At 44.7% G+C, this 72,089-nt stretch overlaps 1 protein-coding gene and 3 long non-coding RNA genes across 4 annotated transcripts; 1 reads left to right on the plus strand and 3 right to left on the minus strand.

Moving 5' to 3' along the window:
* Positions 1-10,400: 10,400 nt before the first annotated feature.
* On the minus strand, positions 10,401-11,676 carry LOC140579338 (uncharacterized). Its single transcript, XR_011983431.1, has 3 exons — positions 10,824-11,676; positions 10,668-10,727; positions 10,401-10,466 (listed from the first exon to the last, which is right to left on the minus strand). It is a non-coding gene; the product is annotated as an uncharacterized lncRNA (long non-coding RNA).
* A 1,281-nt stretch (positions 11,677-12,957) lies between these two features.
* Positions 12,958-16,304, minus strand: LOC140579474 (uncharacterized). Its single transcript, XR_011983480.1, has 5 exons — positions 16,241-16,304; positions 15,878-15,992; positions 15,570-15,631; positions 14,417-14,519; positions 12,958-13,011 (listed from the first exon to the last, which is right to left on the minus strand). It is a non-coding gene; the product is annotated as an uncharacterized lncRNA (long non-coding RNA).
* A 1,002-nt stretch (positions 16,305-17,306) lies between these two features.
* On the minus strand, positions 17,307-18,306 carry LOC140579553 (uncharacterized). The gene is made up of 3 exons (XR_011983527.1): positions 18,191-18,306; positions 17,682-17,844; positions 17,307-17,463 (listed from the first exon to the last, which is right to left on the minus strand). It is a non-coding gene; the product is annotated as an uncharacterized lncRNA (long non-coding RNA).
* Positions 18,307-24,264: 5,958 nt separating this feature from the next.
* Positions 24,265-30,032, plus strand: LOC140579623 (uncharacterized). Its single transcript, XM_072702305.1, has 3 exons — positions 24,265-24,384; positions 24,765-24,918; positions 25,108-30,032. Exon 3 carries the CDS (start codon positions 25,171-25,173, stop codon positions 26,041-26,043), a length of 873 nt encoding a protein of 290 aa, XP_072558406.1. The 5' UTR covers positions 24,265-24,384; positions 24,765-24,918; positions 25,108-25,170; the 3' UTR covers positions 26,044-30,032.
* The last annotated feature ends 42,057 nt before the right edge of the window (positions 30,033-72,089 follow it).

Consider the following 72,089-nt stretch of genomic DNA (forward strand, 5'->3'; position numbering starts at 1 on the left):
TGTACCTTATTCACACAAAATGTCCCACACACGGACTAAACTGCAATTATGAAAGAAAAACTGTCACAGAATGTTTTAGAACAAGAATGTGTTTTATTTGTTAAAAAATGAAATGAAAAAAACAGCCAAACACATAACATTCAGAGTCAAATTGAAATACAAATTTATTTTTGTGATTTATTTATTTGCACGCTGTACAGACCCAGTAATCCTGGTCCCTACATTTGGCGCAGGTGTACTTGTGGCACTTTGCACAGCGAAACTTGCTGCGATTTTTGTTGCATTTCTGCTGTGCCTGGCACTGCGTTGTCCATGTGGGTGAGGACATTGGCACAACAGCCTGAGCAGCAGCAGCAGCAACAGCGGCTATAGTAGCAGCAGCAGCAGCAGAAGCCTTTTCTTTCTGCATTTCCTTTTCCTGCATGAATCGCCCTCGGAGTTCCATGGCTAGACGATGCAGAAACCGTCTTCTAGTACCTGTGTACCCCGTGCATGCCTTGTAGAGCACATAGGCATTCACTGCCGCCAAGTCCAGCATATTATAGAACACTGCAACTGGCCACCTGCGTGTTGCTGCTCGTACAGAGTATTTGCGTGCCATTTTGTCCAAAACATCAACACCACACTTCATATAGTTGTAGTCTGTTATTGTGTTTGGTTTTTTCTTTCTGTCATCCCCGGGCACCACGTGTTGGTGCATGGAGCTCAGAACACACACTGTTTTCTTTGTCTTTGGAGCATACACTGTCAATGACACACTGCCACTTCTGAACACCGATGTGGAGAATTGTTCCCGTGCTGCAGTGTCCTTTGCTGGAGGTGGAAGCTCACGCCGAACTTTGTTCATTGTGCCAAGAAGAGTGGTGTTACGGTGAAGCAGTCTGTGTGCCAGTGATAATGAGGTGAAAAAGTTGTCTGTTGTGACATTCCTGCCCACATCAAGGAATGGCTGCATGAGACGCATCACCACATTCTCTGACAGCTTCTCACCTGTGGGACGACCAGGATCCTTTCCCAAGTAAGGAAATACATTGCAAACATATTTCGTCTCCAAATCTGTGGCCATCCAGAATTTAATTCCAAATTTGTCGGGCTTGGTGGCAATGTACTGTATGAATGGACAACGGACCTTTGTTGGGAAAAGCTGTTCATCAATTGTGATGTGTTGTCCTGGGCAGAAACTTGCTACACAGTTTGTAGTGAAGCGTGACCAGATATCAGAAATTGCTGCAAATCTATTGGTTTTTACACGCTCAGCACGGGTGTCCTTGTTGTCAAAGCGAAGGTTTGCCATAATTCTAATGAAGCGGTCTCTGGACATTGTCTCCTTGACTGCTGGCACCAGAAAGTCTTCCGACCAGGAGTCCACCATGGCACCAACTGGAGACATAACTGCTTTGAAAAACAGAACTGATAGAAAAGCCATCAATTCATACACTGACAGGTTCCATTCGGGATTTGTTCTGCGGCCTTGCAGGAGCGTACACTCTCTGATGGTCAGCAGCATCCCAATGTCAATCAGACACAGGAAGCTCTGCAGCACGCTGGTGACTTCACGCTTTGCATACTCTGTGGGTCCACTGCTGGCAGTGAAGGATGTGCTATGCACTGTCTCAAATTGTTGTCCGGCTTCTTGATGCACCCAAACTGAGCCATCTTTTGCAGTCAGGCTTGGCTTGGCATCTCTCTTCCCTATACCACGGCTCTTCTTTCGTGGGGGGCTGGTGTTTTCTTGTTCCGTCGTACTTGTAAAGTCGGTGCCTTCATCAGATGACAAATCAGAGCTATCTACAGCGAATGAAACATCGCCGCCATCAGACTCGCCGTCATCCATTTCCTGCATCAGAAGCAAAGCAGCTTGCGCAGTGTATCTTTTCTGGCGTGGCAGGTCTTGAGGGGCCATTCTGGTGTTGTTCTTCAGGAATCACGTTTAGAAATGATTCATGCAGCTCTGTGGCAGCACTTTTATACACAGTACAGTCCTGCCATTGGCTGCTTTTGTCATTGGTGCATTTGCAAATGAGTACCCCATTTTCCAGTACATTATTCATGCTGCCTAATCAGCACCTGTGAGGTGGGATAGATTATCTCAGCAAAGGAGAAGTGCTCACTAACACAGATTTAGACAGATTTGTGAACAATATTTGAGAGTAATGGGCTTTTTGTGTATGTTGAAAATCTTTCAGATCTTTGAGTTCAGCTCATGAAAAATGGGAGCAAAAACAATATATATATATATATACACACACACACAAACACTGCCCAAAGTTCCAATGAGGGTCAGACACAAAACCTTTTTCTTGCTCAAGCAAAGCCAGGCCTGTGCTTTCAGAACAACCCCTCCCCCACCTCTCTGTGACAGTGGCGCTAGCAGTCAAATGCAAATTTGCCGGTCTCTCAGGTGTGGCTGATGTGTACTGCCACAGCATGACAAACCCCAGGGGGTCAAGAGGCAAGGAATTAACGCAAATTCTCTCCGATGTATAGTAAAGCTAGTGTTGACCGCCGCTGCCACGGGGCGACCCGTGCCTTCCTTTTTAGCCTTTTATCCCTGCTTTTATTTTCGTTTTTATTAGGCTGGGGATCCCGCAGTGGCTGGTGGCTTGTCCGCCGCCCTGCTGGGGGAACTGGTGTTTTTATTTCTTAGCTGCTTTTATAGTTTAGTGTTCCTCGGCTCATCCCGGATTGGCGGACGGCGGCCGGACCACGGCGGACGTCGGGACCACGGCGGACGTCGGGACCACGGCGGCAGGAGGACTCTGCTCCAGGAATGACGTCGGTGGACCTTCCCGGATGTCGACGGCCGGCGGATCTACGAGGAAGCCCTTCAGCGGGCCGTGGCTGGCAGCAGGCGGTGGCCTGCGTAATACCGCCCGGTTCTGCTGGAGGGCCGAAGGGGAGGTGGGCACCTTCCCCGACCGCCTGGCCTTCATCCAGGAGGTGGCCTTCGGGGAGCTGGGCCTCCGCATGGAGGACATCTTATGCGTGCAGAGGAATGGCCCCTTCCAGTTCTTCGAAGTCACCCTGTCCACCGACGAGAGCTACAGCAAGGTCCTGGAGCGGAGCAAGGAGAGGGCCCAGCACCCTCTCCTGGGACGATATACCATCGAGCTGCTGTGGTGGCCCGACAAGCGGGTAATAACTGTGCACTGTTTTAACCCGCATGTGACCGCCGAGGCTGTCCGCCTGTTTTTAAACAAATATGTGGACCTTCTTTCTGGCCACAAGGACATTCGGGATGAGCTGGGGATCTGGACTGGCCAATGCCAGTTCCAGGCCCGCCTGCGCCCGGACGCTAATGGGGCGGGCGGTTTTAGCCATCTCCCAGCCTATGTTAACTTGCAGGGCAACAAAGCTTACCTGTTTTATTCTGGACAGCCTCCCTTCTGCCGACAGTGTCACAGCTTCGGACACACTCTGGAGGGATGCGCCAACCTGCGCTGCCGAAACTGCCTGGAGTAGGGGCACATGGCCAGGGACTGCAAGGGCCCCCGTCGCTGTATCCACTGCAACGGCGAGGACCATTTGGCTCATTCCTGCCCTAAGAGGAAAACAACGTACTGTATGCTGACGCTCTGTCAGGTAATGGAGCCATCAGCAAGGAGAGTGGTGGGGGAGCGCAAGCCCCCATGGCAGGGCAGGAACAGCCGGCGGCGGGGGCAGGAAGAGAAGCCCTGGCTGAGGTGGAGGAGGCCCCAGCAACAGCGACAGCAATGCAGGAGGGGTCTCCAGTCCTGGCTCTAGGCATCAGCAGCAGGAGGAGGAAGAGCGGCGCATCCCCCCGGAGGAGGAAGAAGAGCAGAAGGGAGGCGGAACCCGACGCATCCAGCCCTCCGGCTGCCACCTTGCCAGCATTAGCGGCCGGGGACCAAGGCCGGGAGTCCCCCCTCCATGATGTTGGGGGCCCCCCATCTGGTGTGGGACCTGGGACAGTCCCCTGCGCCCCCCCAGGAGTACAGTGGTGTGCAAGACAAGGCCAATGAACAGGAGTACCTGGGGGGGCTGGAACTGGGGGGCCTTTTGGGGTTGACTGAGGAGGGGGGGCAGTAATGCGGTATTGTTTTTAATATTGTCACCTTGAATGTCAGGGGATTGAGGAACGTTTTAAAGCGCACATCTGTTTTTAATCAGCTGGCATCTTCTCCCTTCAGCATTTGTTTTCTGCAGGAAGTCCACCTCCGGGACCAGCGGGACGAGGCTCTCTTTTTACGACAATGGAAGAGGGGTAGATCCTACTGGAGCGCAGTGGTGGACAGTAACGAAGTACAAGTAATTCGTTACCGTACTTAAGTAACTTTTTAGCGTATCTGTACTTTACTTGAGTATCATTGTTTTGTGAGACTTTATACTTTGACTCAACTACATTTCGAAGTGGGAAACCTTACTTTTTACTCCACTACTTTCCTAAAACCTGTCGTTTCTTTTTACGTTCCACAACATACATGCGTAACCAGTGACAGGTCAAAATAAGTACACGTGCTCCGCAAGTGTACCAATCAGAACACGTCGTGTTTCGTGCAGTTTGCGCGCTTTACTGTCTATGGCTGCTGCCTGCCTGCTTCTTTTCGCTGTCACGTTTATAGCCAACGCAATAATGAAAGAAGCGGCAGACATTGAAATTGAGCACCCATGGCCATATTTAAGCGAATTTTTTGAAGTAGTGGAAAGGAAGAACGAGTCATTCATTTTTAAGTGCCTTCTCTGTCTGCCTCAGAAGCATACGATTTCTTCTTTCAAGAATTCGCTGTCCAATCTAAAGAAACACATAGAGGTAAGTAATTTTCAGTTTGACTGTGAAATTAATTAAAGGCTAATATACCTGTCGTTTTACCCAAACTGGATATAATACGCTCATACGTTGTGTTAATAATAAACGTGGACATTGTAGTGGAAAATTACCACCAAGCATGATGTCCGATGGTTACTAAGGAAATTTCCATAACAACATCAGTTCCATTGTGCAAGGTTAAGCTAGGAAACTGCAGACCGTTAGCAAAGCTCATTAACACCAACACTGCAAAAAATGCTTTTCTTACTTAGTATTTTTGTCTTGATTCCAGTCCAAATCTCTAAAAATTCTTAAATCAAGATGCATTTACTAAAGTAGTAAAAGGCCATAAGATATTATGTCTTGTTTTCTGGGGAAATAAATCAAAATTAAGTGAGTTGTTGCTTAAAAAAAGCAAAATGATCTGCCAATGGGGTAAGGAAAATTATCTTGTTTCTGTTTGAATTAAGGTTATTTTTCTTAGTGGATGCATCTTGATTTAATAATTTTTAGAGATTTGGACTGGAATCAAGACAAAAATACTAAGTAAGAAAAGCATTTTTGGCAGTGAAGGCACTTGGCTAGAAATAGCCTAACATTACCCCCTAAAAATGCCATTTACTTGTCAAGCTCGTTCATAGAATGTGTAGTGTGTCTAAAGAAATTCAATGTAAAATGATGAAAGTGCATTTAGGCTGATGCATTTTTCTGACATTTAGGCTTCTATTTGACTAGGTTTACATGCAAGGTATGATTGTTTGGTAGCTACTTGAACAGTAGCCTGCGATTGATGTAGGCTAGCTAGTTACTCAGCCTTCTCAGCAGCCTACTTGGTACATGCAAAAAAACATGAAATGTGCACTTCATTTATGAAATTGAGATATATTGCTGTGAAGATATTATGTTCATGATGTGTTTTCCCCCCTTTCTTTCCAGAGAAAGCATTCAAGTCACTTGGAAAGATACAATGCCCTGACAGCCCCTCGAAAAAGAAAAGCTGAAAACCCAGTTCCCTCCACTTCCAGACAACTGAAATTAGGAGAAACGAAAATTGTGAATCAAACAAAGGTAGACAACATAGTCATAAATTTTGTAATTCAGAGTCTGCAACCATTTACTGTGCTAGAACAGCCTGTGTTTAATGCTTTAGTGCAAGAGCTACAGCCTAATTCACGTGTGATGTCCAGAACTACATTGCGCCGGAAAGTAGAAGAGGGTGCCCAAGAAATGAAGAGAAATATTAAACAAGCAATGTCCTCCATTAAATTCATTGCCACAACAACTGACTGTTGGAGTGCAAGAAGGAGAGGATTTCTCGGAGTCACTGCCCACTGGGTGGATCCAGATTCATTGAAGAGGTGCTCTGTGGCACTTGCTTGCCGGCGGATTAAAGGGCCACACACTTTTGATGTGTTGGGCAGTGCATTGAATGACATCCATTGCGAATTTGGCATAGAGAAAAAATTAGTTAGACCCACCACAGACAATGGGTCCAATTTCATAAAGGCATTTAGAGAATATGGAGAACAACAACAAGATGAGAACAATAACTGTGCCTCCAGTGAGACTGAAGAGGATGCTTGCAGTGATGATGATGAACAGGAAGAGGAAGGTGTTGATGTTGACTTCATTGAGGTAACACCGATCATAATGGAAGATGATGGCTTACAATTTCAGCTTCCAAAGCATCATCGCTGTGCATGTCATCTATTAAACCTTGTTGCCACAGTTGATGCAGCCAAGGCCAATTCCAATGACTCCTATAAAAGACTGTCACGATCAGCTTTTGCGAAATGCAGTGGCTTATGGAACAAGACATCTCGATCCTCCACTGCTTCAGACATCATAGAGGAAACATGCAAAATACAACTGATCCGGCCAAACGACACACGATGGAACTCATTATTTCTCTCTGTTGAAAGAATCGTGAGAATAATCAAAGATGAAGGAGAAGGGGCCCTGAGAACTGTATGCACTGCACTGAAGTTGCCAATGTAAGTGTAACTTTTTTTAAATATACCTTTCATTCCAATATGTAATCTTGGAAAATATTGCTTAACTATTCAGTTGCTTTAAGTAAGGGGAAATGGAGGACAATTATAGTCCGAGCAGCGTCACCACTCACCACTCATCACACACACACACACACACACACACACACACACACACTCTCTCTCACACACACACACATACCCGTTTGTCGGGCTAGAAGGACAATTTTTGATATTTTTCACAAATCATACTGGGCATAGGGTTGTGGGGACACTGGGTTCCAGTGGTGCTAGAGCTACAAAAAAACATATCAAAAATCATGAAAAAAATCAGAGAACCTATACACAACTTAAAATTAAAAGATATTCTTTGCACAACTGAGATATAAAAAAAGGCTTTTTTTCAGACTTTCTGGTGGTTTGTAAAGACTTTTCTGTAACATGGCCTATAAGGACAGTGTGGTGTACAAGGTCAGTGATGTCACCACACACACACACCGAGTATAACCTGCTTTGAAAGGACACAAGTTCTGTAAGGCCAGTTCACCACACACACACACCGAGTATAACCTGCTTTGAAAGGACACAAGTTCTGTAAGGCCAGTTCACCACACACACACACCGAGTATAACCTGCTTTGAAAGGACACAAGTTCTGTAAGGCCAGTTCACCACACACACACACACTGAGTATAACCTGCTTTGAAAGGACACAAGTTCTGTAAGGCCAGTTCACCACACACACACACCGAGTATAACCTGCTTTGAAAGGACACAAGTTCTGTAAGGCCAGTTCACCACACACACACACAGAGTATAACCTGCTTTGAAAGGACACATGGATAAGACTAAAGTGGCTGAGTCACACCATAATAATAATAATAATAATAATATGGAATATATTGAGGTAATTTTTGTTTTCTCTGTTAACCTCTGTTGTGCATTATAATTTATCGCATAAGTTCATAACATCGGGACATACTTTGCAGTTAAATGTACATAAGGAGGACAAACACTCCATTCTACACTTCTTCCTCTAGAAAACATCAGCACCTCCAATCAAGTTCTGTCAAGCTACAAAAGTTTACAGAAAACACCACAGCTCTTATCTGAAGGTATCTACTAAAAGGTGGGCCAAGTGTCATTAAAACTAGGAGAATAACACAAAAACAGTGCTTGCATCCACTAGGACGAACTCAACCCCACCAGCACATGTATTATGGAGTTCAGTTCTGCTTACCAAGTCCTGACTGTAGAAGAGGAAGAGCTGGAGATGGAGGAGGGTACATGAGCTCTGGAGAACAATAGCAGCTGATAATACTGAGGAGCTAAATATGAGTATGCTGTGACAGATGTCGTATTCCTATAGGTAGACGTGATCAGCCTAATGTTAGTCAAGCTGATGCAAGCTTGAGTAACATTACCTGCCAGAACTGATGCTATACGCTTGATTGATGCGAATAGGATCTAGTATATTTAGCTCATTAGTTGATTTCATTATGTTTGACTACTACACTTAACTCATCTGCATTTAAGCTAAAAATGTTGAAAATAATCTAGGTTTGTCATTATTAACACACAACACAACATTTGTTGGATCACTGAACTATATTTGATTTACCTCAAGAATCAATTCCTTAAAGGACAGCATTGTAAAAATTAATAAAAGGGAAATAAAAGTGGATCCTGGCCCAGGTTAAGCACATAGCAAAACAAAAAAAAACAAAACAAAACACTGCCTGTGAGCAAAATAAATGAAGTTACCTATAATATTTCTGAACACATGACAGCAACCTTTAAAACATGCCTAGAAAGGTAAAGGCTCAGGCTGTCCAAAAGTGCATTTAGTATTTAGCATTTAAATGCTTTTTAAAGGCCAAGCCTCTGTTGCGTACAAAATCTCGAATGTTTTGAATGGATCTTGTCTCTAAGATAGGTTGTTCCTTTTCTTTGCACTTCAGACACTGCTCATTGGTGACAGTGACACCGTTTTCAATAAAAGGCCTCATGTGTTTCATCACAGCTTGTATCTCCTCCTCAGACCATGGTCTCTTCACACACCGCCTTGATGAAACACGGGAACCTGAACAATTTAAAAAAAATTTAAAAAAAAGACAAAAAGTGTGTGATAATTGACTTTAGGATCATCTAAAAATCAAGTTTGATTTTTTTTTATTACCATGACATTTTATTACACTGCTTGTTAAAAACAAAATTCATCCAGCTTCTTTATATGCTTTATATTATTAATGTGTTGACTGCACATTAGCAAGTGTGCCTAGTGATGGACATGGCACCGCATTTTAATAATACCTTGAGTAACCGAGTCAGGGAGATGAGGTGAACCAGAAGTTGCACAGTCAGCGTTCCCCTGGTCATCTAAAAAAATATTGCACAGTGTAAATGTATGGGCTTAAAGATCCTGTATGCCTACCAATCAAACACCATGGGCATGGAGGGGATTCATGTAAAACTGCAGACAGCCAATTCTATTATAACTATACTAACTATACTCATGGCAAAGTTGTTGAACCAGATGAAGTCAGAAGTGCGTGAATATGTGCAACAATACCTTGAGTGATAATTTTACTAGGAAATGATGTAGATTTTACACAGGCCAAGTCTTCCCTGTTGTTTTAAAACAATCATGCAAACTAATGAACTCATCAAAATACTATCCACAAAGCATATGCGTCACAATTAGGGATGGAACGATTACTGGTTTCATGATAAACCACTGTAAAATGTACTGAAGGTTAGTAATATCGTTTAAAGTTTAATTATCATTAAAACAGTGTTTGATTATCACAATTTAAATTTTTTATTTTTTTTTCCTTTTCTCTTTTTCCTTCCACCCAGCATGTACTATTTGAACAGTACCTGAAGCTGGTACTTAGAACACTTCCTCTATCCGTTTGCCTCTTTAAGATGAATCGCTTTTTACAATTATATTCCCCAACTGTAAGTCGCTTTGGATAAAAGCGTCTGCCAAATGACTAAATGTAAATGTAAAATAAGGAAATAGAACAGAATAGAGTCTTGCTTAAAAAAAAAAGTGCATAGAGCTGCTTGATTTATTTGTTGTTTGTTGATCAACAACCTAGATGTGCCTTTGGCTTGCTTAGTTGGGGACACTTAATTTCTAGCGATTATCGTTGATTTGATTACACCAATCATATTTAAACTGAGCTGACCTAGACAACCACACTTCTGCATTCAGTAATGAAATGCCTTAAGCTGAAAATTGAGCATTTATCTCATCATTATACATTACTGACATTGTATTCTACTATTAGAATTAATTGTCAGTAATTTGACAATTTGTATTGTTAAAAGCGCTATATAAATATAGGTGATTGATTGTTTCCAGTGTGTGCATCTGTTCTTTTTCAACACTTTCATCTCATTTGAACAAAACCGTGATAATATTGATAATCGTGATATGAAATTTTCATACCGTTCCATCCCTAGTCACAATGAATAGAGATGACAAAAAGTTAAGCTTCTAACAAAGTTTCTAACCATCGACTACTGGAAAATTCCTGACTAAAACAGTTTTAATATACTGTAATGAACCCACAGATCCCAGCTCATTACATGAGATATGTTGGGCAAACTTTGGGTCCATCATTGAGATTATACCTTGAGCTGCAGTCTCGGAGAGGTGAGGCGATGCAAAAGTCACAGAAGGCAACATTTCTTCATTGTCTAAAACCAAACAAGACAAAATCTCCAATGGTATCAACTACACAGCAAAGAGGGTAGGCAATAAAAAGTTCATACATGTTTGAAATAACAGTAGGCTGTTATCTAAATGTATAAAAAAGCCTGTTTAAAATATTTCACCAATATAACTGCAAAATCCACAACATAGAATACAACAATTTCAGCAGCCAATTTTAACAGTACCTTGCAATGTGCAAACATTAGGGAGTTGCTGTGATCCGGTATCCATGTCGTCTATGTCATCTATTAAATGACATTGTAAAAATGTTATTAAATGTTATTACACCAACCATATACACATACACCAAGTAGATTTAACAAGATGTAAATGATGCATACCACCAATTTCGTCCAGAGACTTTCCTTGTATATTCTTCACACTTCCCTTCTCCATAGCTATAAGCAGCTTTGAGATCTTAGCCAGCTGAATTGTTGATTGGGGCAGTCGATAGTACTCCCTATGAACCCTAATGTCATGGCCGAGAAAATCGGGCAGCTGGTCCAGTTCATTTTCTTTTCAAGTTCATGACTTGGCTTATTGTGGCGATCTGTTTGCGAAGGTTAGTTGATCTGAGGTTTTGAGGATCTTCAGCTCCACACGCTTCTGCAAATTGACCAAACTGCCCTCTGTAGTGACCATCACTGCAAGGAACAGCAAAGAGGTAATTGTTGTTTTCAGTTACTCCACACTCTTTCCTCTTACTAATGAGGAGTGACAGGTTAGCAGTCATATCAGAAGTCAGGATCACAGCAACCTTTCGTCCTTTTTTCCCTTTCAGTTCCACTCTGACGAATTGTTTGCAGAGTCTCTTCTCAACTTCTGTAAGCCCAGAGCTTATGTCATCGTTTAGTTGTGACATGTCACGATCTTCAAAATTTTTTACAGTCATCCGTGCCACCTCACCTTCCCTCCTCCTATTAAACAAGATGACTTGACAGAGGGTCACCTTCGCTAGTGCTGCAAAAGTGCCTGCTGTTGGGTTATCGGCTAGTTTCTCCTTAGTCAATTCCACTTGCTGACCAAGATATAACTGTAGCTTCTGAACGTCTTTGGCCAGTGGAAGCCTGGTGCTCTTGTTGTATTTTGCCTCACTCAGGTTTGATAAGGCAGAATGGGAAACTAATTCAGACCATTTTGTTTCATGAAGTGTATGAAACCTCCTGATGGAATCGATCACCTCTTGGTCTTCTTCCATGAGAGCACGACACATGATGAGGTCACTTATCTTTCTGAGAGAATGCCCAATTTTCAGGGCCAAACTCGGTGCTTTGAATGTGCTGTTTTCATGATCAAAACCTGAAACTCTTTTGACAGCACTGGTAAGAATAAAGAAGTTGCCTGGTTTTATTGCCTCTTCCATGTTATGGATTCTTGTTGTGTGGCGCAGAGTCACAAGTAATCTCCCAACCTTCCTTACTTTCTGTCTTATATACTCATGCTTCGATCTTTCACTCCCATGCTTATTAAAGAGGGACTGTGCAAACTGCATGAGATAATGATCGTTCCTTATTGCAGTGGACACATCATCCTTGTGCATTTTGCCCAACACTGACCAAAGTTCACTTGAAATTGGCTGGGACATTGTAGATTGAGCAGATGCGATACCAAAGACTCTGTCTCTCAACTCGGGTCCCTCTTCAACATTATTCTCTGGTCTTAGAGCACATCTTTTCATATGTCGAGAAAGTTCTTTTATGGATAACATACCCTTACAGTACAAGCAGTAATCGTATGTCTCAGAGTTGCTGCTCTGTTTGGAACTCCTTTTCACTTTAAGACAGCCTGATCCTGTGGTTTTAACAACTGAATTGTGCCTGAAGTTGCCAAGGTTTCGGAATTTCTCAAGAAGAACCTTTCTGTCCTTTGATGATTTTGGGAACTGGAGTGCCTGTGCGACTTCAGCATTTTCGTTTACATGCCTCTCGAGATGACGTGCAAATTTTGTTTGAGGTTTTCCACAAACAAAACAATAATTGACTTGGCTTTTAAGGACTTTTGATGATTTGGTTGGGGATTTACTTTGGTCAAGAAATGTATCCACAGTACCCTTTTCGTTACTCGCATCTTTTGTTTTCTGCTGGTATGACTCTAAGCTTTCTGGTTCGGGGTCACTTTGGAGATCACCAGTAGTTTCTAGATCCATCAGGATATTCTTACAGTTGTCCTGTATATCTATGGTCTGTTCTTGTTCAGAAAAATCAGGCATATTAGTGCTATTGGACTTTTTGGATGGTTTAGGCAACTCAATCAACTCTGTCCCTGAGCTTTCTGAATCCGATGCAGATTCTGGGATGAACTCGTCACCAGATGAGACATCATCCTTTAAAGTACATTAATTTAATTAATTAAATACAGCATACTTTAAATAACAGAAATACACATGGGAAAGATGTCAAAAACTGCTAACTGCTAAGAGCCATCATATTGATATTAAGCATATTATAGTTCAATGTACACTTACATCTGATATATCCCAGTCTTCTGAGGATTTCTGGAGGCAGATTTTATGCCACACACCACAGCATTCTTCACAGACAAAATTAAGCAAACCACAGTGTTAGACAACAATTGATCAGTTTCCCATGCCGATCAATTACATACTCATTTTCTTATTAAATGCAAAGAGCTTCACACTTATGAAACAAATAAAATCAAGAAATGCAACGGTTCAGTACAAATGCACAATTTGAGTGATGGCTTACACATTCCATTTAGACAAATGTACACAGGTTTCGACCATTAAGGTAGAATTCACTGGAGTGGCAGAGCATTTACATTACCCATTCAAAGTCAAAGTTAAAAAAAAAATATGTAATGATCCCACACATCACACATTAAATTCACTAACGCCACTAAACAAAGTGAGTTCAGAATGAAAAGCAGATTTAAAAAAAAAAAAAGACTGTTCAAATGGTGCATTCTGATGGGATTTCCAGACAGCTACAAACAGATTTAAACTTACAAATATGATATATGGCATTTTCTTCATAATCAAGAGATTTGATATTCTGATCATAAAACATTGTTATTGTAACACATTCTTTTTTTAATGTGTAATATGCAAGGTGTGAGGCCATATAGGCTATGTTTCAGAATGCATCCTTGGCCCAAAGACTTCTGGCAGAATGGTCTAATGTGGAACAGAAATGCTGAAATGTTTAGCCTACATTAAGACGCCTTCAAGCATTTGGATTGGCAATTGTTATTGAATTAGGTCTGGATTTCAAACCAAGAACTGTGGTTTTTGCATTGGTAAGATCAAAAATAAGTTTTGTTGAAATTTGTCTATACAAATCAAACAGTGGCGTTTCGCTTATTGTGCAATTGGGTTAACATCGCAAATGAATAAAGTGAATGAAAGATGGATTTAGCCGAGCCGCAGCGAACTGAATGAAAAAGCGAAACATTTGCAAGGATTTAAGGTTGTAACCTAACTTAGGGCTAAGTCTAATCAACAAAGAGCAATAGGACAATATAGATAGCCTAATAATATAAACAATAATAGCAAAGGAATTAAGGAGTTGTTCAACATCCAAAGGCGAATGTCTCCAGGGATAAGAGAACCTTTGGATAGATGTGTGATGCGGCATATCCGACCCCTCCATCCCACTCCAAAATTAAAAAAAAAACTCCTTCGCTTCACGTCAATGGCCTATTTTGATTCCAAAATGGTAAACTTTGCCAAAAGGTGACTAGTTTGCAGTATGCACTATGTTCTCTACCATATGCCTCAGCTTGTAAACTCACTTGAGTGGTATGTCATAGTATCTGCCACTACAGTGATTTTCTTCGTAATGGTTTGAACTGATAAAACATTCAAGCAACATGTTTTTATGCTTTATAGGTGCAAGTCTGGAACTGAACCATGGCTTGAAATTTAACTTATGGTATACTGAGAAATGCATTAAAAGATTATGAATAACACACTTACGTTTGCATCTTACACCGTGCCATCTGAGAGATGTCAAAGGTGAATGGCATATCCTGCATTTGTCAATTCTCACCAATTCAAAAACCAGTTTATGAATTGTACACTAAAAAAAAAGGAAAAAAAAAGAAAACATGAAATAAAACACCTTTACACACACAAATTATATCATGAATTAAAAAAAAACCTTTGACTCATTTAGTTTCACACCACCTTTTCTACAAATCCTTCATGAGAGATGAAAAGGGGGAAAGAAGTTACTTTTGAGATATAATAGCAAAGCATACAGAATCGTTTAAAGTCCAGTTACTTATTTTAAGATTGGCTATCTGCTGGAGCATCACTCATGACACACGCACAAGAGAAAGAAATATTTCTACTTGGAACTCTTGTGACGATGGCAAAGAAGACAATTCCTCTAAATAATGAAGTAAACCTTCATCTGGCATTTAAAAAACACAACACATCTAGTTTCTGAACCTGTGTCCAAAGCCAAATTTAGATGTAGCCTGCTTAACTTCTATTACGCAGAAAAAAAATGGCAACAGGGTTCTCTACCAATCAAAGGCATTGCTTAACAGTAAAAGTTAAACTCCAAGACCAACCTATCAACCTATATCCCTGTTGTTTGAAGACAGCGAGTGCTGTAAGTAGGAAGAAGAATGAGACAATTTTCTGCAATACAGACCACTAGCGAAACAGCGAGTAACTAACTGATAGGGGAAGGAAACTGATCATTCTCTTCTTCCTAGCCACAGCACTACATAACCTATAACTGCAAGGAAATAGGTTGATTAACCCTAAATCTATTTAAGTAAAGCAAAAGTAAAAACAATAATAAGAAATTAAAGTAATTTTGTGAAAAAAGTTAAAGATCTGTCCATGTGTGTGTGACACAGACAAACTCAAGGTATGCAAGGACACGATCCTCTGGACATGTAATGACATCCATGCTCAAACCCTGAGTCTTCCACTGTTGGAGTCCCAGTGTGTGGCACACTCAGAAAAACACACGTGTTAGGGGGACACCGTGGTTAGAAAAGACCATCTATGCTGAACATTTCCACCACAGCTGCAAGATGTTTACTAAAACACTGAAAATCACAGAACTTCTAACCATTGGCCCATTTAAAAAAAAAGGTCAATTCAAACTCACCTCACAAGCAGAGTCGTTTGGTGCGGCTCTGGATGATTGACACGCTGATCTCGAGTCGGTCTCTGTACAAGGGAACAAAGAGAGATTTAGTGCTTGGCTTTCCTCGAGTCATAAAACCACATATAACCATAACATGCTCAACTCACATCCCTGACAGACAAAAATCTTCTCAAAATATCCATCAAGACACAAAATAATCATCTAAAAATGGCCTGATATTAACACACGTTTTTTTTCATGCTGCAAACCTTTAGGCATGCCATGCATTGCCAGAATTCACCAAACTTTTACCCAAAACTTTAACTGACCACTGGTAAGGTCTGTTGAGACCACAGCAGGTGACACCTCCTGGTGCTGGACACTAACTTCTCCGAACCTCTCTTTCGCAGAAGAAGTGCCACAATGACCTCCAACACAATGCACCTAAAAAAAGAACAGCAATAAGCAAAGATGAACAGGCATCAACTGGTACTGTGTCCGTTTCACCTAAGAGGGACACCCTCACCCAAACCTGATGTAGACAAGGGAACACAATGTTAAAGGATGACTTTTTGTACCGACAAAGATTTTCAGACTGTACCTGCAATATAACTATAATTAACTGATAAATATGTCCCTTATGAAACGAAACATTCACACATCCCATAATAAACAGCTGAATTTAAACAGACCTCTTGCTCAGGGCCGTCTGGTGTGGGACTGGATGACTGAGACTCTGCTCTCAATTCTGTGTCTGTTGAAGAGAACACAGGACATGAAGGCACAGTGCTTTGCAAGACCCCAGGGTTTACCAGGCATTGCTAATTCATGCAGGGCTCACCTCTGAACAAGTCCGTAGAGATAACTTTGGGTTTCAAGTCATTGGCTTGGTCACCAAGCTCTGCAATGGAGTGTTGGCCAGAAGGGAAGCTTGTACCACTGAGCTGTGTCTAAACAAGTTAAAGAGAAAAATGCACATGTGAACTTGGACATCATCTACACAATTGTGCTATTGTACAGTTGAACTGACTAAAGTCCCAATGAAACAATGGAACTTACTGCTTTAAAAGACAGTCATATTCAACCTTACCTCACAAGCAGAACTGCCTGATGTAATATTGCAGGACTGGACTTCTGGTCTCTCTCTGGTCTCTGTAGAATATAGGAAAGAATATGAGAAAGGCCAGGGAGGGTAGTGTTGTGCATCACTCTAGAAGCAGCCACACCATCACTGGTTCACATACTTTATAGACACAATGTGTTTTTATGCCCACCATAACTAATGTAAAACATTAATTCAAACAGTCACTGACCTTCAATAGAGACTGTGGATGACATGGTTTTGTCTTGGAAACGGTCTTTAACAGATTCTTGGGCAGCAGTGCTTGTAACTATTGGGGGAATCTACAAAACATACAGATAAGCCTGCTGGCATCAGCTGGGAGAGTCATGCAAGTTCAAGATTAACCTGACAAGATTCACTGAAAACCGGATTGAATACCACCAAGAAGTGACTTCTGTTTTTTGGTTATAATTGTTGGCACTAACAAGCAATAGGTATTGTTTAATCTTTGAGGCATCATGAAACTCGCACATCTTAACACATAGTAGCTTTTAAGACAGAGATGATTTCATTGTTATCAAGATGTCTAGATGTATAGGCTTTAAACCTTGTCACCAATTCATAGAGAGAAAAAAAAAAAAACAATCAAAATTACCCACCTCTTTACGCCAGGGCCATTCTTTCCCACCATAGTCATAAGTGATTTCAGTTCCTGCCATAATTTCCTTCAGTGCAAAAAGGCAGAGATGTGGCTTCCCATCTGCTTCGATCAACTTCATTCTGCAACTTGGTGCCTTATGGTCATCGTTTACCAGTCGCCCAAATGACCCATCTTCAAGTGCTCCATCAATACTGCAAATTTACAAACATCATGCACTAAACAGACATTTATAGTGACACGCTTTTGAATTGTACTTTAATTTGTAAGCAACTACACTAATGCCAACATCCAATACAAGTATAGTTATTTGATGCATAGTTAATAAGTTAAAGAGCAACATGAGATCTTTACTTCAGAAATTCTAAGTCATCACTGTAGAAATCTAAACATGTAGTCATTCTAAACCTACCACCATGTTTTCCGCTTCCATATGAACTCAAACATGAAGACCGAACATGCATCATGGTACAGTTTACGTCTGTGTTCAGCTTCAGCTGCATCAATGAGCTCTCCTCTATACTCCACCACAAACTCTCCTTGATTGAAAGGAGCTAAAGTGAAGATACCACGACCTGCAGACACAACCTTATTAGAGTCACAGGGGTAGCAGACTATCCACTGGAAATAATCATAATCAATTATTCCTATAAATCGCTGCTATGCAACCTTGTGCTTTTTTTTTTCCTCCTTTCAATTCTACATGTAGAATAATGAATACATGTCCAAGTGTAGAATAACAACAACAGAGAGACCCACTATTAACTAAAATATTATAAAAATACTATTAACAACTTTCATTTATATTGATGTTTGTACAATCAATAGTCATGGACTGAAATCCACTGGTCATAATATCCATTCAAGAAACGGTGACGTGTGAGCCCTCAGTCTAGCCTGCAGTGTGTCAAAGTCACTCACCTTTAACTGGATTAATATATTTGATTTCTAACATTGAATTCTTGTCTCTTCCTGCGAGGATGTGATTAATAGCATCCTGAAGGGGAGTAGTTCTTCGTGGCATGACAGAATTTGCTAAGAAAATTAACAAAAATGTAAACAACAACACATATTCACTACTTTTCATGTCAATAATAGCATAGATATTAACATAACATTTCCCTGCTGTCAGTATACCAGTATATTTTAAGCTCTGTGAGGGGACATACACAGACAAACAGATGGACGCAAGGGTCTAATTTCAATACCCTAAAACATTAGCTCCCGGTTTCAAAAACAAGGCTTAAGCTAGTCCCAGACTAAAATGCATGTCTGAGCTGTTTTTACTGAAAGCAACTTGCACTGACAGATCTTAAAATATGTCAGTGTCATTGTTTTGTCTCAAGATACACACCAGTAATGTATTTTTCTAAGGTACATTTATAAAAGCTATAGATGTCCTAATTGAACTAAGGCCTACCCTGACATAGTCTAAACCATGTCTGTGAAACCGGGCTTTAGATCTCTTAGAAATGTAATACAACTATAAGAGTGCAAAACAATATAATGCAAATATATATGTATGTATATATATATTTTTTTTTTCTTCCCGTTGTAACCCTATCTATACTGTATTTTTGACAAAGCTCTTCTTTTAATATCTCTCTTGTAAAAAAATATATATATTTGCCTAATTGATATGTGACCACCCTCCAAAATTTGTAAGTTCTTGGTCATTCGAATAACAAATGTAAGATAGAAAAAAAAAATCCAAAATTTGAAACAATCCCAGTGAAAAGAGGGACTAAAATACTGCTCATATGTGTGAAAACTATAACATAGTTCTAATTGAAACTATTGTATAATGACGCATGTGTCTGTAACAGGCATGACAAAAATATCAAGGTAGATAAAGTACTCATAAAAAAAAAAATCATAGCGTGAGATGGCACAATATAATTTATTGTCCTTTTAAGCTGTCTTCATTTCATTGATATTGTCACGGCGTGCGCCTGTGAGGGGCGTGTGCCCAAATTTACTATCGCTCCTAGCTCACTCCGAAGCTCACTAGTTAGGCGGCCTCCCCCCCTTTAGGTATGTGAAGGAGCAGGGCTGCGGAATCAGGCACGGCTGGTGAGCTATTGCCGCTAATGATCCCGGGCTTCTAACTGAGCTATAAAACATAGTGGGGAGTGTAGCTCGGGGTCTGTCTGTTGGGAAGCTGGACTTTGCGACACGGGTGGATTTTTTTTTTTTATGAAAGACATTTCTTTCCGTCCTCCCTCCTTTAACCCTTTCCTTCCCCATTTTTTCTAAATAAATTACCCTTTTTCCTGTAAGACCTCGCCTCGTGTCCGTGCTTCATGGTGCCGCCCGTGCACATAGGGTCGAACCCGTTACAATATTTAAAACAAGTCGATTAAACTTATTTTATTTTTTTTTTATTTGCTAAAATTAAAAAGGCCCTGATATCGTGGAATGACCCGTTTAACTGCTAAGTTCAACTTTGTATTGTTGTTATTTGTATGTCACTTTGGACAAAAGCATCTGCTAAATACCATAACTTCGAACCTATTAAAACGTTTTGTAATTGATTACTTACCTGTTCTCCACAGCGTGCACTTTCAGATCTCCCGGGAAAATGAATCCGTTGTCAGACGAAGCTCTCTTCCATCCAGCCAATCAAAATGATTAATGCTAATGTGAGCATGCGCATTGTTAAATTAGCGCGTTGTGTATAATGTCCCGCGCTTGTGTATAATTTCCCGCGCCTGTGTGACGCTGCTTGCAGGGACCATGACAACAGATAGGGGGCAGTGGCAGACACACAAATATACAACATATGTCAGGTTTTTGGTATACAAAGACTTTTTAGAAAACCACTTTTTGGGTATTAAAACATGCTGAGAAAAGGTTTTATAAGGTTTATTTTATGAGGATAGCCAACTGTCCTCCTATACCAGAGGGTCCTCATTGCTCTTTGAAATGTCTTGAAATCTGTCCTTCTATCCCGAAAAACAAACACACACACACAAGACTTAAGTGTTCTTTATGTTTGTTAGGTTGAGTTCAGTTGAAATTTCCTTTCTGGAGGAATTTGCCAGAACCATGGGTCCTGTTATTAAGGTGTATTCCTTATCATACACAATTCAACCCCCTTAAAACTTCATATAGCATACGTGTAGGAAGTTAATGTGTGCCATTAGTAAAATGACTAAAAAGAGGCCTTTATGAACACATTGACCAAGAACACAATAGATGTAAGACCGTCAAATCATATTTAACAATTAAGTATTGGGATGCTTGTTGTTATTGTCATTGTCTCAGTATAAATGCACGCTGTAAATGTTGTGATATTGTACTGTATCAGTTTCTCTCCCCCACCTCTAATTCCAGGTACTGCAAACCTTTGGTGGATGCAGTCCTAGAGGGACTACAAAAGCGCTTTAAAGACATGATGGCAGAACCAGAGTTTATTGCTGCTGCCATCCTGCTCCCAAAATTTAAAACAGCGTGGACATCTGGGGGGTATTCCAGAAAGCTTGGTTAACTTACCATTTGGTAAATCTTAACCTCTGGGTTGATATACCCCAAACCCGCATGCCATGAGTATGTCGGTTCCAAAACACCTGAGAAGAGTAAGTTCAATCAACCTCCTATTGGTTACCCAGAGTTAATGCGCGTGCACCGTGCATACATAAAGATGTTTTCAATTGATCGCCGATTTCACGAGTCAGAATGGAAAATCAAAGTGAAAAAAAGAGAGCGGCATACTTCACAGAGGCGGAGTTGGACATTTTAATGCACGCATATGAGGAAGTCAAGCCAATAATAATGAAAAAAAGCAATACGGCTGCAACGGCTAAAGAAAGAGAGTTGGCTTGGCAAAAAATAACGGACAGAGTAAATGCGTGTGTATTAAATTGCAAATTTGACATCACCTCCCCTTTTAGTATAATGCAAAATAATTAAACACGTACCCCTCCGCATCCTTTTGACTGTTAAATCACTATGAAAGCATTTACTTTTCCTGCCATTCATTTCTTTAGGTTAAAATAACAATGTGTATCGACTAGGAATATATGTTTTCTTACATAATCCTTCTGGAGCTAGAAGAACTTTGAGCCAAGTCAAAATGAAACACAAAAACATTCCGCAAAAAGGTCATATTTGATTACACGATCACTGAACTATTTATTAAACACGATTTAGTATATTCTTTCTGTCATGTAGCTAATAGAAAAAAGGCTGAAGCCCATCTAACTGGCGGGGGCCCACCACCACCTCCCCTCACCCCATCTGAGGGCAACCAGTGGTAACCAGCATTGTACTGTCCTGTAATGATTACCTACACTCTTAGAAGGAATGTGTAGAAAAATGACACAAATCATGTGTAGCACTTTAGTTTACACAATTTGTGTTCATGTTTAAGAAAATTGTGTTGGAAAAAGTCAGATCTTTCACACATGTCGTGTGTAGCTTTAAAATCTTCACAGCATTAAACACAATATGTATAGATTTATGTGTTTTACACACAAAGTGTCAGGTTTTGAGATTTTAGGTATTTTTATTTTGCTGAACAGCTGCCAGCCTGTCTCTTACTTTATTGGTGCATAAGGTGAGCAGTCGTCCTGTTTTCCCCAGACATGTCCTCTTTTTGAGACCTGGAAATTGCGTCTGGCCGGGGTTTTAGAATTGTCCGTTTTTTAGCTGCCTAATTATTTTATTCATTAAGGACAACATTGGTCAAAACAAGTTATTATCTGAAAGATTTTGTGGAAAAAAAAGCCAACAAAGCTCGTTTCCCCGGACAAATACTCCAGCTCTACTTAGTGCTGCCCCCTGCCTCTCCCCCTCCCCCTCCCCAACGGTCCGTTTGATTCTGGCGCCGGTTTACTCATGTCGCATACAGCACCTTGTTGAAATCTGTTTCTAAATAATAGTATTAACGGCTTTCATAGACAAAATTTACGTTTAATTCAAAACCTAAGTAGCCTTTTCCGTTTAATATGACACTACGCACGAATGGGTTAATAATGTGAAGAAAGTCTAAGCGGCGGGAAAAGCATCACGACGTTTTTGCTAACAAATTAGCACATGACGCCAAAACGCCAAAGAGAAAATCCACGCTGTTGACCGCTTGCAAGTCTCTTGAGGTGAGTAAAATTCAAACAAACATTTTCTTAACTTATGTGTAGAACATAAAATGAGTATTTTAATAAGTGGAGTTTAGATAACTGTTTTTCTCTGTATTAATAAAAAATATATTTTGCCGCCATTGGTGCAGGCTAACTAGGATTTTGCTAACTTAAGTATGTTACCATTGTTTAACAGCAAACACAAAGTAAAAATATAGCACATGCACAAAAAGTATTTATTTAAAGTATTGTTTAAGAGAAATTACCTTTGTTATGTTTTAAGTGGTTGTAAGCCATTTTTCGGAGAACTTAGTTTGGATATATTGGGGTACTAGTCTGTAATTTGGTATCCTGAGGCAGACTTTTTGCCTTTTATTGTTAACGATTATAATTTGCTCTTTTTATTATTCAGGACCAGAAAATGGACCAGTCTGAAGATGAATCTGGGCATTTTGCCCCAGGACAAATTACCAAAACTGTGCTTGTCAGTATCTATAAGGACAATACAGAAACAATCAAAAAGATTTTCCATATCAGTGATGCCTCTCAGCTTTTGGCAAACTGTTACTCAGAATTTTCCCATCCTGTTCAATTAGAACGTTTTTTGAAATATAACAAGGACTTCAGTGATTATGTTGACTGTGACATTACCACAGTGTTACAAGACTATGACAAATTTCAAGTTCATGTGGCCACTGAAGTCCACTTAAATGTCATCGCTGTTCAGCCTCTCCACACTGAAGATTGTCAGGTGAGCATTACAGTAAAAACTCTCAATCATTCATTCATACTAATTAGACATTTTAAACATGTTTATTGTTGTGATGTTTTATTAGGTTGAAGCCTCTGTGCCATTACAGTCATTTTTGGACAAAAAAAGCACCTGATGTGATGGCTGAATATCAGAGCACTGGTCTGTTATCTACAGAAGGCAGGAAAAAGATAATCACTCTCAGCGTTGGTGATCTTGTGGCAAAACACGGATTGTAAGTTTGGAAAGATGTCATGCACTATGAACTACATTAATTCAGATGTTTATTCTAGTTTCAGTTATGGGTCCCAATTAGTGCTGCACAAATAATCTAATTATTTCGTTTTCTGACTAAACAATTATTTAACTGCAAAAGGCTGCAATTTAATTAAATAAAAGAAGTGCGCACTAACGTGATGAGTTGTAGTACTGGCATTCGCAATATTGCTCACAAAACTCCATTTCATTCAGTCTTACCCTTTATTACAGAGAAAAGTCATATATTGGTTGATCAGTAACAGGCAGCGTTCCACTCACAATAAAAATATCAAGATACACACTTAAGTATATTATTCTCAGAAAGAGAGACTATATGGGGATATATAGTGTGTATCTTGATATTATTTTAATGTTACATTGCCAAACTCTAGTCCTAATGTACTTAAAGCCTATATGGTTATAATCTGCAATTATATTTAAAATTGTATATATTGCATGCTATTTGTTTCTTGCTGACTTTTCTTGTACTTTTTTTTTCAAACAGCTACCCCTCCACTGCAGAAAAGTTAAATTTGGCAAAATGCTTAATTACAGTCTTTCCATCCCTAAATCTAAATGTTTCAGAAGAAAACGAAGGATATGTAAGTATTAAAATAAAATCTGTCATAATGCAGTTCTGCTGAAATATTACTATGGGGAAAGGGTAGATGCTTAACAAAATACAAATATTTTTATAGGAGCATCTGTATGACCCTCTTTCACATAATGGATTCATAGAAATTAAGCTCCGAAATATGAGACGGCATCTAGAAGAAGGTCAGCGTCGCTATCAGCGAAAAAGGAAAGTTCCCAGTGTTTCAACAGGACCATCAACAACTCAGGCAGATGACCCAAATGAATGGTTGACTGTCATCAAGCGAATGAAGCCATCATCTGAGAACATCACCACCATCAGAACTGCCATGGACAAGACTTTTAACCACCGGAGGAACTGGATCAGCGCACAATCCCCAGCAGTCAGTGAAATTGCCCAACAGTACCCCCGTTTCATCGACATGCCATCTCTGGTAAGAATTTGATTTGCATTTCATCAAGTGTTATGATTAGTTGAAAATTTGAATTTAGTTGAAAGTCAGCACTGGACACGACTGCTATTTCTGCTGGTTGGAGGGCCGTTACTTTGTTTACACCAGGCGTGCTTCATGCTATACTGTATTATAGTGTATATTAACAGTGTACTGGTATTTTCGTTTGTAGTCTTTTTGTGGATATTAGCCACTACAGACTTAGTGTCGGAAATGACGGACAATCAGCAACAGCAGACCAATGTTCCCACCTTTTTGTCTGTTAAACCGAGGGTTGAGTGTAGTATAATAGATATTCAACAATATTGAAGTTCTAATTGTTAAAAATACCTCTCCTTCTGCTTCTGTATACTAAACATTAGCTAGATGTAGAATTTGGAAAGATGTTTGAGGGAAAGGGAGAGATGTTGATCCGAAAATGGGAGTCAACAGTTATGCCAAAACTGGAAAGTATTGCTGCTTTGGAGAAAGGAAGTATAACATCTCTGTTACACCAAATTACAGACTGTAATGACAGTAAGTAATAATTAAAATTGTCAATTTCAATTTGCAAAATGTTGCTTTTATATAAAACTAACCTGACATCTTTAAATGAGTTTGAGTTGAATTTTTCTATTCAGTTCAACTAATTTTAATGGGTAGCAATTTGATAGAGAACATTATTTCAACATTCATGGAATTAATAAAATCTTTTTTATTACTCAGATGATCTCTGACCGGAAATGCTGTAAGTGACGTCAGACGCCGGAGACTTGGCGGAAAATCTGAATGAACAGCGAGCTGAGCGAGGACAGCGAGGGGAAGTTGGAATCACTCGAAGAATACATTGACTGGTACTTCGACACTACAGTCATGAAGAAGAACCTCAATACATCTTCCCCGGGAAAAAGCGAGACGCCGTCATCCAAAAGAAGTCGCCCGGCAGACTCCCCCGGAGCAACTTCGCCGACTAGTAAAGACTTCGCCGACATACTGGAGTCAATCGACAAGCGATTGTCCAGCTTCGACGCGAGGTTGTCTCTGGTCGAGATTTTGCATCAGGAGTTCACATCCCTGAGGGAGTCTTTGGAATTCAGCCAGCAACAGGTGGAAACACTCGCTGCTGAAAACGCCTCACTACGGGGCTCGGTCAAGTCTCTAACTGAGAATGTGACCAATCTAAAAGAAGAAAATAAAAAAATAAAAGAGACTGTCATCGATCTCCAAGCCCGTAGTATGAGAGATAACCTGGTGTTTTCAGGCATCCCGGAATCTGCTGAAGAGGACGCAGAAATTACGGTTAAAACATTTATCAAGACCCACCTGAAGCTTCCAGAGGACACTGTGGAAAGCATCTGCTTTGACAGAGTCCATCGGCTGGGAGCTAAGAGGCCTGGTGCCCTGAGACCGCGTCCTATTGTGGCCAAATTCGGGAATTTCAAACAGAAGCAGCAGGTGAAGAGCCGCGGCAGGGAGCTGAAAGGAACGGACTTTGGCGTAAACGACCAGTTCCCCAAAGAGATTCTGGAGCGACGCAAAGTTCTGTTCCCAATCCGACGCAGCTCCATCCAGAAGGGCTCCCGAGCTGTCATCGCCGTGGATCGGCTCTACGTGGATGGACAGCTCTACCGCGACCCTAACATCACTCCCTGGTTATATTAACGCCACCCCAGATAAGAACCTGTTATATTTTTCTTCTTTTCCCAAATCCTCTTCTGTTTAATCTAGCTTATACATGTTAATTCGCTAATTTAATGTTATGTCATAACAAATACACTGCCGTCAGTCTCCGCAGCGCTTCAGTCCTAACAATGTTTTCGTTTCTATGTTTCTTACTTACACCCTTACTCGCGTGCCCCTTTGTATGTCTTTTTCACTTCTCCCTGCTTTCCCTGCACCGATCACCTGCTTTAAATTTCTACTCAATCACACACAACACCCTCGATTTTTACACATCTGCACGACATGATAATGTACATATGTACTTAGCTTCACCACAACCACTCCGACCTTATAGTGCACACAGACATATAGGATACACACGCACACAAGCGCTCACACGCTCGTTCGTATCTGACTCATTTGCACGTGCAATATTAGCTACACACACATGTCTATGGGCACACTAAGGTTTGTCTCATGGAATGTGCATGGAGCTGGCTCCAGAGAGAAGAGGTTAAAAATATTTAGCCAGCTTAAAAAACTACAGGCAGACGTTGTTTTATTACAAGAGACTCATAGACCTGCCACAGCTACAGATGAACTTAAAACACCTGAGTTTCCTAATGTGTTCTCAGCCTGTTATAACTCTAGGCAAAGGGGAGTAGCAATTTTAATACATAAAAATGTTAATTTCACATTACTCAACACAATTATAGATCCAGAAGGTAGATTTATAATCATTAAATTGTCTATACTTAACAAGAAGTTATGTATTGTTAGTATATATGGTCCAAATGTTGATAACCCTTCATTCTTCCACGTTTTCTTTACTGCACTCTCTGAACACCTAGATAGCGCACTCGTTCTTGGGGGCGATCTCAATTTCGCACTAAATAAAGAAATGGATAGGCTCAGTACAGCTGCTCAGCGCAATTGGGAATCCATAAATATAGTTAAGCAGTACATGAGTGACTATGGTCTTCGTGATGCATGGCGTTCTCTTCACCCCAACCGTAGGGAATATACTTTCTTCTCACACGTCCATCACTCTTACTCTCGTCTGGATTATTTCCTAATCAGTAGCTCACTGCTGAGTGACATTTCAGACACTGAGATGCACCCTATAGCTGTCAGTGATCATGCTCCTGTATCTTTAACCCTAATAAATAAGAAAGCCATTCCACCAATTAGAAACTGGAGATTTAATACATCATTGCTTAAAGATGGAGATTTTATTAACTATTTCAAAAAAGAGTGGGCTTTATATTTAGACTATAATGACCTGCCTGGAACATCAGCATCTGTTCTCTGGGAAGCAGGCAAAGCTGTGATGAGAGGTAAAATAATCTCATTCTCATCACATAAAAAGAAAAGAGAAAACAAGTATATTCAGGAATTAGAAGAAAACATCAAATCCTTAGAAGAAGCTTATGTATCATCCCAGGAACAGGAAATGCTGAATACAATACGTAAAGCAAAATTAGAATTAAATGAAATTATTCATAAAAAAACACAATTCTTAGCACAAAGACTTCGCTGGCAAAATTATGAATATGGTAATAAATCAGGTAGATTTTTAGCTAACCAGTTAAAAATAAATAAAGAAAAAACAACTATATGTGCTGTTAAAGACTCAACTGGGGATACAGTATATGACCCTGAAAGAATAAACAACACTTTCAGGGACTTTTACAAATCTTTATACTTACCACAGATTAACCCATCTAAAGACGAAATTGATCAGTTTCTTGATAGTATAACCCTTCCGAAATTATCAGATAATCAAACGATAGAACTGGATTCTCTGCTGACACCAGGTGAACTCCAGGAAGCTTTGAACAGTATGCCCAATAATAAGGCTCCAGGCCCAGATGGATTTCCAGTAGAATTCTATAAAGAATTCTGGACAATTCTGTCACCAACATTCTACAGAATGTTGCAGGAAACCAAGGAAAATGGTAGACTACCACCAAATATGAATTCTGCCAACATTAGTCTCTTGCTAAAACCAGGCAAAGACCCTATATTGCCTACCAGCTATCGTCCAATATCACTTATTAATGTTGACCTTAAAATAATCTGCAAAGCTCTCTCAAAAAGAATAGAGAAGATAACCCCTCACATAATTCATCCTGACCAAACTGGTTTCATAAAAGGGAGGCACTCATCAACAAACACACGTAGATTACTCAATCTGATAGACTATTCGTGCAATAAAAACCTTCAAATCATAATATTGTCTCTAGATGCAGAAAAAGCATTCGATAGAGTTAGTTGGAGTTTTTTATTTGCAACATTACACAAATTTGGTTTTGGAACCTCTTTCATAAACTGGTTAAAAATATTATATAGTTCCCCAACAGCATGTGTTAGGACAAATGACCAAACATCCTCTAGCTTCTGTCTCAAGAGGGGCACCAGGCAGGGATGCCCTCTCTCCCCCTCACTGTTTGCAATTTTTATTGAACCACTAGCAGCAGCAATTAGACAGGCTATAGTGATTAAAGGCATCAAATGCAAGAATGTGGAACATAAGGTCAGTCTTTATGCGGATGATGTGTTACTTTTTCTCCAGCATTCACAAACCACTCTCTCTGAGGTAAGTACATTAATAAACTCTTTCTCAAGAGTCTCAGATTATTCAATAAACTGGTTAAAATCTACAGTTCTTCCAATTAACTGCTCCTTTCAGAACTCTTCCTCCACTCCACTGCAATCTGGGGATATTAAATATTTAGGTATTAATGTTTCACCTAGGCTGGCAGACTTAACTAAATTAAACCACATCCCACTTTTAAAGAAGGTAGAGGATGAGCTGGTTAGATGGAAGTCCCTGCCCATATCACTCATGGGAAGGGTTGCATCAATAAAAATGATGGTGTTACCAAGAATTAATTATTTATTTGCAATGATTCCAAGTAAACCATCACCTGACTGGTTTAGATCTCTGGACTCCGCCATCTCTAAATTCCTTTGGAAAGATAAACCACCGCGTATTAGCCTAAAAACGCTGCAAAGGACCAAGGACAAAGGAGGACTAGATCTGCCTAACTTTCACCACTACTTCTTAGCCAACAGGCTTCAAAACATCTCAGGATGGCTAAAACATACCTTCTTAGATGAACCTTGGCTAGACGTAGAACAGGCTCTATGCAATAACATAGACATTTCGGATCTACCATTCATTAGCTCAAACATTAAACGACATGAATGCTTCAAAAGCATCAGTATCAGCTCTTCTCTGACAGCATGGTGGGAGTTTCTTAAAATGACTGAGTCTTCATTAATCCCATGCAAACGTACTCCCATCTGGAACAACCCTGACATACTACTAAACAATAATATCATAAATTTCCCGGATTGGAGTTGTAAAGGTATTAAATACTTGGAACATATATTTGAAGAAATAGACTTTATCCCCTTTGACTTATTAGTTAAAAGACATGGGATTAACAAGAATAGATTTTTAGAATATCAACAAGTTAAATCTATAGTAAAAAGGAAATTCAAGTCTACTCAAATCAAATTACAAATACCACCAAGGGTGGCAGAATTCCTTAATCTCAAAACCCCCAAATTACTGTCTAAAATATACAGGACACTTTCTAAAATGGATGATTCAATATCCCTTCCTATTGCAAAATGGGAGGCAGATTTATCAATCAGCTGGAACCACAATTTCTGGTCTAAGACATGCTTAAAAACCTTTGAACTGATTAGAAGTCCCAATTTACAATTAATACAATACAAAATCCTGCATAGAGTGCACTATACAGGGCATCGGATGTTCAGGATGGGTTTTACATCTTCTAACAACTGCTCACACTGTCAAGGGGATACACCTGACAATTACATCCATGCTCTTTGGTTCTGTCCACCTGTTCAGATGTTTTGGCGCAGGATTTGTGAGGACTTATCAAAGTGTCTGAAATGTACCATTCCAGCCTCTCCTTCAGTCTGCTTGTTGGGTGACTTAGATGGTGTCACTACCGAGATTAACACAACCCACATGGCTTTCACCGCTTTATGCATTGCTAAGAAGACTGTCCTCATGAACTGGAAAAATAAAAATAACCTTAATATCAACCAATATAGAGAGAGTTTGCTGGACCATATTAGTCTTGATACAGCTTCTGCCGCCACATTAGACCAACCTCTCTGGGCTCCTTTGATCAGCTCCATCACCTAGTGGCGGTGGGGGGTCGCAGGTTTGTCCCGCTTCGGTCTTTGTTGTTGGTGTGGGGGGGGGCCTATGGGCTTGGGGTGTCTGGGGGTTCCCTGGGGGGGGGGGGGGGGTTTCTGGGGGGGTTCGGCGCTGGGACTGCGGTCCTGGCCTGGATGGGGCTTTGGTGGCTCTTGGGTGGCGTCTTTCTGGTGGCTGCATGCAGCGCTGCTGGGGTAGCCTGTGCCGGCGGACGTAGGGTACCAGCCTGGCGGCCGTGCTGCTCCTGGGTGGGTCCGGGGCGGGCTTGGGGTTCTGGGGGCGCTCTGCCTCCGGGCTGGGGTTCCGGCTGGGCTGGGGGGGCTTGGGTCCTGGTGGGTGGGTCGCCGGGGTGTGGGCTGGCGCATGCACTGGGGCCTGGCCCCGGCGCGGGGACCTTCGGCGCATTGGAGGGGCTGGGGGCCTTTTTAGCTGGTGGGGAGGTTGTTACCATCTGCCCGCAGGTGGTCCCTGCCTTAGGGGTATCCACTCTGCGGGGGTGGGGGGGAATCCAATAGAGTAGGAGAATGGACCAAACCTGGGTGTCTGTTGTCTTATGTAGTCTGGGAGTTGACTGAATGGTGGGGTGGGTGTAGTTTTTCCCTCTGTGGTGGGGTCTGGTTGGCTGCCCCGGGCTCTGTGGTGCCCGGTGGTGCCGCTGCTCTGGGCCCCCGGACTGGATGGGCCTCGGCTCTCCCGCCCTGGGTGGATTTCGGGGAACGGGGGTGCTTATGGGGGTCAGCGGGGGGGCTGGCTCCAGAGGGGGGGTACTTTGCCCCCCCCGATCCTTTCCTCCCCATCCCTAAATGCTTCCCTCCTCCCGCTCCGTCACCCCAACACACATATAGGGCTTTGAGGTGCAGGTGCGTCGCTGGGATGCAGGGGATTCCTCCTCTGTCCTCCCGTGGCCACCTGTGTCTCAATCACACATCACAACTTAGACACTCTCATTACTTACTCTCTCATGACACATATATTTAGGGCCTTGGGGGTGGGCACAAGGAATGGCGTCCAGAGGGCGGTCTGTTCATTCAGCCTTACCTCTGGTGCCAGTGCCCACTTCTCAATTTTAAGTTGCATATAGACATTGAGGGTTCTGGGGAGGGGCCGAGCTGACACCAGCTGCTGATTGGCAGAGGGTGGTTAGCACCATGCCCTTCCCCTGTTTTAAAGCACTTTAGAACAACACGCACCAACACCACATATGAGCGGGCGGAGGGAAGCATGGGGTCTTTTCACACCCCCGTTCTCTGTTCACCATATGGGGCCGGGGGCTGGGAGGAGCTGGCCGTCCGGTCGGGGTCTGGGCTGGTGGGCTTCTCGGCTGCTGTGGGGTCCGGGGTGGTCTTCTTGTCCCCATGCCAGAGGAAAAAAGGGATCCATCTCCGAGGTCTGGTGGCGGATTGCCCCTCTGGGGGCGGTGGTGCCTAGATCTCGGAGTATAGAGTATATATGGGGAGTGTGACTGTGTGTACGGCGTTCATTTCTGTGTCTTCATGTTGGGCGAATGGGTGAATATTTGTTTATGTGTGCATGAGGGTGGGAACGTATGCTTGTGTATGTGTGTGCCTGTCTGTCTATACGTATGTGTCAGGTTGGGTCTTAGACTCCACCTGAAATAACATCTCAGGCTCTATTACCCCCCGCCACACTCCCTGCTGGTGGATGAGGCCCCCGGCCGCCGATGCGTTGGTGGTTCTCGATGTCTGGGGCTGGATGCTCTGGTGTGTGCTGGCTCACTCTCGGCGGTTGCCTGCCGGGGCCTGGCCCTTCCGGCTCTGTCGGGGCCCTGGCTGGGGGGTGGGGGGTCCCTTGGATCTCTGGGCCCGGGGTCCGGTCTGCCCTGGTGTGGCCGGCCGCCGGCGGGGCCTGCGTGCTCGTCGCCACGGCCCCCTGGGGCTCCTGTGATGTGGCTGCCGGATGGCCCCCCTCCGGAGCGCTCCTCTGCCCTTTTCTCGGTGGGGGCTGCAATTGTCCCTGCGTTGGTCCTCCTGGGGTTCCCGTGCCCTGGGGGGCCTCTGGATATCTGGGGCCCGGGTCTCCCCCGTGTCGACTTCATGTCCTGGGTGGGCGGGGCTGTGGCTCCCCACACACACTACTAGACAATTACTTGGAGAAACCTTAGGAACACCAGCGCGCTGACACACAGGTGTGCACACAGGTGCTCACGGACACGTGCTCACGGACACACACTGTCTTGATCGGCTGTTGTTTCTGGGCATGGGTTGTAAGGCTGGTTGTGTGTGCTGTTCAACAACATTTAACGTTTGATGGTCGTTGTGATTAGTACAGATGTTGTATGTTGTCTTTCTCTTTTCAACAGACATGGAAGCAGATTATCTGTTTTGTTTTTTTCTTGGTTTTTTTGTTTTTTTTTGTTTTTCTTTTGTTTTTGTTTTTTTTCTGTTTTCTTTCCATTCCTCTCTCCCTCTCTCTCTCTTCCCTCCTTCTCCTTTGTCCCCCCCCCTCCCTCTCCTTCTTTTGAGGAAGTAAATAAAAATATAAAATTAAATAAAAAATAAATAAATAAATAATGATTAAAAAAAAAAAAAAAAAAAAAAAATAGATACAGTCCCCCGCAGAGGGGGAGTGGAGGAGGGAATATAAAAAAAAAAATAAAAAAAAAAAAAAGAATTAATAAAATCTTTAATTCATTCATCTTCACTTCTTGTCTTTTGCATTAAATAGATGAGAAGTGTTATACCATGCTGCGGATCCTAACACACTTGCTTCCACCAACTTCAGGAAGAGGTGCTGTGTCAAGCCACTGCAGTGTCAAATCTGCAATTTCATATCTGCTGGACATTGTACCGGTAATTTTTTATTGATGGTTTTTATTCAAATCTTCTATCTTGTAGGGTAATTTAGTAAGAGCCCATGAACTTGTGCAGCATGTAAAAAGTATTTTTTTTATTATTGTTTTTGTGCTTCTGCATTTAGCTGTTCCATCTCTACAATAACTCTCTCTACTCCTTTTATATTAGATTTGTTCCCCTCCTTGTCTACTTACCACTTCATGTACCACAATGTCTTTTGATAATGATACAGTTCTCACCACCTCTTTTTCTTAATTGTTCTTTATAGTGTGGAACCAGCATTTCCTCTCTCTGTGATTCTGGTGACAACGCCACAAAGGGCCAGCAACCACGACTAGTCTGCATTGGAAACCTGACCAGTGGAACTCACCAGTTTGCCATTGTTGCCAGAAATGACAGAGTTGTAATTCCATTGGAAGATGAGAGCCTAACCTGTGCCTTGGATAAACTCTTCAAGTTTTACTGGGTCTTCAACCTTGTGTATCCTGCCCAGCTGACATCAGTTTTCATCTTTCTGGAGTATGTATATGACCTACCAATGTCTAAGATTGCAAGGCGATCTAAAGTCTTGCTCATTAGCAAGCTTCAGGTTTTATCTTAAATCAGCTCATCATGTACTCTTGTCCAGTATGCAAAATGTCAGTGAGTTCTGAGATTAGGCGACTTCGCTGGCATCTTCGGGCTGTACATTCCCTATCTGATGGACAGGACTACACCATAATTTGCGGCCAAAATGGCTGTCAACGGACATACCATAACATCAACTCCTATTCTAAGCATCTTGCAAGAGAACATTCAACACAGGAAAGCTTACTAAATGTTTCTTCTCAGTTTTCTGAAACATATATGTCAGACAACTGTACAGAGGACAAAGCCAATCCTACTCACACCACGTATTTCACATCTGCCCCAACGTCAGATTGTGTGGAGTTGTGTCCTGCTAAGTCTGAGGATGTATTCTCTGTTAGCCATCATGCAGCTACGTTTGCTGCAAAGATGTACTCTTGCTCTAATATAACATTAACTGATGTACAAAGAAGTATAACTTGCACTAAAGAACTTTTGGACAGAACTATTGACAGTCTTCAAGCATCTACCTCTGCTTTGCTCAAAAATTTGGCTGTCCCAGATGACAATGCAAGGGTATGTTCTTTAATGAAAGAATTTGAGACTGCTAGGGAATCTCTTGACAATATAGAAAACCCTTATAAAATGGCTAAAATATTTGAAACTGAGTATTCTCTTGTTAAACCAACTGAGATTTTCTTAGGTCACAGAGCTGAAACCACTAGAAAAAATGGTATTAGACAACAAACACTTGTAGCTGATACATTCCAATATATTTCCATCCTTGAATCACTAGAGTTTATATTTAGTAATGAGACATTCCAGACTCTGTATTTACAATCTCATAGAAGTACAGATGGTAAGATGCGTGACTACTGTGATGGTGCTCATTTTGCAAAACATGAACTATACAAAACAAATCCCAATGCACTACAAATTCAGATATACTTTGATGACCTGGAGACAGTAAATCCTCTTGGGTCAAAAACCAAGATTCATAAAATGGGAGCAGTGTATTTTTCACTGAGAAACCTAAAACCTGAGTATAACACAAGCCTCGCCAACATTCATCTTTGTCTTCTGTTTAATTCTATTGATAGAGAAAAATATGGCTTTGCAAAAATTTTTCAGCCTCTTTTAGATGACTTAAAGGTCCTAGAGAGTCAAGGCATTGGCATTAAGATAAGAGGAAAAACACACATAGTACATGGGACTGTCTGCCTTTTGACTGCTGACAATCTAGCTTGTCATGCATTGTGTGGATACGTGGAAAGTTTTTCAGCTAATAGGTTTTGCCATATTTGCCTTGTTGATAAAACATCTTCACAAAGTATTTACAATGAACATGAACTTGAAAAAAGAGACAGACACAATTACCAGCGGCATGCTATGCTAAATGATGTAAGTGCTACAGGTGTCAAAGAATACTCATGCATGAATACCTTGAAATTCTTTCATGTAGCTGAAAATATAGGGGCTGACATAATGCATGATGTGCTTGAGGGTGTTGCACCTTTAGAAGTCAAACTTTTACTTCGACACTTGATTTACGAAGAAAAACTACTTTCTTTGGAACAGCTGAATGAAAGAATGGCCAGCTTGACTATGGATATTCAAACACAAAAAACAAACCAAGTGTCATCCTTAACTTGAAGTCTGAGACAGCCATCAAACAAACAGCAGCACAGATGTGGTGTCTCATACAAAACTTGTCTTTTCTTTTAGGAGATATTGTCGGTCCTGAAAGTCCTCACTGGCAGTTATTCATTTTGTTATGTGAGATATGCAGCATTATATTTGCTCCTGTTGTAACAAAAGGTCTTGCAGTGTTTCTGAAACAACTCATAATAGATCATCATGAGTTGTTCAAAAAACTTTATCCTTTTCAACACCTCATTCCAAAACACCACTTTATGACACATTATCCTAGCATGTTGATTCAGTTTGGACCTTTGTCAAAACAGTGGTGTATGAGGTTTGAAGCAAAGCATAATCCCCTTAAACGGCATGCACATGCTGTTTGCAATTTCAAGAATATATCAAAGACTCTGGCTTATAAAAACCAGGTGCAACAAATGCATTGTTGGAAATTTGGGGACCCTTTAGGTCTTAAAATAAGTGTGCCAAATGTATATCCTGTTGTTGTTCGTTCATTGGAACATGGTGACCAAATAAGTGAAGAGTTGTGCTGTTATACAGATGAGTCAGCAGAGACAGTTCATGTGTCAAATACAGTCAGTGTAGGTGGACATACATACAGAAACGGAAGTATTTTGTTATTGTCAGCCAGTTCAGAACAGGAACCAAACTTTGGAGAAGTTGTTCATTTATTTCCAAAGGTGGACAGAAACATGGTGTTAGCTTTTGTAAAGAAAGTTATTGTTAAATATTTTGATGATCATCTTTACTCATATGCTGTGGAAAAAAGTGAAGAGTACAGACTTGCACAAATTCCGAATGATTTGTCAGATTCCCGTCCCCATGACATTCAGTCAGGTTTTTCATCTGATCAACTTTACATCAGTCCGAGATACATCATTTTAAATAAATGAATAGTTTATGTAATTTTGCCTGTGCGTTTTAAAATGGTTTTGTCCTATGCTGGACATGTTTTACTGAAATCCTGTAGATTTTCATGAAATTCTTTTATGACATGAAATTCTTTTATGACAATTTTGTATTAATAATTTTTGAAAATTGTCTTATATTAAATGTCTTGATCATATATTGTGTATTTTATTTTTTCACATTTTAAGTAACACTTATTGTGTAGGTTTTAGGTACTTTTTGACACAATATGAGTAACCAAGAACAGCACATTTTGTGTTAACATTACACATGTTTACACATCTTTATGTTACCTTAATTGACACTTTCACCGTGTCAAAAGTGTCAACACAGTAAATGTGTTAAAATTAACACAAGACGTGTTGTCCCAAAACTCACCCATTAATGTGTAAGAATTTAATACAGTTTGTGTCAATTTTAACACATCCTTTCTAAGAGTGTATAGTTAGTGGAAAAAAGTAATGAGTTTGATGATTTTAGGCAAAAAATTAAGGATACAAAATCAAGTTACCTGCACATTGATACTATGAATAGATTTCCTATTAACATAGTCTCCCTCATTTATTGAAGGAGCTTTAATAGGAATGTAGGTGCCATCAATGCACCCAATTATGAATGAATGAATGCCTTTTATTGTCACTATACATGTATTACATGTATTCCAAATTACATTTGGAAACCCTGAAATAGAAAGTCATATATGGAAGTATCAAGTGTGTGTGTGTGCAGGATGAATACAGGTATAGATATAAATAGTATGACTACATATTAAATATGAATCATAGATTTTACTACAAAGGACAAACCTACCACTCTGTGGAATTTCTCTTTAATAACACGCAGAGCTTTATGGACAGGGAACTGTACAAACGTGTGTAAGAAGCGTTAAGTACCAGACATACTGTACGAACGGCTCTACACACAGTTGCCTTTCCCACATGCTCTGCGTCGCCCATATTGTACAAAAAATGCCCTGACGCAAAAAACCGAAGTGCTATGTAAAGAATGTTTTCTGTGCTAAGCGCAGACCCGCGGTTTGGGTTTGTGACATTTGCAATATGCGGTTTCAAGAGATGTAAGTAAATTAACGATTCTTTTGAAAACTGATAACGTTTTTTCAAATAATCATTAGGAAATGAAAAGATATCAATACGTGGTCTTATAACTCTTGTAGGAATTTAACAGCTCAAATGGGGGTGGTTTTCCACCAATGTTCAGGGGAATTGATTATGAATTAATTAATGATTAATTCATACACAATTAAATAGGGAATATTAGGTTTGAGTTGTTGTTCCGATATCACAGTCTTTATATTAGTCCCACTTGGTAAAGAGCTGGATGATTTAAGTCCAGAATGTGAATGGAATTCATTCGTTGGTATCACTACTCAGTCTAAGATAGCTGCCCGTCCACCGGGTCAGCTTCTCTCTGTAACCTAGCGACTCAGCTCTTGGCCAAAGAGAGAGTCTCGCGATACTTGAGGACGCGAGTGGGACTTCAAAGCTCAGTAACGGGATTCAGACCAATAAAGTGACTTATTGTAAGCACAGAGAGGGAGATTTAAAATGTGAACAGCATGCGTTTATTCTAATACTACACTAAAACAGGACAAACATTACACATAACCTAATACATACAAACACAATAACGGAATTACGGAAAATGGATTTACAGTAGGAAACAGTGATAAGCTTTGATTAAATACTGTTCTGCAACGGCAAGCCTAGGATCTAAACAGGCAACCCAGATTTCAGTGTAGATCAGCCGGTACTAGTTGCCTATGAGAGAGTTGACGGTGAGTTTACGTGATTGCAGCGGGGATCAGCTTTGTCTTTTGTTGAAACTCGCGGCGAAGAGGCTTCGTAGTTTCGATGGTAGATTTAATCTTCTCCGCGCGTAGTTTCTTCCGCAGTCTTGGATTGGAGGCTTCGCGTTTTCTTCTTCTTTTCTTTTGATGTTTTTTCCTCCTTTTCCGGGTGTGAGGTTTTTATGCCCCGTGGGCTCCATGAATATTCATGACCCCGGGTCCGACTCATATCCAATGAGAATTGGTACCTGGATCCGAAGGGCCGGTTGCAGGCTCCCCGAATGGCACCATAGATTTATGGTGGTCTTTGGCCAAATTTTGTGCTGATTTTAATTAAGTAATTTAGCTTTGGATAGGTTCAATTGTGTAATAATCCGTCCCCGGATTCACATTCGGACATAATTTAGGATGACATCGATACCAAACATGATATTCCACCTTCGATCCAAACCTTTGCTAATTTTCATTGATTAATTTATAATTCCTCTTACGAGGTGCATGCTTATTATTGCCATCAATGTACAGAATACATGGCTAGGTGGCATATCTCACAGCTGTGACAAGTTCAGGTATATTTTACTGAAGCTGTACCCCATTGCATACAGTGTGTCCTAATTAAGGATGGCCTGGGGTAACTTTCTTTACTTCAGTAAAAGAACAGTGTTGATTATACATTGCCAAATTATAAAATGTAGCAAATCGGGCTATTAAAAAGGGTTCAGTACACAAGTTTTCACATACATTGCATAATCTCTTTCAGACAAAGGGAGGCAGAAAAAGAGCGCGAATCTCTGATTTACGACTGTAAGGCATAGATAAGCAACCGCATTTCTACCCCTTCCCCCCCCCCCTTTTGGTGAGGGGTGGGGGCCTTCCGGAACATTTCTTCCTACTTGGTTACACCACTTAAACTCATTTCCCCTATTCTCTGAGAGAGGTGTGAGCACATGGTTGGATAACCCCAGTGTTTACCTATCTGTGCATATTAATATATATATATATATATATATATATATATATATATATATATATATATATTGTCCAAGTGGTGAAGATACAATGGGACATTCATAAGAGGAATAGAAGACAATGGTGACTGACACATACACATCCACCAAGTTTACAGTAATGATGCCAAATAATAGTGAGGATAACACACAGTCAAATACACAATAGATGGCATATGATTTTTGCTTTGTCCCACTCCAGAGAGATGCAGGATCTCCCCCCCTTTCCACTATCTGGGTCCTCCGTTTGAGGGCCATAAACATTGGAATGCGGGCTTCGGCTTCCCTGGAGAGGGGCCCTGGGTCAAAGAGGTACGGAGGGAGATCTTAGCATGGCCGACTCACTCCCTCAGCGGCCATAAAATACTGGCTGTGGGGCCTGCGTGATCCTACATATCCCCCCTTTCGGCTGATTATGGCACTGCCATCATTCAGGCGACAAAGAGCTAAAAGGGATCACAATCACGAGACACGACACAGAAACTTCCCGTCTTTTTGACAGCCTGGGTAGTGTGGGAGAAGGGAGTCGACCGTTGGCATCAGGCTTTGGAGACATGAGTGAGTGGGGACAACACCGGTTTATGGCGGTCAGGGATCGCGGCTCTCGAGCGTTGCCTAAGGGTCTATAATGGGCAGGTTCACAAGGAATGCTACTTACCGGAGAATGGGATTAACGTATAATGGTATAGCGCTTCCCAGTGAATAAGCTAAATAACAACAACAACAAATTTATTTTTGTATAGCGCATTATCACAACATTACATTGTCCCAAAGCGCTTTACAGCATCCCCACCCAAAGCCCCCAATGAGTAAGCCATAGGCGACAGTGGCAAGGAAAAACTCCCTAGAAGGGAGAAAGACTCAAAGGGGGAGCCCATACTCCAGGGGCCGGCAGGGAGAGTCAAATACAGTTTAGTCTGAAACACAAACGGGGAGCAGGGGGGAGATGACAAGCCGGTGCCAACATTTCCTCCAATCGCCAGGCAGCCAGAAGGCAGGGAGCGGGTCATACAAGGAAGATGACACTGGCAGAACGGCGAGCTGGATGCACGGTTGTCATTGGCAGTGGCGACGTCACATGTTGCAGGGTGTGCTGGACATCTTGATAGATTGAAAGCTCCAGGTAGCACCACCCAGGAGAAGGTGGTGGAAATAAATGCAATTAGTGGGAGGTGTTGTCCCCACTCACTCATGTCTCCAAATGGGCTTGTATGGACTGTACAGCTCCCCGCGTGGCCCCGGCCAGGATATCTTGCACTAGGCGCAAGGGCACCAGGTACGGTGGTATTCTACCCATGGCCAAGCTATCCAAAGAGGAACTTATCTCACGAAGCATGTCCCCCATCAACAACGAAACGACTTGCGTGTGCGCATAGTCGTTCTGAAGAACGTGAAAAAGTTGGTTTACGGCCTTCACTGTCTGGTTGAGGATGACACTATGAGTGTTTACCACAACGATGGTGCCCTGCACGGTTTTACCGATAGCTTGGGACGCCTCCTTCTGGGCGCGAATCTGTTTTTGAAGTTTGGGAATTTCGTCCTGCAATTCGCTGACGTGACGCCGTACGGTGGCTAAATTTATGGCATTGACTGTGGTAAACCCAATATTAAAAAGGGTGCCTACAGCTGCGGCAGCCCCTAGCAGCGCCCCCAGGAACCTCTTTGGGCGGGGATTGGAACCGCTTAATTCGGCTTGGGTCACAGTCATCTTTTGTAACTGCTGCAACATATAGGTAGTGTCCGCAGCAGCATGGTGAAGGGCGTCCTGAGTCCACTGGATACCCACCCAACTAGCCTGGGGCTTTTCATTGGGGTAATGGGTTCGGTAGACCTCGTAGGGGTCGAGACGGACAAATACCCTCTGCGTGTGGGTATTGCAGTAGGTAATCAATAGGCCCGGTTGTTCCCTCAAGACGATGCCTGATGGAGGCCCAGGAACAACCGTCTCAGACTGGGTCCTTGCTCTTCCCATCCAGAGTAACGTCAGGAGCAGGGTCAGCACCCTCCTAGTGGCAGGGGGTAGACAATGAAAGGTCGTGTTATGAGGGGCACTGAGCTAGGTCAGAGCCTCGGGTGGTTGAGCTTGCGGAGTAGGGTTAAGGAGTAGTGAAAGAGGGTAGGATAGTGAGAGGATTGTGCACACCGGTGCAGAGGGGACAGAGAGAGTTTGAAAACCCTAACACTCAGCCAGGGAACGACTGAAATCAAATAAACGGGACAAATAAAAATGCATAACCATATCCTCTTCAGTAATTTCCCGGGCACGCGTGAGCCACCCCAGGTCCTTACCAAAAACAACAACCAAATGAAATAAATAGTTAAAAGGAAAAGTTAATGTCACTCAGATACCAGTAGTCAGGCTCACCACCTTAGTCTACCCATCTGAGTTTCCTTGTCCCTTTGAGCTTGGGGACATATTTAAGGTTGAAGGTTGGCTGTGGTTTATTTGGAAAGGCTGGCTTGATCCTGACCACGGTCCACTTGGGAATGATCAGTGGGTCTTCCCAGCCTTCCTTGGGTTCGGTGTTGCCTGATTTGGTTTCGGTGAACCCACTTGAGGCATGTTTCTGGAGTGCCTCGGCTCATTCTAATACGGTAAGCTACAGGGGACAGTTTGTCCATGATTTCATGCGGTCCTGACCAGCGTGGCAGGAGTTGTTTGGAATTCCGACTGCTCGGCTGCACGAAGTTGTAGTACCAGACTTTGTCCCCCACTTGGAGTTCTTCCTGTGAGGTTTCCTGGTCATAGTAGGCTTTCCTGCCTTCTGCTGCCTTCTGCAACTCCTGCTGGGCGAATGCGAAGGAAGCTCTTAGGTGCTTGTGCAGACTGTCCAGATACTGCTGCGTGGTGTAGGCTGTGACAAGGCTGTAGTCACCTGTTTGGTAGAGGAGGTGGAGAGGGAGTGTCATTTGTCGTCCTGTCATTAGTTCGAAGGGTGACACTCCCGTGGATTTGTGGGGTGTGGCCCTGATAGCCATGAGTACCAGAGGTAGCTTTACATCCCAGTCCTTCTGATTTGATGCCACGTATTTCTTGAGCATACCGACTACGGTTCTGTTGGTCCGTTCTACTTGGCCGGATGCCATAGGGTGGTGGCTGATATGGAACTGTGCTTTGATGCCCAGAAGTTTCCAGATGTCCTTCATCACTTCGGCAGTGAAATGGGTGCCTCGGTCTGAGTTGACCTTCAGTGGGAGGCCAAATCTGGAGAACACATGGTTCATGAGCAGGTATGCCGTTGTCTGGGCTGTGTCATTGGGTGCTGGTAGGCATTCTACCCACTTGGTGAACTGGCAGGTGACAGTCAGGAAATACTTGTTTCCCCAGGTCGATCTCGTCAGGGGTCCTACCCAGTCGATCTGCAGATCTGACCACGGGAAGTTGATTCCTCGGCGCTGTAGAGGGGCCTTGTGGTTTGGGTTTGCTGGCTGAAATTGGCAGCAAACCAGACACCCTTTCACGTATTCTGTCACGTCCTGCCGCATGTTAGGCCAGTAAGCTACCTGACTGAGGGCTTGATAGGTTGCTTTGGCATTGCAGTGTCCCGCGCAGGGTGCGTCGTGGGCGTAGAGTAGCATCACCCCCCTTTGGTCCCGAGGGACCACGAGCCTTGGCGAAGTGTGATCCTCGGGGATGTACAGAAGTACGCCCTTGACCAGACACAGAAAGGCGAGGAGTTGGATGAGGACGCGGAGATCTGCGGAGGCGTCGAGATCCGTAGCCGAAATCGGGTTGGTGGCGGGGTCGTGGAGGTGATCGGAGATCTTGCTGAGCACAGCATCAGCAGATTGGAGGGAGACAACGTCTGAGTCAGTAAGCTGAGGGCCGAGGTCCAGGAAGGAAGATACTGGAGCCAAGGCCAGCTCACGAGCTTGGCGGCGAGTGATGGCATGCACAGCAGGGTTGGGTGGGGGGGCTTGAAACTCCCACGGGTCTCCGTTCAACGCTCCAGCTTTGGCGAGCGCATCTGTTTGGTCATTGTAGGTCTTGCCCAGGCCTGGGAGTCTGGAGTGACCACGGACCTTTTTCCAATAAATGTGCATGTCGTGCGACGTTATCAGCGCGTCACACGTCTGCAGCAGTTCCTGGTGTTTGACTGGCTTGTTACCTGATGTCTTGAAGCCATTCTGCTGCCAGTGAGGGAGATGGCATAGGAAGCTGAGTCGTGCATAGTTGGAGTCCGTGCAGATCAGCAAATCCTTTATGCCCTGTTTGGCAGCCAATTCCAAGGCAATCAAAATTGCTGCTAGTTCCGCATACTGTGATGTGCGGGGGCCCAGCTTGAACTGCTGTGGTGGGAGTGGATCGTCTCGGAGCCATGTGAGACCTGCCCCGGCTTTCAGGTTTCCTTGATGGTTGAAAGCACACCCGTCCACATAAACGGTGGCCATGTCCTTACAGACGTTCTCATCAAAGTAGTGATGGTGAGATGGCTCCATCACCGTCTGTGGGTCAGGGACACTGATTGCTGATGGTTCATCCTGAGAGCAGTTTTGGCAGCTAGCTAGTCCTGTCCCAAGGGGTAGCTTTTGGGTTTGGGCATACCGGATGTCGATGTCACGGCCCTGGAGTGTCATCAGCCAGGTGGCTATGCGTGAATTAGTGACCACCCCATCTCTGATGCGCTGGCTGTTGAGGAACGTGACAGGTTGATGGTTAGTTTCAATGATGGTCTTCTGTCCCCCAATGTAGTTGGAGAAATGCGTCATTGCCCAAACGGTGCAGAGTAGTGCCTTTTCACAATCGGAATACTTGTGTTCTGGTGCCAGAAGGGTTTTGCTGGCATAGGCAACTACACGCCTGTCTTGGTCATAGATTTGATACAGCCCTGCGCTCAGACTGCTTCCAAGTGGAACTCCTTGTCCGGGTTTGGGTAAGCCAGGCAGGGTGCTGAGCACAAAAGCTGTTTCAGTTCTGTCATGGCCTCTTCTTGTTCTGTGGTCCACTGAAATGGGATATCCTTCTTCAGAAGGGTGGTCAGTGGTCTGGCAATGTCCACGTAGTTTTCGATAAACTGTCTGGAGTAGTTGCACACCCCTAGGAAACTGCGCAATTCTGACAGGTTAGAGGGCGCCTTGATGTTCTGGATGGCCTGGGTGCGGCTGGACTGGGGCTCAACACCGTTTGGGCCAACATAATTGACCTTGGTTTTGCACCACTGGCCTTTGTGGAGGGCAATTTTAGCACCTGCTGTAGCCAGTTGTCCTAAAACATGGTCAAGTTCAAGCAGATGAGCGTCCATTGTAGTGCTTCGGACCAGAATGTCATCCACGTAGACGAGGTTTCCTCGAGCTCTTGCATCAGGTAGTGCCTTGTTCAGGAAAATGTTGAACTCAGCCGGCGAGTTGGCATAACCGAAGGGGCACCTGGTGAAGATGTATTGTCTGTTGGCAAAGGTGAACGCCAACTTATGTTGGTCTTCAGGGTGCACTGGGATGGTCCAGAATCCTGAGGCCACATCCATAGTGGAGAAGATTCTGGCACCCCCGACTCTGGGGAGGTCTTGTTCCAGCTGTGTCATGGGCCAACGGGACAGAGGCACTTGCTGGTTCAGTTTCCTGTAGTCGATGGTGGGGCGCCATTTTCCATTCGGTTTGAGAACTGGCCAGATGGGGGCTGAGTATGTGCTGTTGCATGGTCGGATGACCCCCTTTTCCAACATGGCATCGACGATGTCCTGCACAGGCTCGTATGAAGCGATGGGTATCTTGTATCATGTATAGCGATGGGTATGGGTATCAACATTGCTTCACGAATGTTGGTGGGGCCCCTGATCGAGTGGGGATGCGGACCATGTGAATGTCCGTGAGTCCACAGTCCAGAGAATCTTTGGCGAAGAAGTCCTTATACTTATAGATGACTTGACGAAGCTTTTGACGATCTTCATCACAGTCAATAGCGTCGGCGTCTTTGAGGATTTGCCGTACTTCCACCTCAAATCCAGTGTAGGGTTCACTGATTTCCTCTGTGGACTTCGGCATCGACTGATTTGGGGGTTTGACCGCTTCTGAGTTATGGCACAAATTGTGAGATGTTGCTCATCTGTGAGTTCAACTCTACATACCGCCTCCTTCGTCACCGGTACGGTGGAAGTAATGGCGATGGCGCCGGTCGGTGCTGTGAACAGCCGATCTCTGTCTAGCTGGGCTGTCAGCAAGTTAGTGGGGATCTGACCAATCACCGGAAGTGCTAGGTCAAAATCATGGAACTGTTGGCTGATGAGCCACCCTACCCTGGTGTCCCTGGGTACAGTGATATCGGCTGCCGTGCAGTTATTGACGAGCACATACACTGTCCGACCTGTTACCTCCAGGAGCGGCATGGCCTCCAGGGTGAGTCCCAATTCCGTTGCTTGGGCGGACGGCTGGAAAAAGGCCATGGAGTGGTCTAGCGTTTGGCCTTTCTGCATGTTCAGGCGCATCGAGATGCCTTTCCTGTATGCGGGGAGTGTCACAGTTCGTTCGGTGACCATTGCGCATGCTTCCGGAATGGTCTGTCCTGAAAACAGGTTGTCAAGGTCCACCTCGGATTGGTGCTTTTGTCCCCGGAGGGAGGTCCAAAGGACGTTGTTGATCGTGTCCACTTGGATGGTCATTCTGACCAGTAGATCCGCACCAATGTGGACCGAGTGTGGAAGACTTGGGATGATCGTGAAGTAATGCCTCAGAGATCGCTGGTTCCAGATGAGGTCCAGGGCACAGATGCCTGTGGCTGAGACAGTGGACTCCGGGTCCGTGCTCAGCGGGAACCTCGAGGCTTTACTGGCATGTGGCACGGGAACGTCTCTTTGCCTTAGTTCCTCGTACAGTTTCTGGCTAATAGCGGATTTCTCCACCCCCAAAGTCATCACCACGTCCATGACTTCCATGCCTTGGAGCCGAATGCCGTCCCTGACCTTGGGACGATAGGGTCCCGGCGTAGGATCCAGGCTGCACAGGAAGGAGTCATGTCGCTGGTATGGGTCTCCTGCGTTGAGATGCTTATCTGGGGGGGAGTCTTCTCCTTGGTGCGGAGTGAAGTCTGGGGAGACAGCCAAGGTTTGGCATTCCCCCATGACGGTGTTGGATGCCGGTAAGGGCAGTGGTTCTCGGACCTGAGCCCAGATTTTTAAGCGCTGCAGGTCCAGCAGTGGCTCAAACCGGTTCAGGTTCCAATGAGGAGAGGGATGGATTCGAGTTGGGAAATGTATATGGGGTGCATCACGTTCATTGGGCCAATGGACAAGTTGAGTGGCATCACGTGTTCGATCCTGGTGCCTATTGGTGAATAGGCCTGCACGTCCAGGGAGCACTTCTTGGGCTGGAGGGTTTTGTTCTCCCAAGCAGCTAGGTGTTGCACCTGTAGGAAGAGGCTGGTAGACATGAGCGTGATGTCTGCTGCCGTGTCGATGAGGGCCTCCAAGGTGATCACATCCTCTAGGGTGAGGGATAGATACAGCTTCTTGGCAACCCCCCTTTCCACCAAGTCCCCCAGGAATCGCGGTGCAGGGGCCTGGACGGAGATTGGCGAGGTGTTGCCATCGTCGGGTTGGTGTTCCGAATCACGACACACCACAAGAACAACGCTGTCAGGCACAGGCGAGGGCTCATCTCCCTGGTCGGGTTCTGTGGTGGGGGCAGCAACATCAACTGTGACAACGAGGTGTGAGTCCGCAGGTTTTTCTATTGGAGGCAGGGCTTCTTCCCTGGTTATGATAGGAATGACCGGTGGGGTTCGAATGTTGCCTGGGGTTGAAGGCCAAGGCAATTCACGGGTATGGTCAGGTGCGGGTTCAGGTGACGGCTGGCCCTCTCGTCCTAGTCACTTGGGATCTTTCTCTCGAAAATTCCCGGGACTCTTGGGGGAATTCCGTTCGAAGAAGTCGCGCAGCATTTGAAGCAGGGCGGACTCCTCCTCTTTCTGGGACGGTTTCGGCTTTGCATCCCGTTTCAAATCCCTTGTTCCATCGGACTGGTTCCGTGGTAGGGTTCTTCGCGGTCTCGGGGGAGAGCCGGAGTTAGGACGCCGGTCTTCCTCCTTGTTCCACGAATCCCGTGCTTGTGGCTTGCCCTTGTTATGGTGGCGTTGTTTCTCCCACTGACCTGGCTGGGTCTTTGCCTGCTGAGGGCGTGAGATGGGGTATCGCTCTCTGGGGCCCGTGGCCTTCCAACCATGGTTACGGGTTGGAGCAGGGGCTTGAGAGTGGCCACCTTCTAAGGGTAGGCTGGGGTCTTGCGTCACCAGGTTCAGCACTGTGGTAGCCTTGGGTGGTTTCTCTGTTGTTGCTGCTCGTTGCTTGTTATAGGCCTTGATTGCCAAGTCTCGCAGCCGCTGGCTGGTCATGGTGTGGGGGCACGCCATGAGCCCAATGTGATGATTCACAGTGGGATGGAGATTCCGGAGGAAGAGAATCTTGAAGTTTACATCTTCTTCCATGCCTGGCTCATTTTTGGACCCGAAGTAGGCTCGCCGTAAGCGGTTGTAGTAGACTTGGGACGTTTCCTGTCTACTCTGTCTGACGTCGAGTGCCGTAGTAAGACCTTGTTCTGACTCTGGATCAGAGAATTCTCGAGTCAGTGCTTCATGTAGCAGCTTGGGGTCCATCTTGACTTGATCTGGCTGTCGATCCAAGAAGCTGCGGACCTCTAGGCTGGAGGTGATCCTGATGAGGTAGAGTCTATCTTCATGGGTCACATTGTCCAGCCTTTGGAGGTGGAAGTTAACATCTTGTAAGTAGGCATGTATGTCGTGGCCGCCCGTAGGGTCAGGGGTGAACTTGTTCACGTTCCGGGCTACCTTATCCAGCTCTTTGGTGGTGAGTCTGTAGCGGTGAGGGACTGGTCTTGGTAGGCTCGTGCTGTCTGGGGAGTCTTCCTTGAAATGGGCCCTCCAGGCGCTTGGTTCCTTGAAGTTGCTGGATAGGTGGGGTGGTCCTTCCACCCTGTGAGTAGTTACTGGAGCCGGATACAACTGCCTTGGGGGCGGCAGTGTGGCAGGAGGGGACCCTGGTGCTCTTGCTGGGTTGTACGGCGTTTCATATTCTGCCTTCGTTGCGCGCGCCCATTCGAGTTCTTGGCTCAACTGGTCAAGTTCCGTAGCATCAGCCTGGTGCTTCCTCTTAGCATCACTGAGCTGTTCTCGGAGGTCCGTCACCTGGTGCCTGAGCTCGCGAACTTGCCTTTGGCCTTCAACCCGATGGTCCTCCAGGGTTTGGATTCGGTTGTTCCTTTCATGGAGCTCTTTGTGGGCTCTATCCAACAGGGTTTCAACCTGGTTGAGTTTGGCCGTGAGGTCCTCTCGGGTGGCTCTGGCTTTCTGTTCTCGTTGATCAGCCTGAACTCGGAGCTCTTCCAGGGCCTGTTGAAGCTCTTCAGTGAGTTTATGTGTGTCATCTTCTATGGTCTCCTCCCCCTCTGGGGATGGGGTCCTCTTTTGCTGGAGTTCTTGCTCCAACTTCTCGATGCGATCTTGTGCTTGGATAGCATCTTGATGACTCTCGGCCAGTAGTCTTCGGGTGTCTCCATCCCGTTGCTTGAGGATTTGCACCTGTTCCTGGAGGCGGGATGTTTCTTCTTCACCCATCATCAGCCTGGCTAGAAGCTTGTGTGCTAGGGAGCCGAGTACTTTGGTTAGCTCTTTGCTCCCGGGCTTCTGAGTAGGTGGTGTGGACATGAGTTCAGCAATGTCCTCATCAATTTGGTCCATGCCTTTTTCCTGTATGAGCTCCGTGTGACCGGGCAGGAAATCACCAGTCATGACGTCCAGCCAGGTGCCTAAGGCTTTCCATTGGTCCAGGGGGCTTTCTCTGTGGGCCATAGTGACTTGATTGACTGAAGGGTGACACTAGAGGTCTGTTGCTCTCAGGCGGGTATGGGCTAGGCGGGTGGCCTGCTACCTGAAACTGAGGTGACAAATCAAAGATTGGATTGGAGTAAAAAAACAAATAGGATTAGGGCCGGTCAATGGGTAACAGGGCGGGTGTATTGAACCACGAAACTGGTTACCCAGACAAAATAAATAAAGAAAAGTTGTTCCCTGCAAGCGTCTGTGGTAGGAAGAAGAAACGACAGCTAAGTCTGGAAGGAGTCACACCACTGGCTGTGGGTGTGACTACTGATGGGCTGTCAGGAGAGAGAAGGGAAGTTGGGGGAACCAGGAGAATTTCCAGCGGCAATAGCAGTGGGACCGCGTTCTAAACCTGGCTTGCTGTTGCAGATCAGATTTAACCAGAAGAGGGAAAATTGGCAGGTTCTGTTCTGCTTGCCTTTATGCGGTGTGTCGCGGTGTTAAGCTATTTACTGGAGTGGAGGGGTTTGAATGCTGTCAGGTGTCTCTTCCGGACAAGGCACGTCCCACAGCGCAATCTTAGCCAAGCAGGCCCGAGCCCGGCTCCCACTCCCCCGATCCCCAGCAATGTCAACTTGGAAAGGGCGTGTTCTGTACGCACAACTGAGACAACCCAGGTGGGGCTCAGCTTATCGGGCGCACTTTTGGCCCTGACTCGAACAAGAGACGGCGCAACGGCACTCGGGTGTCACCCAACCGATTGAGAGTCCAAGCTAGGGCTGTTCTCCTGAACTTCGCCCTAGGCGAGGTCCTGCTCAAACTTGTAATGACCTCCCGACACACACACCCTCCGGCTATTTGCCCGTGGTGGCGTTAAGCTTGCTCTTCTCTAAAGCAGGCACAAACGTGTGAGTAAGAGGATAGTTAGCTACGCTATCGGTCTTAACTCAGGGAATCTAAGCACAACAGAATTCAGGTTAGAATCTCGTAACGGGAATTCCTGTTGGCTAATTTAGAGATCTCTGGCAGGATGTTAGAGACGGAGAACCTCGTCCGAATCTATCCTGGAAACAACGCACTATACCTGAGAATCTCGTCAGATATAGGATAAGCGTTTACTGCAGTTAAGAAAACGAAACCTAAAATAAAATGCTGAAATAAAACGCAAAATTTAAACAAACTATTACTAGTAAGGCACAGTAGGGAACCCGCGTAGTTCCGTTCTGATGCCTTTGACTGCGGTTCGCTCAATCGTCAACCAATGCAATCCGTTAACAGTAATGCCTATTCGACTGTTTGCTTGTAAAAAGTTTAAATTTTGTGCTCACAATAAGTTTAAATCGGTTCCCGCAATTCTCCACCAATTATGTAGAAATTTAACAGCTCAAATGGGGGTGGTTTTCCACCAATGTTCAGGGGAATTGATCATGAATTAATTAATGATTAATTCATACACAATTAAATAGGGAATATTAGGTTTGAGTTGTTGTTCCGATATCACAGTCTTTATATTAGTCCCACTTGGTAAAGAGCTGGATGATTTAAGTCCAGAATGTGAATGGAATTCATTCGTTGGTATCACTACTCAGTCTAAGATAGCTGCCCGTCCACCGGGTCAGCTTCTCTCTGTAACCTAGCGACTCAGCTCTTGGCCAAAGAGAGAGTCTCGCGATACTTGAGGACGCGAGTGGGACTTCAAAGCTCAGTAACGGGATTCAGACCAATAAAGTGACTTATTGTAAGCACAGAGAGGGAGATTTAAAATGTGAACAGCATGCGTTTATTCTAATACTACACTAAAACAGGACAAACATTACACATAACCTAATACATACAAACACAATAACGGAATTACGGAAAATGGATTTACAGTAGGAAACAGTGATAAGCTTTGATTAAATACTGTTCTGCAACGGCAAGCCTAGGATCTAAACAGGCAACCCAGATTTCAGTGTAGATCAGCCGGTACTAGTTGCCTATGAGAGAGTTGATGGTGAGTTTACGTGATTGCAGCGGGGATCAGCTTTGTCTTTTGTTGAAACTCGCGGCGAAGAGGCTTCGTAGTTTCGATGGTAGATTTAATCTTCTCCGCGCGTAGTTTCTCCCGCAGTCTTGGATTGGAGGCTTCGTGTTTTCTTCTTCTTTTCTTTTGATGTTTTTTCCTCCTTTTCCGGGTGTGAGGTTTTTATGCCCCGTGGGCTCCATGAATATTCATGACCCCGGGTCCGACTCATACCCAATGAGAATTGGTACCTGGATCCGAAGGGCCGGTTGCAGGCTCCCCGAATGGCACCATAGATTTATGGTGGTCTTTGGCCAAATTTTGTGCTGATTTTAATTAAGTAATTTAGCTTTGGATAGGTTCAATTGTGTAATAATCCGTCCCCGGATTCACATTCGGACATAATTTAGGATGACATCGATACCAAACATGATATTCCACCTTCGATCCAAACCTTTGCTAATTTTCATTGATTAATTTATAATTCCTCTTATGAGGTGCATGCTTATTATTGCCATCAATGTACAGAATACATGGCTAGGTGGCATATCTCACAGCTGTGACAAGTTCAGGTATATTTTACTGAAGCTGTACCCCATTGCATACAGTGTGTCCTAATTAAGGATGGCCTGGGGTAATTTTCTTTACTTCAGTAAAAGAACAGTGTTGATTATACATTGCCAAATTATAAAATGTAGCAAATCGGGCTATTAAAAAGGGGTTCAGTACACAAGTTTTCACATACATTGCATAGTCTCTTTCAGACAAAGGGAGGCAGAAAAAGAGCGCGAATCTCTGATTTACGACTGTAAGGCATAGATAAGCAACCGCATTTCTACCCCTTCCCCCCCCCCCCCTTTTGGTGAGGGGTGGGGGCCTTCCTTCGTTCTATTAACTAAATAACTATGTGCTCAAACATTTCTTCCTACTTGGTTACACCACTTAAACTCATTTCCCCTATTCTCAGAGAGAGGTGTGAGCACATGGTTGGATAACCCCAGTGTTTACCTATCTGTGCATATTAATATATATATATATATATATATAATTGTCCAAGTGGTGAAGATACAATGGGACATTCATAAGAGGAATAGAAGACAATGGTGACTGACACATACACATCCACCAAGTTTACAGTAATGATGCCAAATAATAGTGAGGATAACACACAGTCAAATACACAATAGATGGCATATGATTTTTGCTTTGTCCCACTCCAGAGAGATGCAGGATCTTCCCCCCTTTCCACTATCTGGGTCCTCCGTTTGAGGGCCATAAACATTGGAATGCGGGCTTCGGCTTCCCTGGAGAGGGGCCCTGGGTCAAAGAGGTACGGAGGGAGATCTTAGCATGGCCGACTCACTCCCTCAGCGGCCATAAAATACTGGCTGTGGGGCCTGCGTGATCCTACACTCTCTCCCGGCGAAAAAAACCTTGTATAATTTGTGCCTCCATGTCCACAGGATCGTCATCAAAAGGGCACGCCATGCTCAGTAACCTTCTGCAACAAACTGACCCTGGAACATAACCTGCTCTGTAGCAGGTTATCTTCAGAGAGTAAGCTGCTATGGTTACGTACATACTGTTGGAGCACGGCGTCTCCACCGGGTCCGTGGATGAGAAGAGATTCACAGCTGACACGGGGAGAAGTTGCAAATCACCGGTTTATTGTCTGACAGATTGCAATCCGGGAGCGGCCGTCTGACATACATTCAGCTTGTACAGGAGGAGGCTCTGCCATATGTATCAGCTGTATCCCTTTTAAAGCCCTTTGGGCATCTCCCCCCCTTTCTCGGTACCTTCCGTGTACATGACAACCACATGTGTGGTTCCAGCCGGCTCGTACTGTTCTTGGCCTTCTGGAAGGCTAAAAGATAAGTAGGGGCCGCTGATGTTCTCTGTCGCCCCCCCCTATCTGTTCCGATTAGGTAGCCTTGCCTTGCCGGCGCGCCAGTCAGTTCTTGTTTTGACTAGTTACAGCCTTATAGAATCATTCCCTTTATTTTATTAATTATTCCCTCAATTCCCCCTTTTGATCTCCGCAAGGAGATCACCCTGATTATGCTGATTAGTAATATTTTCCCTTATTTATGAAATTTTGCATTCCCCCTTTTGATCTCCACTAGGAGATCACCCTATTGGCGGGGGAGTTGTAGTTCAAAGCTGTCCAAATTACCTTTGCCCCTCTCCGGCCTGACAGGCAGGAGAGGCATCATCTGCGCTTGGATGCCATCCTGCTTCTCTATCACGGTAGTGATGAGACGAACTGATAGTGCGCGCAGGCAGGGAATACAACAACACCCGCAAGTAACTAAAATTGCAGCAAAAGTAGCAATGGATAATAAAAGCGAGCCCATTAAGCCTTTCCACTGTCCGAACGCTGAGGTCAGCCAAGCATCCCAGATGTTATTGATCCCGGAGTGTGTATGCATTGTTTTGGAGAGGGTCCGGAGACCCTCGAGTGCCCTGGTCACTGAGCCGTCTGGTGCTGTGTTGTTGGGAATGTAAGTACAGCATACTTCCCCAAACATAGCGCACACTCCCCCCTTTAGGACTCCAAAGAGTTCCACACACAATCTGTCCATCCAGCCTAGGGAGGGCAAAAACCCTGAGCTTCAGGGAAATTCCACTCCCAGCCCGCCACAGGCGCGGCCCCCCTTCGGGGTCCATGGCTGGCATGGCTCACAAACCACTAATCATTAACACTTTAAGCATTTTAAGCATCACACATAACACACTTGTTTCCCCCAACATTCCCCTTTTTTATCTTGATCTTCATCCTGGTCCTAGTGTTGTCTGTCGGTGGATGAGGTGCTTTTGTTCTTTCTGGTCGTTGGAGCAGGGGTGGACTACCCTGCTCTGGTTGCTCAGGTCAGGGGATTATTCTGCCCCTTCTGTTGAGACCTGAGTTGCGTCTGGCTCAGCCGAACTGACGCTCTAGGTTCCTTCCCTCAGGGCCTCCTGGATCTCTGCTGTGGTTCTCCCTGGGTCCTCTGCAGCCGCACACTGGCTCCAGTGAAACCACGTGTCGCCTTTGCCTTTCAGACGAACCGCGTGTAACGTCCTCTCCGTAACCTGGAAGGGGCCTGTCCACCTGGGCTCTGACCACTTCCGTTTGATGACTTTCAGGAGGACCCACTCTGCCGTGTGTGGTTTGGCTGGCTGGTTCTCTGGTCTCGCCTCCTGGATCTGTTTAGAGAAATCTGCAACGAGACCTTGCAAACAATCATAATATGCTCTAGGATTTTGCTCCCCCTCCTCGTCGGGGGTCCAGGTTAACCCTTTCTGGGGTCCTAGGAACTGCCTGCCTGACTGGAGCTCAAAGGGGGTGAACCCGGTCCCCCTGTTTATGGAACACCTCACTGACATCATTGCCAGTGGTAAAGCGTCAACCCAATTCATTTTGGTCTGCGCGCAGATTTTTGCCAATTTTTGTTTTATTGTTTGGTTCATTCGCTCCACTTTTCCCTGGGACTGCGGATGATACACAGTTCCGAACGCATGTCTCAATCCCAACGCTTTCTCCAGGGTCAGTCGGTAATTCGGGTGAAGTTCCTTCTCTACCGTGATCATCTGTTTGGACACCACATACCCTGTGACCCTCTTTGCTTCCTCATCTGCGGCCTGATTTCCTTTCGCTACCATTGTTCCTAACCCTTCATGTCCCTTGCACTTGACCACTGCCACTTTTTTGGGAAGCATCAAGGCCTTTGCCAATTCCCTCATTTCTGCTTCGTGTTTTATTGGCTTGTTTCCCGCGGTCAAGAATCCTGCCCTCAGCCATTGGCTGAGTTCCACATGCACTGCGCCTACAGCATATGCTGAGTCTGAGTATATGGTAACTTCTTTCCCTTCTGCTAATTTCAGGGCCTCGATAACCGCTATCACCTCGGCTCTCTGGGCTGACTGGGCTCCCCCCAGTCTGTCTGCCTTCAAGGTTACATAATCCTGGCCTTGTCTGGCCACCACTGCATACCCTGCCTGCAAACCTCCTGTGTCTGTTCTTCTCTTGCCTTCTTGCTTTCCCCTCTTCCTGCTTGAAAATAACTTTGTATATTTGAGTTAGACACCCCATGTACAACTTCAACTCATAAACCTTGTTTTTGTTTCTTTCATAGCACTCCCCCCTTGCGCAATGGTCAAGACCATGCGCATGCATTATTAGGGTGTCAACCACACGACAAAGGCACAACCAAAAATCCATCACGGTCGTGAAACGGACCATCAGAGTCCTTAACATCCCCTTTGTTTCCACACAGAGGCCTCATAAGGGCCCCTCCCGTGGCTGAACACACCCCCCAAGCATGCAGCCTGTTCTTATCAGTATTGCAGCTTAGCTTTGTGCACCTCAAGCCCCCCTTTCGCTAAGACCTTCAGCAACGGTGGCTTCAGTGCCTGTGCATATAACACAGAGCAGATCACCCACATACTGTAGCACTCTGCTTCTTAAATTCAATCCATCCAAATCTGCCCTAAGCATGTGTTCACATCCTTGCAGTATCCTCGCGTGGATGAACTGCTGACCCCTATAGGTGATCGCAAACAAAAACTGTGACTGTTGTGTTAGGGACACCCTGAAAAATTCCATCTACAAATCCACAACTGTGAGCCACTCTGCACTGGGTGGCACATCTGTTAGCAGGGTGTGAGGACTGGGATCTCCCACTGATTGATCCACCACTAACTATTTCGCTGCACACAAATCATAAACTAACCTCCACATTTTGCCTCCTGCCAACATTCCTCTACACTTTATTTCCCTTCACACTGCACTCCTATCATGCTCCACAGCCACAAACCTCTTAAGTCTCCTACATACTCTGCACTCCACTGACTCTCACCAACTCACCTTCGGTAGCAGCCTGCATTCCCTCACACTGAAATCTCTCCATCGCAACAAACAAGTATGTTTGTTCTATGTCCAATTCAGCCTATTGCTATATTGTTCCTGTATAAATGGGCCCCACTGTTCTAGAATTTCCCCAACTTTATCAGTAACATCTTCAATCCCGTATGAACTATGCTGTCCCCTATTGAACAACAAATTTTGTCGCAGAAGGCTGTACTGTCCACTGAGCACCTCTACGCCCCCCTCTGTACATTTTATGTCTATCTGCAGCTGACACAAAGCATCTCTGCCTGACAAATTCACTGGGATATGCTCTAATATTAGTATGGGCATATTTACATGTTTGTAACCTATCTGAACTTCCACTAAACAAGATTTTGGAACATACAGGTGTGTCCTGGCTGATCACAGCTCCAGCACACCAGCTGAACCAGCCTGTTCCCCATTCTCTCCAGAGTCTGGGATCATCAAATTTGTGGGTAAATGGGTGCCCTTTGAGGAAACCCCCATCCATTGTATCTACTCACTCTGTTCCAATTAGGGACCCGAGGCCAATTAGTGTCCTGGGGGGCCCCAGCGACAGGAGACTGTCGGCTGTCCACAGGCTGCCCCCGGGGCTTGGGTCCGGAGAGACCACTGGTGCCTGGACTTTTTCTTTTTAGCGGTCAGCTCCTCCAGCTGCATCTGATTCCATTTCTTTGTCAGTTCCCTCTCACACTCTTTAGCAAAGTCCTCCTCCTCTCTCTGAATGCCGGATTCTGCAGGTCCTGCTCCGTCTCAGTGCGCCACCGCTTTTCTTGAGCTTGCAGATAGGCAGCTGGGCTCTCCCCCTCCTTGATGGGCTCCACCTTCATTTCAACCACACTCAGCCGTGGAGGAAACATTAGTCGCAGCTGATGCCAGCAGTTAGCACGGTAACCATCAAAGTGACATGCATCATTCACAGGAGTCCCTGTCGCCGCTGCCAGGCCACTGCTTCGCAGCAGTCTCTCCATTCCGTCTACCCCAAAAACGCAAGCCAGAACCACCTTTATGTCCCCTATCGCCAGGAGCCGACCCATAGTTTCCTCCTCAAATGCTTTTATCCATTTTCCGGCCCCTTCTGCCAGAACTGGGAGTCTGAGAATCAGGCCCTCCAGATCCTGTCCTGCCCACGGCACATACTGTGTCTGTGCTCCGTTCACCCTCAGCGGAAGCATTGGAGTGTCCCTGGTGGGGGCTTCACAGCCCTCCTGCTTCTCACTATTCTATGATCTGCATTATCCTCCTCTACTCCTTCCTCACTCTCTGTTTCTGTCTCCTTCTCCTGAAACTGACTCCATCCTTTAGATGGAGGGTTAGGGGTGTCCAGCAGATGCACCAGCCCTTCTGCATTACTACCACTTGCTCCGTACCCCACTTTTATCTCACTCCCTTGTTTCTCAGGCCCACATGCCTGGCCTTCTGTTCTTCTCTCACTCCCTCGCAGTCCTTCCTGCACTGCCTGCCGCAGCAATGCACTCACTTCCCTGTATCCATCTAAACAACTTGCCGTTCCGTTCTGCTCCCTACTTCCTTCATCCTTCTGTGTCACCTCACCTCTGAATTCTACCTTCCCCTCTATTACTGGAAACTGACCCTTGTATGAAGGAGGGGGGGCTTCCACTAACGGACACTGACTTTGATATGACAGTGGCCATATTTCTTCCTGTCTCATCTCTTCTTTCTCACCCCCCTTCTTCTCATTTATTGCCTTTCTCATGGCTTTCTGCTCCCTACTCCAGGCCTCTCCCTTTGCTTTAAATAACCTCAGTACCTCCAGTTCCTCACTCCTTTTCTTTTTACGCCTTTCTGTGTTCTTATTAGCCTTATGATACTTTATCAGAGTCTCCATCTCCTCACACGCCGCCACATCCCATGTGCCCCCTTTAGGCCACTTAGTTACCAGGGCCTTTGTTCTATTCCCCCACTTTTTACACATCTTTTCTATCCTCGCTTTAAGCAGGGGGTGCTCTCTCCCCAACTGCTGTACTGGTGTTTCTGCTGCCTTTACCGGGGCCTGCATTTTAATGCTTTTCTGCACTCTACTGTCACTTGAACTGTTTTCCTGTCTAAAAATTAACAGAGTTCCTCACAGTCAACCCATGCTCTATTCTTCTTCTTTTTTTTTTTTTTTTAATTCTATTCCCTGACTGTAGCTACTTCACCTTGATGTGTGGCTCTAAATTATTTATTATTATTTTTATTATTATTTATTTTCTACTTATTTCCTCTCCTAACTAAAATCCCTAACACTGCACCCAATTATCTACGGGCACACATATACTAAAACCTCTTGTCTATAAACTGTTATTTTTCTCACAAAGATGTGCTTTAATACCCTTTATCTCTAAACTTAGTCTCTATAATCCATAAAATCTATTAATCACAATATTTTATTCAAATACATTATTTTAAGATTTATCAAAGTTCTAAATTTACCAACCCGCACTTCCACTACTGTCAATGACGTTTTATGGAAATGCACAAATGCTCTATCCAGACCCCTGCTAACTTGATCTCTTCTACTTTGTACTTATTTCTGCTTTACACATCTTTACTTGCAACTTATCTGTTGAACATATACGTGGGCTTCCCCCGATTTAGCCCAAAACTGCGTACGTAATTACTTTCCCCACTTCTGCATCAAATTAGCGCTCTCTCTCTTACGTGCTGCTTCGTCCCTCTGCCTAGCATGCTCTCTCTCCGTTTTCCACAATAGCTCTCCCAATGAGCGCCTGTCTCCTATCTGTTGTCCAGCACCCCGGACCACTGCTCACATACGCCCCCAGGCGTCAGCTACCTCCTTATCCTTATCTTCTTCACCACTTGCCCCTTCTATGGCTTCCTTCATCACCTGAATCTGCCTTACTAGTGGCTTCCACTCTGCCTTTTCCGGGGGCTCCCATCCCCCGTCATCTAGCTCCCAATCAAACTCGCGGTCCATTTTTAATCTGTCCTGACTGTTTTAATTCCTCGTCTAGCAGCCCTTCTGCCTCCGGATGTGGGTTCAGCCACCCACACTCAGTACACCTCCTTATCCTAGTCGAATGTCCTACTAACAAACACCACCAATACATAAATCAACAACTTCTAAAATAATAAGACTATATTCAAAGCAGCTTACTGTTGTGTCCCCCCTGAACAGGGCACGTCTAAGCTCAATCCCAGTCAAACAGGCCCGCTCCCAGCCGAAACCCCCCCGATCTCCAGCAATGTCAACTTGGAAGGGGGTGTTCTGTGAGAACTCCCCTTCGGTTCTGACAAACTGTAAGACCGCAAGCAGTGACAGCAGAGCCACGGGCAAGTTCAACCAACACAGAGCGAGCGGCGAGCACCCTGAACAGGAAGAACCCACAACGCTGCTCACACACAAACCAGCACAACTGCACCCAAGCTGGTGCTTTGATTCACCCTCTCTCTCTTCTTTTTTTTTTTTTTTTTTTAGTTAGAGAGGGGGACCTTATTCCCTCCTCCCAATCTAGAGTTCGGGGTCCTGAATTCCCTAGGTCTCCCACCCAGCTTTTCTACCGCTCGTAAAATTCTATTTCCCTGCGTGGGTCCCGTACCCTCTGCTCCTTAAAATTCTATTTCCCTGCGGGGTCCCGTACCCTCTGCTCCTTAAAATTCTATTTCCCTGCGGGGTCCCGTACCCTCCGCTCCTTAAGGTTCTATCTCTCTGCGCACAATACCTAGACACAATGCATACACAACACATAGACAACACAATATACTGTATAAACACAGTGCGTGCAACCTCTCCTCTGTCTTAATTTACCAACGGGCCCCTGGACACTTCAAACTGCTCAATTTGGCATATCCAATGTGCAGATTTTGATATAACAGGCTCTGCTTACCTCTTCTGGTTGGGCCCTGCAGTTCTCTGTGTCCAAGTAGGCCGCGTCACCACTTAGCCGAATCCTGCGAATCTCCTGGGGATCCCGGACGAGCCCCCAAATTGTTGGAGCACGGCGTCTCCACCGGGTCCGTGGATGAGAAGAGATTCACAGCTGACACGGGGAGAAGTTGCAAATCACCGGTTTATTGTCTGACAGATTGCAATCCGGGAGCGGCCGTCTGACATACATTCAGCATGTACAGGAGGAGGCTCTGCCATATGTATCAGCTGTATCCCTTTTAAAGCCCTTTGGGCATCTCCCCCCCTTTCTCGGTACCTTCCGTGTACATGACAACCACATGTGTGGTTCCAGCCGGCTCGTACTGTTCTTGGCCTTCTGGAAGGCTAAAAGATAAGTAGGGGCCGCTGATGTTCTCTGTCGCCCCCCCCTATCTGTTCCGATTAGGTAGCCTTGCCTTGCCGGCGCGCCAGTCAGTTCTTGTTTTGACTAGTTACAGCCTTATAGAATCATTCCCTTTATTTTATTAATTATTCCCTCAATACCCAGAAAGTTAACCTCCGTTTTTGGAACCGAAAGATGAGGTTATCCACTAACTTACCCTTAAACTTACCCGGGTATGTCACATAACCTGCTTTCTGGAATACCCCCATGATGAGAACCTATTAAACCTAGGTATGTATCTATGTATGTACATATGTTTTGTGGCATTTTTATTTCAGATGTCATGCGCTTAGTTCACAAAACAAAAGTAAACAAAAAAACTAAACAAGCACATTTATATAAGTTTATTTACTTAAAAGGGTGGGGGGTGGGAGGTTGTGACCTGGATTCATATATATGCCTAAAAGGCAAGTTTGATGTAGATGGACCCCATAGCCTTATTGTTCAAGGTACTACATGCTGTTCATGTTGTTCAGGAAAAAGAACAAGGAAATTTGACACAACCTAGACTGAGTTGTGGCCAGGGAAGTAAAGCTGATCTAATGGGGCATAGAAACTGATCTTTGCCCTCATATGTCAGCTTTAGCTGCCTATCCATAACTGTGCATGTTGCTCCAAATTAGTTAGTTCATTCTTTTTCCTCTGTACTGTACACCGGAATTGCCCTATCATTTATATAACATGATTTCTGGCATCTGTCCCAATATATGTTGTATATTAGGACTTGCCTACATCAAGGACCATCTGGAGGAAGAACGTTCACATCAGTCACCAGCCAATGGATCGAGTGCTTCAGATGACGATGACTTCTTTTCAAGCATGAAAAAAACTCATGGGCAGGAAAGTGTTAAACGGCTAGAAGGGTACCTTGCCTCTAAAGTAGACAATAAAGAGATACTGCAATCTTATCCTGCGGTTTGCAAATTGTCTCTTAAAATCAACATTGCCTTACCAGCTTCTGCTGCATGCGAACGTCTCTTTAGCACTGCTGGATTGATTTTCAGCCCAAGAAGGGCAAGATTGGATGCCAGAAATTTTGAAAATCAGCTCCTTCTCAAACTAAACAAAAAATATTTTAGCTTTAGGTAGGTCATACAGTTAACAGTGCTATTTCTGTTATTCTTCTGTTATAGCAAATCACTACTAGTTAGTAGTTCTACATACTACGTAAGTCTTCAGGGAAATCTGGTGGTGTGTTAGTTTCTGTTTTTGTGTGATTTATGCAAACACTAACATTTGTTTATAGAGTGGACATACAGCTGTGTTGTAAGGAGTCATGTTTAGTAAATTGGAAAAAAGACATCCTTTGTAAACTTTGTAAACCTTTGTAAACTTGAGTAAATCCGTTTTTGCAAGTTATTGCACAGCTCAGCTGTGATGTAGTAAAGGAGCAAGGTGCCATGTGATAAAGGAATAAGATTTCTACATTACTTCAAACAATAAATTGTTAAAGAAATACGTGTCTAATGTGGTTTCCCCCCACCCTATTTATTCCTAATCATGTGGTTTCCATTTAGTAGGATGTGCTTATGATAATTTCAAAAGATATCAGTACCAGATATCACAAATAGAAAACATTGTATTTTCAGAGTGGTGTTAGTGGGCTTTTTTTTTTTTTTTTTACCTTGTATGACTTGATTGAGTGTATAAAGGACATGACAAGACATTGGAACTACATTACACCAAATTACTTTTACTTTTGATACTTAAGTACATTTGAAGTCGAGTACTTTTATACTTTTACTTATGTCGACGTTTAAAGGGAGCACTTCCACTTTTACTGGAGTAATATTTTACACTAGGTATCTCAACATTTACTCAAGTACATGGTCTGTGTACTTCGTCCATCACTGCTGGAGCGTAGGTGATGTCCACTCCTCAGGCGTCGGGATCCTTTTTGGCGACCGCGCCTTTGAAGAAGTAAGATCGTTTACCGTTCTTCAAGGCAGGGTTTTAGGAGTGGACGCCACATGGAGGGGACAGCGCCTCCGGGCCATATGTGTCTACGCTCCAGTGGAGGCCTCATCCCGTATAACTCTCTTTGAAGAGTTGTCCCCGTTCTGTGTCACAGATCGACACTTGATTTTAGGAGGGGACTTTAACATCGCGTTGGAGGGTAGACAGGATGTCAGCTCAGGGCATTTTCGCCATTTTATTCATTCCTTTAAACTTGTTGATGGTTTTAAAACATGCAACCCCAGCATGCCGGGCTTCACTTGGCATAATAGTCGCGGAGCCAGCAGTTGCATCGACTACATTTTCGCTCCCCCCCCCCGTTGTTTTTAAAAAGGTGTCCCTCTCCCCACAGTGGCCCACTAACCACTTGGCAGTGGAGGCCACTGTTTCCATAGACGCCCCTGTATATGGGGGCGGCTATTGGAAAATGAACCTGCAGATCCTGGAGGAGAGCGATTTTAGACACCTTTTTTTAGATCACTTCTCCGAGTGGCAGAAGAACAAGCCTACCTTCCCCTCCGTGGCCGGATGGTGGGAGAGTGTGAAGGACAGGATCCGAACCTTCTCCATGCAGTATAGCAAGCAGCGCAGGATGGAGAAGAAATTCTCCATTCTGCAGCTGGAGAGAAGGTTGCGGGATGAATACGCCGCTCACAACAACGGGGGCACCATCGATCACGAGCGACTGCTTGATATAAAGGGTGAGCTGAGGCGCCTGCATGCACAGGCTGCCTTGGCCCAAATGCTCCGTGACAGAATGTTCTTCTTGGAAAATAATGAAAAGTGCAATGCTCATTTTTTCCAGAGAGCCAGGGAAGCCCGGGAGGAGAAGAGCTTTGACTCTCTCCGTGCCTTAAACGGTGACAGGGTGTCAAATACATCTGACATGCTGGAGGTTGCTAAACTGTTTTATCTTTATTCCACTTTTTGGGATGTCCTCGGGCCGGAATTACTGCAGGTTGTAGAGGACGTTCAGCGCCGAGGTTTGCTCACTAGGAGCATGAGGTCAGGGGTCCTTTCTTTGTTGCACAAGAAGGGCGATCGGGCCGACCTTGGCAACTGGAGGCCCCTGACCATGCTTTGTGTAGACACAAAGCTCATCGCAAAGACCCTTACCGAATGCCTGAAGAAGGCCATGGCTCATCTGGTTCACAGCGATCAGACGTGTGGAGTACCGGGTCGATCGGCGATGTGGAACCTCCATCTCATCCGCGACGCCATCGCCTGGGTGGAGGACAGGAACCTCCCTCTCCTGCTGGTCAGCTTGGACCAGGAGAAAGCCTTCGACCGGGTAGATCACCGCTTCCTGTTTCAAGTATTGGGTAAGTTTGGCTTTGGACCCAATTACCTGGGGTGGTTACACACTTTGTATAACGAAGTTGGGAGCCATGTTGTTATCAATGGCTTCCTGAGTGATTTGGTGCCCCAGCTGAGTGGAGTGAGGCAGGGATGTCCCCTCTCCCCCCTCCTCTACGCGCTCTATATAGAGCCACTGGCGTGCGCCATTCGCGCCCACCCTGGGGTCGATGGCCTTCTTATCCCAGGAAGTCGGGGGAAAACTGTTAAACTGACCCAGTATGCAGACAACACCACCCTTTTCGTCTGCTCGGATCAGTCTCTCGGTCATGCCATGAGCCTTGTTCATGTGTTCGGTAGGGCCTCCGGCACGATGCTCAACCTCAGTAAGTCGGTGGCCAAGTATTTCAGCAGCTGAAAGGTGAGGGAGTACGTCGCAGGTGGTCTCACCCTCTGTGACGGACCTCTCAAAGTGTTAGGGGTCAACTTCCTCTCGGATGGTGCCGCCCGTTTGAACTGGGAGGAGCGGTTGGCGATCGCCAGGCGGAAGATCAGACTGTGGAAGTCCAGGTCCCTGTCCTTCCAAGGTAAAGTCTTAGCCTTAAAAGTGGATATTCTTCCCACCCTGTTCTACCTTGCACATGTGTACCCTTTGCCCCGCTTCATGCGCAGAGGCCTGACGAGAGACGTTTTCAACCTCGTCTGGGGGGGCAGGTACGAGTACGTGCGTAGGGAAGTGATGTATCTCGGAAAGGACAGTGGGGGGAGGGATGTTATTGACTTTCCTCTCAAGCTTGACTGCCTGTTCTTCTCGCAGCTATGCACGCGCCTGGCAGCTCCCCTCGAGCACCTCCATCAGCACTTTGTGCGTCTGTGGCTGGCTCTCCCCATGAGACGCCTGGTGGCGTCGTGGACCAACCTCGGCTTCAAGGCTGAGACCCTGCCGGCCCACTACAGCCATGCTATTCCGGCAGGTGTCAAGACAGAGGCCCTGACCAAGCATAGAGCGCTTTACAGGGCTTTGCTTGTGATGCACCTTTCTGAATCACACAGGAGGTACTTCGGGTTTTAGGTGAGTGTGCTTTATTTTTTTTGTGCGTGTGTTTTATTCAAAATGTTTTTATCTAACAGCATGTGCATAATTAATTGAGCACGGTTTTTGGTTGATCATTTTTAGCACCTATTTCTTAACATTAACAATAACTGTATTTAGTAACATATTAGTTTGCTTTGTTGTGCTGCTTATTGGGTGATTGACCATGTTTTATTCCCGAGGTGCTGATTTTACGTGTGTGGAAATGTGTATGACCCTGTCGGAGAGGTTGGAGGTCGGCAGGTGTGCTCCTCTTTTAAAGGTTTTAGTTTTTAATAGTCGGCATTTAAGGTGACATTTTATTTGTGTAAATGGCCATTTAATTGTAATTGTGTTTTAATTGATATTGTATTAATATTTATTGGTGGTTTTATAGTTTTGTGTCTTTTTGCAGTTCTGGAGATGTTTTGTTTAATATTGTTTTAATAATGGTCTATTTTGTATGGCATATACTGTATAAGTAGCACTGTGTGTCGAGAACGTTTTAGCCTTTTATAAAGTATTTATGGATATGTACTTATGCTAATTTGTGAACCTAAAAGGCTGTTTTATTATGTTTTGATGACAGTGCTAATTGATGTATATATGCTTTGTGTATTTGTGTGATTTTAATTGTTGCAGAACTGTATAATAAAGATCGGGGAAAAAAAAAAAATCTGTTCTTATCAGTGCTTTTCTGGAGGGATTTTTACTACCAGGTTTTTTTAGTGGAGGCAACAGTGAACCTAAGGCGTGACCAGCAGGCGGCCTGACCACCGCTGCCACGGGGCTAGCTGTTGTCTCCTTTTAGCGTTTTTTTTATTTTGGGTAGCCCTTGCAAGCCTAACGTGCAGGTTCGGGTGGCTTGACTGCCGTTCCCGCAGGGTGAGCTTGGGGTTTTATTTCTAGTTTTCATTAGTTTAGGCACCCATCTAGGACACGTCGACTCCCTGCCCGGCTCCCGAGGACTCTCTTGCCCACCATCGCCAGGATGTCCGGGAGCCCAGCCAGGACCGTTGTAGTCATCCAGCATACAGCGGCCTTCAAGTGGACCCACCAGGAGGAACCGGAGAGTTTCCCCGAGAGACTCACCTTCATCCGGGAGGTGCTCTTCGGCCTCTCGGTCTCACGATGGAGGACATCATTTGTGTGCCGCGTAACCAGTCTTCAGCCTTGTTCTATGTGACTTGCACTACAGAAGAGGGCTACAAGAAGATGTTGGCTGCATGCAGTCGCTTGGAGGAAGAGCTTCGCCGGATGTACTACGACGTGGAGCCACTGTGGAAGCTGGATCGGAGAGTCATCACCGTCCACGTCCTGGATGTCCTGTACCACCATGAAGTGCTGGAGATGCCTGGACGTCGGTCACCAGGCGAAGGACTGCAAGGGCCCCCTCCGGTGTAACCTGTGCAGTGGTGAGGACCATCTGGCTTGGAGCTGCCCTCAGCGCAAACCGTCCTGGGCTGACGCCATTGCCCGGGGTACGGCTGTGGACGGGGCCCGACAGCAGGCACTGCCGGGCTGCGCTGAGATGCACGGGGGAGCCGAGAGGGGGGCTGAGAACAGCGAGGACCAGCCCTTCGCCGGTGCCAATGGGGAGTCCACGGCCTCCAGCGCTCTGGTGGAGTCCCCTGGTAAGGGTCAAGTGGCCGTGGCTGAAAAGCACGCAACCTCTCCCTCCAGATTTGTCCAAAGCAGGAGGAGGAAGAATACTAGGAGCTATACTGTACAGCTTGCAAGCACTCCTGTGAAATATCTACACTATTGTAGAAACGTGGTTGCCACTCTACAAGCCATTTTATCAGAATTAATACACTAAATAAATAAAAGAAAAAGGATATTGCAAAGCATCTGTTATATTGAAACATGGAAGTGCTACGTAGAAATCCTGCCCCGGGACATGTGATAGGAAGCTCGCAATTTGTCCTATACGAAAATGCATGACAGTGGCTGGGGCAGGATTTCTAAATGTGCATTTCACCCTGTACACTGTAACCATGAGGAAGCTGCCATCCATTATCTTAAACTAAAAGTCCATGGAAGTGGCACGTAGAAATCCTGCCCTGGGACATGTGATATACTGCCGGAAAGCTTGCAATTTGTACTATACGAAAATGCATGAAAGTTCCCGGGGCAGGATTTCTAAATGTGCATTTCGCCCTGTACACTGTAACCATGGGGAAGCTGCCATCCATAATCTAAAACTAAAAGTCCACGGAAGTGGCACGTAGAAATCCTGCCCTGGGACATGTGATATATTGCCAGGAAGGTGGAAATTTGTACTTTACGAAATTTCAAGATTGAGGATTCAAGATTCAAAAGGTTTTTTCGTCACGTACTCAGTTGTACACACACAACATGTAGTGGAATGTAACCCTGGTCACTCTGAGCAGCTGTGCATGATAAGAGAGTAAGAAAATATAGAAAAAATAAGAAAAATAATAAGATAAAAAATATATGAAATGTTCAGCTGTACATAATCTATACATAAGTGTTAGGTAAGAGTTATATAAGTGCAATGTGCAAGAGGCCTGAGGTATGTGCCAATGATTTGGACAGTGTGAAGCAGTACCTAGAGGCATTGAGTATTGTCCTGATTTAGGAGCATTATGACCTGGGGGAAAAAGCTCTTCCTTAACCTTTCCATTCTGGGGTGCGTTTCCCAAGACCATAGTTCGAACGAACGTTCGCAAACACTGTCGTTAAGTTGCGTAGTTCGAACAACTCACGAGCTGTAGTTAGAAGCTTAGTCCCGGGTAAATACGTCAGCGATGGTGGAAAATGCATTCTAAGAAGAGTATAGTCAGAGTGTAAGGAAATATTTAATAATCTTTCATAACTAATAGGGAATAATTTTAGGTATGTGAAGAAAAATTTAAAAGTCAACCAAATTAAATGCCAATGGTACCATTGGAAAGAGCTTGAATAAACAAAGACAATGACACCAAAATCACTCAGATATCTTAACAAATAAGGAAAATATTGGCAAAAGAAGTTCGCTAATTAGCCCTATTTTTTAAAATGGAATGTGTGTAGAAAACTGTGACCAAATACCTAACTTTTTATAGAAAAACGCTTGTAGTTTCCTTAATAATCAAGATATCTCAATGAAACTTTCAGGGAAGGTGTATCTCTTTATATTCTTCAATCTGAACGAATAATATATATTCCAAGTATGTCCTTAGTGTGAAATAAAATTGATACAAGGTGAAGACTGGAATGGTGTATCAACAGGCGCCGCTGTTGGTTTAGGTCACGTGACCATGTGAATATCTCATCTTCTGCTTAATATGCTGCCTGTCCTGGTCAGTAAACTTTTTTTCTGATCCATAGAAAGCTATGAAACTGCAGGATTAGAAAGATGAAATGATAAACAATATGTCAATTTAGCTTTCAAAAGCGTCACTTAATCATTTGAAGTGGTTTTTGTATGTTGAAATCGAGTGCATTTTTCAACGTTTCCGGAAAAGGTCTAAATGTACACAGAATTGAACAATTCAAAACGGAGGACGAAGAGGGGTTCCCCATCTATGTTATCAGTGGGAATACCGCGGAATTCCGCAATGCGATATAATAAGAATGCGTATTTTCCGGGGTATACCCAGCGCTCAGATGACCCGATGGTGGAACAGGAATCTGGAACAAAAAAGGCGGCCATGTTGGTCGCGCTCTTCACATACCTAATAATTTAGCTCTGTCTGAAAATGTAGTTTGAAACGTAATTGTTGTGTGGGTCTCTGGTCATAAGTACGGTAACTGTCTGTAGTGAGCAATAGGGACACCTTGCTGAGTGATGCGGGAAGAATCCTCTGTGTGACCCATCTGTATGTTGATGTCAAACTTCAACTCACCAGTGGCACCTGCACTCTAGCATATATTGTATGTTCTAGTCACTCTTTGGCTTCTTCTCATGTTTAGAAACATGTTTGAACAGTTTTGAGTCATTGTGTTAAAATGATGACTACTGTATGGTGGCTGTGCTGAACTTCTGCAGCCTGTGTTTTCTATTTTGCATCAAAGTTCACCACGGTGCAAAATGTGTTTTGATGAATGGGAATGTGTTTAGAGTTAAAACACCTTACCAATTGTAAATCCTATTCACAGCCCCCCTCCCGCCGAACACCTACCTCATACAGGTACCCCCCGTATACAATTCCCTATTAGTACCACAACATTTCCCCCCAGCCTTTAACGGAGGCACAGGGCCGGCTACCCTCAACCCATTACATTATAGCGTGCAGGAGGAATACCACGATTCGCCCGCTGGGGGTACCGATGATTACTAGGGTCATTCACTACAGTAAATTCGGGGGGTGACCCAATGCACTCCTTCAGCAAGAGGCTGTACCAACAAATTAGATCCAGAAGCCCGATGTCCACACCCTGGGGATAAAGGGTACCAGCTACAGGGCCAAGTGGTGCCCCCAAAACAGGCGCAGGAGCTAGTTGGTAGGGGGATATGCACTGGGGTGGACCAGTGCCGTTGCGGGGGGGCCAACTTGCTTTAATTCCCCCCCTCCCTTATGTTGAGTCCCCCCTCATCCGTTCTCCCCTAGCCAATCCCCCGGACAAGGCCGCAAATTATTGCGGTGAACTGTTCGAGTTGGGCCTTCCCTACCGTCTGGGCGAATGCTAAAGACTGGTTGACCAGGTCGTGGCTGTGTCACCACGACAAACGGTGTCGGGAGCCACCACGGCGCGAGCTTCCCTTGAGCCCTACGATGGAAATTCCTCACTAACACCCTCTCCCCACCTTGATCACTCAGAATCCACTCTGGACAACCGAAGGGGAGGATGAGTGCGGTCCACAAGGCCTTGGTGGTCGTGGAGGCAGTCTGATCCCGAGCAGGGATGGCCAAAGCATATCGGGAGAACACATCGGTGATCACAAGGACATACGGGTATGTATCATGAGGCCTCCCCAAAGATAAAAAATCCAGTGCCACAATCTCAAAGGGGTAACTAGTAGAAATTGAGCACAATGGTGCCGGCCGATATATTGGGCCGATATTTAGCATTTTTTAATGTATCGGCATCGGCCGATATCCGAGTGCACTACGCCGATTTTCAGACAGGCACGTCTGCGGGCAGCCCAGTGTTATTGTTGCTGTGGAACACGTGACCCATGCTGCTTTGTGCAGGACCACAGCCAGAAGTTTTGGAAGAGTCCTGGGATAAAACGGTAAGGCTTAAATTCTGATCTTTCAATGACCTGTTTATTTAAGTAGTTTGCTATGAAATGTTGCTTTAAAAGAAAACGCGAATTACGCTATTGGGAAATGGGGTAATGATAATGAGCCTTCAACCAACTGTAGCTTACAGGTAACATTAAGGATCATTGATTCTAATAGAGTTCGTTTTGTGCGCTTATTGGTTTTTAATCGTTAAAAATCATTTTAATTGTTAACATTTTAATTATTACCATATCAGCCCGATGTTATCAGTTATGTTTTTTTTCTTGTGTCGGAGAGTTTCACTCTGTGAGTGTGTGGGGCGGAGCAGGCAGCTCTCAAATACTGCGGCGTGTGTGAGAGTTGCGTTACTCTGCCCTGATCACAGACAGCGCCGTCCTCGGAGACACAGAGCTGCTAAGAACAATACATGGTGGAGAAAAGTGTTTGTTCGAAAGCGTGTCATACCATTTACTTGAGCTGATGCTGACAATGGTCCTTCTGTGCAACTTTTTTTCATTTGAGACCGGAGATTCAAACAATTTGTCAGACGTCTAGATAAAAAGTGCATGACTTTGCGCAGTTAGTTTCCTCATTAAACATGTCTATCCTTTATACGGGCTTATACGTAGACAACGTCACAATCACTAGGGGCTTATGTTGTCCTTGCATACAAGGCTGTGCAATACGACAGTTATTTTATTTTATTTTCCGGGATCACTAGATTCTGATTGTGAATTTGGCTTTAAGCTATCTGTCTGCTAACAACAGAAACAACATGTTAGTCAGTATTCAATAAATGCTAAGTTGAGAAATTTTGTGTATCGTTTGTTATTATTAATGTGATATTTTATCATGCAAATAGAGGGAAAAACGTCCAATTTTCGGCCAAAAAATATCGGCAGCATATATCGGCCATCGGCTGACCCTGACTCCTAAATATCGTCATCGGCATCGGCTATTGAAAAACCCATATCGGTCGACCTCTACCTTCGACTGTGCCCCTTGCTTCCCTAATATGCAATTGCGGCACTCAGTTGTCCATGCTCGGGCACTCCGGCTCATCCCCACCCAAAAAAATCTTCTCCGCAGGAGTGAGACCATCCGGTGACCACTAGCATGGCCTACCGCTTTGTGGTACCCCTCCCACACCCTCCCACAGCGATCACCACCTGCTGTACTGGGGCCCCAGTATCTGGTACCGTAACACAACGTACCAGATGGGGGACTCTGCCATCTGCCAGTGGTAGGGCCCTCATACCCGAACTGCACCCACTAATTTTAATGCATTGTAGACATAAACACACAACTCTCTCACACATATACATGAACACTTCACACCAACATGGGTTGGGGAGCGGATGGGGGCTGAGGGCCCCCCCCTAACTCTGTCTCTGGCCCTGCGCGGGTGGGGTGGCCCGCCAGGTGTAAGATCCATCATGGGGGGGTTCGGGCGGCCTCCTCTCTTGGGCCGCGGTCCGGGTGGTGCTTGGCTCTGCTGCGCCGTGGTGGGGCCCTGGTGGGCAGTCCGGGGAATCTTGGGACGCTCTGGGCCCTGCTAGGCGGATTGGGGAGTTCGGTTTGGGCTGGGAGTCTGCCACTCCCCGGTCGCCGCGGGTCCGCTCCCGGGTGGGGGGGGGGCTCTTTGTATGGGCCCCCCTTGGATCATCCTGCAGTGTTGGGAGGGAGGCATGCCGGGTCGCTGCGGTGGGTGACGGTCCGTCCTGCTGGGGGACGGGCTAGGGGAGCTGGGGCCCCTCCGGTGTGTGGGGGGCCGTCTACCAGGGGGGGGGGGTGGTCTGGGGGCTGGGGCTGCGGGTTGGGCTGGGGGCCTCGCCGCCCGTCCTCCCTCTGCGGCCCTCCCTGTACGGGGCTTGGCACCCCCTTAGTTCCTTAAGTTTTTTTTTTTTTCTCCCCCTCTCCCCATGGTGTTTGATGTATGTTATTGTTACGCTTCTTGTTTCTGTATCCCCCCCTGTTTTTCTTTTTTTTTTCCTTTTTCCACAGGACGGGTGAGTTCAGAGCAGCCACACTCTTTGCTCTTGAATGTAATGTAAAATAAAGTTGTCCTCCGAAGAGGGGGGGTGGTGATGGGCAATAAATAAAATAAATAAATAATAATAATAAAAAAGAACTCCCTCCCGCAATTCCAGACGATCCCATTCCTTCAGCAAACACCGCAGCTGCGGAGATAGAGTCAAGGGATCACTCACCCTTGGGGGCTCCCCCTGAGCCTTCCAAACGTGCATTTGCCATAGGTCCAGGTCCTCCTTCTGCTGCCTCCCCCATCCTCCTGGCCCAGCAAGGGCCTCCGGCAACATGGTACCTTCCACCCCATACATTACCACATCGGCGGGGTCTCCCGGTAGTCGAGAGAGGACATCCTCAATTTGGTTCCTCGCTCCTGGCCTGTAACGGATGTCATACGAGTAGTTGGCTAATTGAGCCACCCACCATTGCTCGGTGGCCCCTAGTTTTGCAGTCTCCAAGTGGACCAAGGGGTTGTTATCAGTAAATACAATCACCTGAGCCCCCCACAAACTTTTCGGTGATTGCCCACTTTAGAGCCAACAATTCCAGCTTGAAAGAACTAACGTTTGGGTTGCCGCGTTCCAACCGATGAAGGCTGCGGCTAGCGTATGCAATCAC

This window comes from Paramormyrops kingsleyae, chromosome 18 (assembly GCF_048594095.1).
Source record: "Paramormyrops kingsleyae isolate MSU_618 chromosome 18, PKINGS_0.4, whole genome shotgun sequence".
Lineage (NCBI taxonomy): Eukaryota > Metazoa > Chordata > Actinopteri > Osteoglossiformes > Mormyridae > Paramormyrops > Paramormyrops kingsleyae.

What these genes read in the sequence shown, in the direction of transcription:
- LOC140579623 (XM_072702305.1), top strand. Translation starts at nt 25,171, where the DNA reads ATGAACAGCGAGCTGAGCGAGGACAGCGAGGGGAAGTTGGAATCACTC.